Below are 72,089 nucleotides of genomic sequence, written 5' to 3' on the forward strand. Positions count from 1 at the left end.
AGCAAAAATGATGGGTTGGACTAGTGGTGAAGCATCACTGATAGCTCATGGGTTCCAGAGGCATCCTTGTAATGCTGGGGGTGGGAGTGGGGGGTGGGAGGGAGGAAAGTGGGTCTAGCACTTTGGGTGGACTCACAGGTGTGCTGGAGCCAGCTCCTACTAGCTCTCAAGAGCCAATTGTTCAATTTCCAGTATATACATTTAAATCTCAGAAATTGGCAAACTCTATAAAGTGGGGGCTTGATTTATTATTTTGTTTCAAGACTTAAGTGATGGAGAAAATGTTCATCGTGCAGATGACATTTGTGTTTACATTTTATTTTTCTGAAGAGTTGGCTGGTAAACATTTACTGCCATACATACCCCTGTGGTGTGGAAAGAGTATGGATTACATAGAACGGGGTAAGCTGGGATGGGTCGTGACTGGCATTGTTGGAGGGGCTATCTACATTGATGAAATCACAGATTCATTTGAGTTGAATTGAATAAGAGGCATGCTGGTATAGTTGGCGAGCACCCTGAACTAATAATTGAAAAGTTGAGTTCTAGCCCTGGGTAAGTCAAACTCTCAACCTCAGTTCTTTTCTCTACCCAGGATAAGGACTGTTTGTTAGTTTTTGTATGGCCAGTACCCACAATAGTGCCTGGCTTATAGAGTGGGCACTGGAGAAAATGTTTGCAGGACTGCCTGCATTCAATCAGATGATGTATGGAACACAGGGGTCACATCTAGACCATTGGCATCATCCAAGACACCAGAGTAGAGTGTAGGGAGTCTATGCCTCATCTGTTATGACAGCTATTTTCCCCATGGCAGTATCCTTGACTGCCACACAAAAGCACAAACCTAATGGGAGAAATTTTAATTCCGAGTGAGCCAGGGAAGTTTTTAAGTTATTGAAGTATGTACCGTCTATGACCTATCTTTCTTTAGAGTTGGCCTTACACTTTTCAGTACCAGTTCAGTTGGTTCTAGAAGCCTCTCACAGGAAGGATGCTAGCCCAGCCAATCACATTTTTGTTAGCTCTCGGTTTGTTTTTCTGTTAATTCATCACTATGTAGGAGACTCAATAGCAGGATCCCCATCTCTCCAATATCCTTTCTTTAGCATTTTATAGGGAAGTGCCTTGTGGCATCTCCAAAAAAAGTCCCCCCTGAGCTCAGTTTGAGAGGCAGCAGTTGGTATCACTCGGAATAGACATGGGACCACTAAACCATATCAACTTAGAAAACCACATATTAACATTATTTATGTTCTATTGCATTTTTATTTGGTTAAGTATTTCCCAATTACCATTTTTTTTTTTTGGTGGGGCAGTGAGGCTTAAGTGACTTGCCCAGGGTCACACAGCTAGTGTCAAGTGTCTGAGGCTGGATTTGAACTCAGGACCTCCTGAATCTAGCGCCAGAGCTCTAACCACTGTGCCACCTAGCTGCCCCCCCATTACTTTTTTTTTTTTAAAGGACATGCCACCTTTTTATTTATTTGGTGAGGCAATTGGGGTTAAATGACTTGCCCAGGGTCACACAGCTAGTAAGTGTTAAGTGTCTGAGACCAGATTTGAACTCAGGTCCTCCTGAATGACTCCAGGGTTGGTGCTCTATCCACTGCGCCACCTAGCTGCCCCCCAATTACCTTTTGATCTGGTTCCAGGTACACTGGGTAGGAAGTGTTGTGGGCTGCCTACAGCCACCTCTCTGTAGTGGATAGAGCCAGCTTCAGCCAGGAAAACTTGGGTTCAAGTTTTACTTATGACACAAACAGGGCTGTGTGAGACTGTTAAAGCTGCTTGACCTCTCTGTGCCCTAGGCAACTAAGACTTTAGGTTTCAAAACACTGTTGGTAGAAGACATCTAGAATATTCTTTAAAGGTCCCTTTCATCGACCCTTGATTTATTTTGTACACAACTGTTTATAACCTTGTCTTCTTCCCATATTAGAACGTAAGCACCTTGAGGGCAGGTATCCTCAGTGCTTAGATTTATATGTGTTGATTTCCTTGCTTGGGAGTGTCCTAATATCCCATGAAGCCATAGTTTGAGTATTTAAAAAAAAAAAAAAGAATTTGCTATTTCCTGGGGAGACCAGGGTTCAGGTTATGTGGAAGGGCTGGATTCTGCTGTTTCCTTTTGTAGATCAGGAAATGGGAGATTCCCTCTTTGGTCAAAGGGGAGCTTTCTGATCTCACCACAGTTAGAACAGGGGCTTCCAGTTTGATTCTGCCACTGTCTAGGTGAGTGACTTTGGGGAGGTCATTTCATGTCCCAGGATCTCAAAATTATGTCATAGGGAGGGGGCTGGTAGAACAGATGATCTCTAAGTAAGCTGCCTTCTATTTAACAATCTGCCCTTTGACCTTGGGCACATCATTCAATCTCTTGGCACTTCAGGTGCTTCCATCAGTAAAATGGAGGGAGAGAATACTGCTAAAGGGCTTTGTCAGTGTCTGCCTTGTTGTTGGGGGTGGGAAGAGCCCGGGCCTGTGGCAGCAGGAAGGCAGTGCCAACTGACATTTCTCACCCTGACCTTTCAAGGCTTTGCTCAGGATGAGGGAAGGCTGGGATGGGGACCCAAAACATGTGCCAGGGCTTACTCCCCAGGAGCATTAAACTTCTGAATAAAACAGTAAAATAACTTCTAATTACTGTCATGCCAAAAAGAAAACCCACCCACAAATGTACCAGTCTTCAGAAGAGATGTTGAGGTGGCAAGATACATCTACACTGTTTCCCTTTAGTATCAGCTCCATCTTTGGAGATGAGCAGCCTAACACATGGAACTGTTGTTGATCACTGGCTATTACAGGCACCCCACTCACACACTGTCTACAGATGACACAACTGATCCATGAATGCCTTCTGAAAGAGAATGTTTTATTGTGGAATACAGTATAGCACAGTGCACAAAAGCCTAGCACAGTTCAATGGGTACCCCGCACATCATATCTGAGTAATGTATAAAAAAATCCTTGCTCATAAAGACCTACTAGAACACTGACGCCCCTTCAATTCTCCCAGTGTTGTTATCTCAGGGGGTCTGGAAAGTTCCCAACAGCTCTCACGAAGGCAGCACGGTTCATTCAGAGATACAGTCCCTCTGGGGTGCCTTCCTGTTTCTTATAAAGTACATTTTCTTTAGATTTTTTGAAGTCTTCATTTGTTACTTTCATTCTACGTTCTCTTAGGGCCATGAGGCCGGCTTCTGTACAGATTGCCTGCAAAAGAGGAACAGATTTTTCAAACGTAAGAATTTGGGTCTTAGAGATATATAACTCTATGCTAGCAATGTGGAGGGGGAGATATTTTCAAATGAGGTGTGTGACAGCCAAACTGAGGTATGAACTGCTAGAACACTATGAAAGAAATTAATAAATAGAGATCATTTTTTAGCTGAAAGTTAAATTTTGGTTATTTGAGGGGAGGGGAAGCAGTTAAAAGTACTATTTAGAGAATCCCTACTTGAAAGACAGTGACCTGTTTGGTGGAGAGGCCTACTGGTCACATCAAGCCATAGTAGTTTGACAGAAGAGCTGTTTCTTGGGAAATAACATGACAGAGGGGCAGCATATTATTGTGGATTACTCAATGGACTTGGGAGCCAGAAGACTGTGGGCTAAGTTACTACCTTTCTCAGCCTGTTTCCTCATCTGCAAAGTAGGAATAATAATACTTGCAACAACTTACCTTGCAGGATTGTTGTGAAGGAATGACTTTGTAAACTGAGGAGAGTTGTACATTATTATCTCCCACCAATTATTATTATAAAATTATTTCACTTAACAGTCAATGATGACCTAGTTCTACAAGAGATCTCCAGATTCTAAGACTGAAGTCTGGCTACCTAAGTGGGATGGTCTCAAGTCTATGAACCACCCTGCAGGGCCTCCAGGTTAAAGTCTGATGAAATGTTAGAAAGAAAGAATGAAAGTTGGGTAAGAACTTCTACGGGTACAAGCAGGCTTTGTTATATACTTTGATTTCCAGTGAAACTTTTCCACTATGAGTATCAGTGATGTAAAACCAAAAGGCAGACAGAGTTTTCCCAAATCATGATTTATTAAGACTGGTTAAAACATAACAAATAAAGCACTAAATTCTTGGGTCAGAGCAGGATTCCTAAGTGTCTGACAACTCTGGCCAAATATAAGAACAATGGCCACTCTTTCTCTTTAGGAAGGAAAGGAGATTGTTTACTTTTTTTTTGGTGGGGCAATGAGGGTTAAGTGACTTGCCCAGGGTCACACAGCTAGTAAGTGTTAAGTGTCTGCGGCTGGATTTGAACTCAGGTCCTCCTGAATCCAGGGCTGGTGCTCTATCCACTGCACCACCTAGCTGCCCCCAGTGAGCATGTTTGAAAAAGTCTGTTACCAGGATCAGAACAAGAAAATGGCTCACTCTGGGGATCAGTGACTATAGATAGATAGATACATGTAGAGAGATGTAGATATATCTATATGTATATATCTCTATATAGAGATATATACATATATACACACACATACATATATATGTATATGTATATGTGTGTGTGTATAACAGTGGTTGAGAATGATCGTTATTAGGTACTGAAAGATCTTCACTATAAAAGAGCATTTATAATTTCAATGTGGTAGTAAATCAAAAATAACTACAACTTAAAAATTAAAATACCATTTATGTCAATGTCTAATTTAGCACCTAGGTTATGTACATTCACTAGACATTTTAAATTAATTGTGGTTTTCCATCAGTGGCATAAACATATTTCTTACCTTGATATCTGCTCCAGACAAGTCATCTTTCGCCATGATCAAATCATCTAAAGTTACATCATCTGCCAAAGTCATTCTGCTTGTATGAATCTGAAAGATGCGCTTTTTGGTCTTTTCATCTGGCAGAGGAAACTCAATCTTCCGGTCAATACGTCCTATGTATATACAATGTTTTTAATGTCATTTACACACTTGTAGCCTTTCAGTAAATCTGGCCTGGCAGTGCAAGGAATGAGGAATCTTTCAATAAAACCAATGGTTCCCAGGTAAAGGCAATTTCTTCTATGCCCCTTCTGCCCACAAGAGATTTTTCTGGAAAGCATCAAGAGTCAGTAGCCATGGAGAGGTTACTACTCTGCTTAACAGCACTATTAAGACAATTATTACTCAAAGAAGTGACTGTCAGACTGTGACCTTTGTCCAATCTTTCTCTGACTCAGAAAGGAGTTACTTTTCCAAAATACAATCTCCTAGCAAACACAAACACAAAACCCTTGTGTACTGAGGTTAACATTTAAAAAAAGGTTTTTAAAAAAAGGATATGGCCAGTTTCTGACCCAGGTGAAGGGAAATCTTCACCTGAATGGAAGTAAGTTAAGTTAATGATCTCTTAATGGCATTTGATTTTAGTGGGACCAGTTGAACTTCAAAAATGTATAAAGGCTACAAAATAAATGTTAATTACAGTTGCTTAGAAACCAAAATGAGCTTATAAAATAGAGGTACCATACAAAATCGTCCTTTAGAGAAGGTAAAGCTTGCTTGAGATTTAATGGAAACATTTATCCTAGGACAGGGATGGAGTTATAGACAAAAATTTTACAGGCAAGGTGTGGCAGTAGGCTCTAGCTCAAAGGGAAGGCATTTGTTTTATACAAAATTTTAGTTTCAGTATTGGTGTATCTTTCTTTAAAGTTGCTTTTAATACCTACTTGTTAAAGCTTCCTGAAAAGCAAAACTTTGAAAAATACCATATAACATAATAAAGAACAAGATTAACCTGGTCTGATTAGTGCTGGATCCAAAGTTTCTATTCGGTTTGTGGCCATAATCACTTTCACATCTCCTCTAGAGTCAAACCCATCCAGCTGGTTCAACAATTCCAACATTGTTCGCTGAATTTCTCTTTCTCCACCTGAATTTGAATCATACCTTGGAAGACAAGGAACAAAAAAGAAGGGAAAGAACAAAGACCCAATTAAACCTTGGTCCTCTACTGTACTAACTTCAAAGATATTAAAGTTTTTATTAAGACTGAAAATAAAGTTTTCTCAAATATGATCACACTGTAGAATTAGCATTGAGCCTAAATACAATACATATGAAGGGGAAAAACAAAGCATCATGTGATATAGAAAGAAAAAAAACAATCAAATTATTAGCCAGATTTTCATTTTTCCTAGATAACTATAACTGATGGCCAGAGAAATCCAATTATAATCAAAATGATGGTAAACATTTATTCTTTTTTTTTTTTTTTTAAGTGAGGCAATTGGGGTCAAGTGACTTGCCCAGGGTCACACAACTAGCAAGTGTCAAGTGTCTGAGGCCGGATCCGAACTCAGGTACTCCTGACTCCAGGGCCGGTGCTCTATCCACTGCGCCACCTAGCTGCCCCAACATTTATTCTTACAAAACATTTAATCATCTTTGAAATACTCAAAATTCAATAAAGAGGAGAGAATACCTTTTGGTACCGATGGCATCAATTTCATCAATGAAGACAATCGATGGAGCATGTTCCTCGGCTACTCGGAACAATTCTCGAACGAGTTTGGGCCCATCTCCCAAGTACTTCTGTATAAGCTCAGAACCAACAACTCTGAGGAAGGTCGCTGAAGTCTGGTTTGCTACAGCTTTGGCTAACAAGGTTTTACCTATTTTAGATTAAAAGCAAACAAAACCCAATTCCATTTCGGTTAGAACTCTGAAGTAACTACTTTAAAACTTAACACACTGACTCTGGTGGTAAAACTAAATTATTCTCTAGATGTTGTACAAAGAACATCAGTTTGGAATCAGGAGATGTAGGTTTCAAGGTTCAAATCCTGGCTTTGTGTGACCACAGAGAAATAAATCCCTTCACTTTTTTTTTTTTTTTGGTGAGGCAATTGGGGTTAAGTGATTTGCCCAGGGTCACACAGCTAGTGTCAAGTGTCTGAGGCTGGATTTGAACTCAGGTCCTCCTGAATCCAGGGCCAATGCTCTATCCACTGTGCCACCTAGAGGCCCCGTCCCTTCACTTTTTAAGTCTTAGTTCCCTCTTTTGTAAAATGGGAATAATGATCCTTGCACTACTTAGCAGACAGGGCTATGCTGAGCAAAGTGTTCTGTGAACTATTAAGGACTCCAGAAACACGAGAGGCTCTTAAGGCACGGCTCATGTGCTTGCTACAGAGGCATCCCCTGGAGGACAGAGGAGGAAGCCTGGGGCAGAGCCAGATCCAAGTCTCCTGACACACGGGACCATATGTTACCTTGGTCCATGCTTCAGTTCTCTCCAGTCACATTCCAGTCCTTTAGGAGACAGCACATAATCATATTAACTCTACCTCCTCCCATTTATTTATCATTTTAAGGCTTCTAAAACATTTCCAGCACAGTGGCGGGCACAGAGTGGGCACTTGATAAATGCTAGTTGACCAGTTTTCCTCACCACCATCTTGTGAAGTACACATAGTTTAGGTATTTTTATTCCTGTTTTACAAATGAGACTCTGCACGACCTTCCCATGATCATACAGTTAGTGGAGGATTTGGGGCTCCAATCCAGTTGGTTTGCCTCCAAGGTCTGGTTATTCATTACTATTCAGTTATCTGCTGCCCTTCAATTATGTTTGTTAAACTCTTATTGAATTGTATGCATGTGATTTCCCCTATTTGAACAGTAATGTGATCTCCTCAAATGCAAATGTTCATCTTTGAATCCAAAGGTCCCAAAGACGGTCCTGATCATCAATGCTCAGATCCTTCTGTGAGGATTTCTAAAAGACCTTTTGAGATCTTCTTGCATACTGCTGGTGACTCTAATGGAGATCTTGACCTGAAGTTATAAGAACTGACTCAGTCTCTAATGTTCCATGTAACTTGTGACTTCTAGTCAATCACTTATTAACATTTTATTAATGGGGAGAAAGTTACTGTCTTCTCCTTTCCCACCCCACAAGGATATTATGAAAACTCAATACTATAAAAAGTGGGGAGGGGGAGAGAGGAACGGTGGTATCTACTTAGGGACAGAGACATTTTTTTAAAAAATGAATCAATATTATTCTGCTCCAGGTATCAACAAACATTACAACTTGAGCCAGAGGTCAGGAAGGAAAGAAAATAGCAGAAGCTATCATGGCGTTCCATTTTCTTAGTAACAAAATTAGGAAAAAAATGAAAGAAATTTGCTGAGCTCCACACTCCCCCTCCCCTTCTAGTTGCTTGATTATCCTGGATTTAGAAAACAAAACACATGTGGAGGCGACAAACATTATTGGTCATTGCAGCACCTGAAAATATTTTGTCCATGGCATTTAAAAACAATATAAGAGAGTTGCTCCATGCCTTTTAGGAAAAAATCCTCACTATGGCCTCTTGTGAGCATCTGTTCCTTGTGTGTTGCCTGTACAACCTGTTGCTAGTACATCTAGTGCAGTACTTCGCTGCACTCCTTTCCCCTCCTAATTATTCTACTCCACCAACCCCACCAAAAAGGGCTGGAAACCCCCAACTAAATCCATTCAAAAGATTTAAACAGTTGAAGATGTTTAATGAGACAAATTAGAATTGATTTAGGAATTTAGAGGGTGAGGTTACTTAAGATTTGGGTGGTCAGGGGATTTACAGAGGTGAGATTAATGAGATGACCTCTGCTATCTAGAATCATATTCTAACCCTTCTGAGAACTAAACCCTCTAGACGCTGATTATTTCCTCATCGGTACTTTGTGCCTACAATTCTTGTAGCTGTCACAACAGGAATGGGGGCTCTGTTAATATAAACCCGGGAGTCAGGTCTCTTCCCAGGTACGGAAAATGAGTAGTTGGGAGCAGCATCCAATATAGCTTTTTTTATAAAAGTAATGCTTTTTATTAAAAGTATGAAAGGCCAGTAAGCTCTCGTTTCTACTTTTTAAATAAGTCAATCAAGGTAGAATACAGAGCAAGATCTGAAAGACGCACAAATTCTTTTGATCTAGGAGGCAGCCTAGCAATTCACAGCAATTTCATTCCTATGCTACGTCAAGGATTTGTGATTTTGTCCCTGAAGGAAGCCAGCCACTGATGTAGAACACAACTCCTCTACCATTTAGGAGCTGCTGTTACTAAAACATTAATCCATGTGGCCAACTGGTGATGAATTTATCTTGGCTTTCCAGAAAGAAAGAAAGAAAAAAACAACAAAAAGGCAACAGAGCACTACAGCACTGGTCCCCAAACTGAGTTCAGTACTCGAATTAGGGTCATGAAGTGGATCTACAAAGAGTTTCACAGCATCTTCTAGAAAGGATTAAAGAAGTAAGTAAGTACATGTGGTTAGGCTATTTCCTGAGCCATGTACAGAGTGGGCAGAAGCAGCTCTATGAGTGTGGGCCAGGAAAAATCCAGGAGCCCCACGAAGATCCACTATTGCCTGAACTGAGCAGTACCACTCAGTGCCATGGATATTTTCTTTCTAGGTGATTATGACAACGTCCTAGGGGACACATACATTTTAGATAGGAATGAAGTACACGTCTATAGTTTCTGGGTGGGACTATGTTGCAAGTACTGGGTGATTGTGCATGAAATTGGTAGCCTGGGATTTGCCAAGCCTTCTATTAAAGTATCTATTAATCATTGCCTGACCCAACTTTGGCTCTCCTTTCTACTTTCAGGAAACCCATTTCTAATGTCTAACCTATTATGCTTCTAGGATTAAAGAGTTCTGAGCCCTCATAGCCTGGCCAGAGCTCCTCGGAAAGTCATTTGTGGCTTGATGGTTAAATATCCTGTACCCAACATTAATTACAAAATGCTGACAGCAGTATTTTTCCATTGCTCACTTATAACTAGTTATTCGTGTGCTGAAAGAAAGCTGCCTTACTGCTATTCTGGGGGATATGTTCACTGTTTTTTTCTCTACAAAGACTATTCTTTGATCTTTTAATCATCTAGGTAGGAAACAGAAAAGATGAAAAGAAACAAATGACAATCAAAGTATAAGAGAATGTCAGAGATGAAAGTTCAAGTCCTCATTCTATAGATGTAGAAATAAAAGTGTAGAGAAACTTGATTTATCCAAGGTCATACTAATTTGTAGCAGTAATAATAATACCTAATAACATTAGCAGATTATATAAAACTAAATAGCTTTTGCACAAATAATAGCATTAGCATTTATAAAAGGTTTAAGGCTTGCCAAATACTTTGTATGTTAGCACCTTTGATCTTCCCAACAACCCTGGGAGGTAGGTGTTATTTTCATTCCCATTTTATAAATGAGGAAACCAAGGCTGACAGAAGTTAGCTTTTACCAGGGTTACACAGCCAAGGGCTTCTGACTCCAAGTCAACATTCGATGTACTGCACCATTTAGGTGCCTGTGAATGGCCAACTGTAGCTACCCAGAAAGTATTTAGGAGAAGATGGAAGCAATTGTGAACAAGGAAGACTTTGTGATACTGGTGGATATGGTTTCGCAGTGAGGAGTGGCAAAGATTTTCTCAGAAATCAGGCAGGAGACAAGTACAATGGTTTGGAGATGGGACAAAACCGGGCCTGCTCATAGAGGGCACAAAATGAGGTGAGACAATCATAGAACTGTGGAGTTGGAAAGGACCCTAAAAGTAATCGATAACACCCACTGATAGGTGGGAGGTCAGCTCAACTCCTTACAAGCAGCCCACCTGACCAGCTTCTTCTTATGAGAAATTTCATGTGTTTCAAGGAAAAATGTCTTCTTGTAATTTAAAGCCACCAGTCCCAGTTCTGTTCTTTGGACATATACAGGATAGGCTTATTTCTTCCACAAGAGGACCTTTTACAGTATTTGGAGAAAGCAACTATGTCTCTTCTTCCCCAAGACAGATGTACTTAGTACACTCAAATATCAAACACATAAAGTACCTGTGCCAGGCGGGCCATAGAGAATGACTCCTTTAGGTGGTTTAATACCCATCTCCTCATAATACTCAGGATGAGTGAGGGGAAGCTCCACAGATTCCTAGAGAAAACAATTGTCCAGTAAAACAATGGTTTTTATTGTTATCAGGATTGAAGTCAGGGTTAAGCCTTGTTTAAGTCCTTAAACAGAAACCCATCAATTAAGCTCAGGTACACTTTCCTGTCTCTCTGTAGGCATGTGTGTGTGTGTGCGCGCGCGCGCGTGTGTATGTTAGTGTGTATAATCATTTGTAGTTTGAATAGGATTATCTCTAGTCTATTACAATTATTAAAGTTCTTAAGTAGCTTCCAATCGCATAATCTTTATTCTTCTAAGCAGGGGCTAGTCTGGATCACACTGGCTCAGAAAGGGTCTACTTACAAATAAATAACCATCTTCCACAACAGAACGGAACCCAATTAAGTTTCTGTTATTCATCCACTCATATTTTACTCATCTCAGGGTGAAGGTGATTCTAGATTTCTGAATTCTATAAGCTGTGTAGGTTGTCCCAGGACTAGCTTGGCTAAGCACAGTCTTATTACCAAGTCTGGTCATCAGGTGATGAATTTTTTGGTGAGGCAACAGCAACTGATGAAAATAATCTATTAAGTTATAAAGTGGTTGCGATCTGTACAGGTGAGGTCTTCCTCCTTCCTGGGCAATTGTTCCTTACTGATTTTTGATAATGGGGTAGTCCTTTCTCCTTGATGAGACCAAAACCTATATATGAGCCCCTGATGCCATCCCTGTTCTTCTAGAGACTACAACCCCAATCATCCCTCTCTCTCTCTCTCCCCTTCAATACCCCTCTATCTACTGCTTCTTTCCTCAATGCTTTCAACCATGCCCAAGTTTTCTTCAACCTTAAAATGCCTTTACTGGGGCAGCTAGGTGGCACAGCTGACAAAGCACCAGCCCTGGGCAAGTCACTTAACCCTTATTGCCCCCCACCCAATGCCTTTACTAGCTATCATATATCATACTATATACCTCTTCCCTTTCTCAGCCAAACTCCTGCAAAAAACTTCACCAAAAACTTATTTATACTCACTGCCTTTACTTTTCCTTACACTAACTCCTCATCCCTTTGCTACCTGGCTTCTGATCTTGTCACCAGACAATGGCCACATTAATTTCTAAATCTAATGGACCTTTTCCATTCCTCATCCTTTTATCTAAATGTTGCATTGGGGCAGCTAGGTGGGACAGTGGATAGAGCACCGGCCCTGGAGTCAGGAGGACCTGAGTTCAAATTTGGCCTCAGACACTTAACACTTACTAGCTGTGTGACCCTGGGCAAGTCACTTAACCCCAATTGCCTCACTTAAAAAAAAAAAAAAGTTGCATCTACAATTGTTGACCGCTATATCTTCCTGGATCCTCTCTCCTCTCTGGATCATTAAACGACTCTCCTAGATCTTCTCCTGCCTAACTGTTCTTTCTTTATCAGTCTCCTTCACTTGTGTAACCATAACATGTAGCTGTGGGTGTTTCCTAAGGCTCTGTCCTAGGCTCCCTACTTTTCTCTTTCTATACCCTCTAGGTGAACTTATCACCTCCTATGGGTTTAATGATCATCTCTACACTAATGATGCTCCCATTAATCCATCTAGCTCCACGCAGTCTCTCCTGTAAGCTTCAAGGCAACAACACCAACTGCTTATAGGACATTTCAAATGAGATGTGCCCGAGACACCTCAAATCAGTATGTACAAATCAACCCATTAACTTTCCTCATAAACTCACTCTTCTTCCAACATCTCCTATTTCTGTCAAAGGCACCACAATCCTTCCTATCCCTCAGGTTTGTAACCACAGGGCTATCCTCAATTCCTCACTTTCCTTCATCCCCCTTACATAATCAGTTGTCATGTCTAGCTGTTTCTTCCTCCACATCTCTTACATCTGACCCCTTCTCTCTACTCATAAAGCTACCACCTTTGTTCTGGCCCCCATCACTTCTCACCTGGGCTCCTGTTATGGCCTCCTAAGACCCGCCTCAGGTCTCATCTCCCTTTATCTCCTCATCTTTCACACTGTTGCCAAAGGGCAGATATGACCACATCATTCTCCTACTCAGTCATCTCCTGTGGTTTCCTATTGTCTGGAGACTGAAATATCAGCTCCTCTGTTCAGCTTCACAACTCTGCCAACCTATCTTTCTAGGTTCACTGCCCATTATCTGCCCTCCTGCACTCTGAGACCTACATAGCCAGGCTGGCCTTCCTTCTGGCCCTCTCATGGAACACACTGTGTCCTTCTCTCTGTGCCTCTGCCCTGTCTGTCCTTGCCCATGGCCTCACCTCCGCCTCCTTCCATCTGAAGCTCAAGCATCATCTACATCGAAATCCTCTCGAATGCAGTGCCCTTCCTTTCAAACTACCCTGTATCTAACTACTTTGTGTCTATTCTGTGCGCACACACATGTATATATGCACACACGTGTATATATGGACATGTGTGCATGCAGGTGACGTCCCCAAACTCTTAGTGCTGTTTTCAGCTTTCATGTGCCTGTGTTATCTGCCCTTTCTCAATGTAAGGTGTTTGCAGGTAGGGACTGTTTCATGTATTGCATTTGTATCCCCAGAACCCGGCTTCCCTTGCTGACTGATGAACACTGAAGTCATGGTTTTTTAAAAAAACATTCTTTGTTTACGGGCATTATTACTAGTAATAATAATCATAGTAATACTTATATTGCACTTTAATATTTACAAAACCATTTATACATGCGTGTGTATACACGGATACACACACACACACACACACACACACACACACACACACACACACACACACACACACTCTCTCTCTCTCTCTCTCTCTCTCTCTCTCCATTTGATCCTCACAACCATCTTGTGAGGTCAATATGACAGGAAATTAAACTGAGGCTATGTGACTTGCTGATGCCACACAGGAGGTAAGAGTCCCTAAATCATGAGTAGAACAAACTAGTCACATGAAACCCAGGGTGCGACTTCTCGTCTCAGATGCCATGTGTGACTTTGGGCAAGTCACTCAGCCTCTCTAAATTAGGTCTCAGTATCTTAACCTGTAAAATGGAGCTAACCATACCTGAGCTTTTACCTCACCAGGTTGCTGTGAGATCAAATAAGACAAAGTACGTACAAAGCGTTTTTTGGAACCAATAGGGTGCTAAATAAATGTCAGCTTTTATTGCACCATAAAGAAACTTTATAAGGACTGACCAGGGCCCACACAGCTGTTTCCGAATGACTCACTCATATGGTATCTGGGTGGATGGATGTAGAAAGCTTTGGTGCCCTCCAGTGATGATGCAGGGGATCTGTATTCCGATTACTAGGGCCAGGTTCTAATTCAGCCTATTCTAAACACTGTGGTACACAGTTTTCCCAGACCATAAGGTATAAATACAATCCATTAACTAGCTAAGGATTCTATTAAAAAAAAAAAAGAAAAAGAAAACCCCAAAAACTCTCATCTGAAAATATTTTAGGTATGAGCCATAAGACTATACTTATTAAAAAATAAGCTGTGGTGGCTTCAATTCTACTACAATTTACTTTGTCTACTTTTCCAATAACAGTATTAACTAAACTTGTTAAAACTAAAACAATAAACCAATCCCCAAACGGGCAAGTGCTAAGGCAGTCATTAATCTCTTTAATAAAGGAAGAAATCATGACTATCAGTACATTAGGCGCACTAAATAGTAGAATGAGAAGAAACTAGAGTTCTGATAAAACCATACCTGTCCCCATTATTACCTTAATTTCTTGGATCTGGTTATCCAATCCACCAATATCAGCATATGTCTCCTGTGGGGCCTTCTCTACTTTCATCACCGTAACAAGGGGATCAGTGTCATCCATCAGAACTCCTATCACAGCATGAACCTGGGAAATAATGGCAGCATTATTAGCGACTGGTCATTTATAAAGTGTTACCATTTATTAAGTGTTTTCTTCACAAACCTATCAGGTAGACAGTACAATTTTATATATAAGTTAAATGAAACTCAAATCACACAATTAATAAATGGCAAACTGGACTTGAACTTCTGCAAGCAGACAGCATTTATGCATCTAGGGTAAGAAGGAACGCCGTTGGATGGGAAAAAAAGATCTTTGTATCAAATTTCTGAAAAAGGTTTGGTATTCCATATATATATATATATATATATATATATATAACTAATAGCTATTCCCCAATAGATAAGTGGTCAAAGGATAAAAACAATGCTCCAAAGAATAATTGCAAAGTATTCATAATTACATGGAAAAATGCTCAAAAATATTTATAAGCAGCAAAATGCAAATCAAAATAATTATGAGGTTTTATCTCATACCCTGCAAATTGGCAAAGATGACCAAGAAATGGCAATAGTCAATGTTGGAGAACATGTGGGATAACAGGCATGCTAATGCATTGTTGGTGGGGAGTGGGACTTGCATTTCCAACTGTGCAGGTCTGACTTTCATCTCCTGCTAAGTCAAATTGTTCAATAATCTTTGGTCTCTTCTGAAAAAAGGAATGGTGCCTTTGATTCAGTGATGAACATACACATATCTGGTTATAGCCGACACAACTCAGTGATTCTGAAGTCCTCTAGTTCACTATCCAAACCCTATTCCTCATACCCAATCACTCAAGTTCCTTATTTCCCATCAACCCAAAGTCCCTGGCTTCCTTACGATTCAACCAAAATCTCAACTTCTATTTTGGAAGACTTTCTCAACCCTTCTTAATTCTAGTGCCTCCCCTATAGCTAGTCTGTACACATTTGTTTGTTGTTTCCCTCATTAGATTATGAGTTCCTTGAGGGCAAGAACTGTCTTTTGGCTTTTCTACATCCTGACAGATAGTAGGTGATTAATATTTAAATGCTTATTGACTGACTGATGGAGCTATGAATTGATCAACAACTGTTCTGGAAAGCAATTTGGAATCATGCAAACAAGGTGACTAAGATGCATATAACCTTTGACCCAGAGATTCTATTGCTGAACTTATCAAAAAAGGAAGTCATTGATAATACAGTCCCCACATACACTAAAATATTTACTTCAGCACTTTTTGTGATGGCAAAGAATTGGAAACAAAATAGACACTCATGGATTGGGGAGTGGCTAAACAAATTGTGGTACATGAATGTAATGTAATATTACTATACTGTTAAGAAATGATGGGGCAGCTAGGTGGCGCAGTGGATAGAGCACCGGCCCTGGAGTCAGGAGTACCTGAGTTCAAATCCAGCCTCAGACACTTAACACTTACTAGCTGTGTGACCCTGGGCAAGTCACTTAACCCCAAATGCCTCACTAAAAAAAAAAAAGAAAAAAAGAAATGAATGCGATGAGCACAGAAAGATCTCCATGAACTGATGCAGAGTGAAATAAGCAGAGCCAAGAAAACATACACAATAATTTCAATATAAATGGAAAAGAACCATACACAAAAAATAAAAAATAATCACAGCAAGATTATAAAGATGAAATATGACCCCCCCCCCAAAAAAGAGAAATGAAAGGACACCTCAACCCACCCCTTTTTGGAGGTGAGTAGGCCACAGCTGTTATACATTACACAGGTGTTTTGAACTTTTTCAGTGTATTGATTGATAGATTGTGCTGATTTTTCCTTCTCATTTTCTTTTCTTTCTTTTTGGTCTTTAAAAAATACTACTGGGGGAAGCTAGGTGGCACAGTAGATAAAGCACCGGCCCTGGATTCAGGAGGACCTGAATTCAAATCCAGTGTCAGACACTTGACACTTACTAGCTGAGTGACCCTGCGCAAGTCACTTAATCCTCATTGCCCCACCAAAAAAATACTACTTGTTCTGTGGGATGCTTCTATGGGAGAGGAGAGATACTTGGGGAAACTATGAGGATGTAAAAATAGAAAGGCACTAATAGAAACTTCTTTTCTTTTTTAAAGAACCAACATTAGTGATCTTCTCCCAAAGGACAAACTGGCCAGTGCCAAGGCAAGGTAAAAACTGCCAGGGCTCCTCCATGCATTAGAGAGTTATCAACTTACCTTATGGTTGAGGAGAACAGAACATCCTGGTTCTAGCAGATCCTTGTCTACAAACGACAGAATGCTGACATAATGCTCTGACCCGACCGAGGTAGACACAATGGCATGATTATCATCAATGATCTCCTCCAAGGTCCCAACAGACATTGGGGTCCCTCTCAGATCATCCACCTTTGATCGTTCTTCCTATTAGAAGAACAGATCAAAAAGGAAAAACATTAAACTCAAAGAACCAGAAGTTGATATTCTGGGATTTATTCATACAAACTTGCTTACTTTAAAAAATGTTTGAGACATTTTCACCACAATAAGTAAAATTCATAAAGTATTATTTTAGAAATCAAAACATTAAAACATGAAACATTCTAACCGTGGAGGAAGTAAAATTTATCAAGTTTTTATAGATTTTATTTATTCTGTGGTTAAGCTATGTCCTGGAGAAATGATTCCTAAAAATTCAATCCAAAGTTCCATGTGTGAAAGAAGGAAAGAAAGGAAGGAAGGAAGGAAGAAAGGAAGAAAGGAAAGAAGGAAGGAAGGAAGGATGAAAGAAAGAAAGAAAGAAAGAAAGAAAGAAAGAAAGAAAGAAAGAAAGAAAGAAAGAAAGAAAGAAAGAAAGAAAGAAAATTGAAGCAATTTACCTCTTGCTTTTCTTCCAGTGGTTTCATTTGTTCTTGATTTCTGATGAACTCTTCTTCCATGAGAAGATAATCTTTAATTCTCTCCAATTTCAACAATTTTAGCCTGCACTGAGTATGAGGTGTTACTGTAATTAAAAGCATAGAAGTGTCACCATACCAGGACTGTAAAATGCTAAATAAGTAATACTTCATTAACAAGTAAATCGGTACACTCAATCAGAAAAAACCCCAAACCAACCTATCTAAAAAAATAATCTCTCCAAATACTGAAATGTCGATCAGTTTACTAACAGTAATTAGACAAATGGAGAGGAAGAGATTTTGTCAGACATCAGTGGGTGTGAAATAGGGAGAGTAATCCCAAGATTCAACATGTAGAATGTAATTATATATGAGGACTGATACATTTTTACCTGTCCCTACTGAGACAAAAGAAAAGCATCTGTTCTCCTGAATATGTGGGGTCTGGTGTAAGGGAGAGTGCTGGTCTTACAGTCAAATGGTCACAGATTTAGAGATGGGAGGGGCCATGAGGTAGCCCCTCATTTTACAGATGAGAAGGACAGAGACCCAGAGAGTTTTGTGATTTTTTCAGGGCCACATAGCTACTATATGCCTGAGAGAGGATTTGTACTTAGATCCTCCTGACTCCAGGTTCAGTGCTCAATCCACCAGACCATGCTGCCTCTCATAAGATCTGGATTCTAATTCCAGTCAATACAATCCAAAAAAATATTAAATCCCTAATATTCCCAAAGCACTCTGCTTTTTTATTTCTGTCAAGGCACCACCCCTCTTCTAGCCACACAGGTTAATTTAGGAGTCATCCTCAATTTCATTTTCTCTATCCCACCCAATATTCAATGCACTGCCAATTTTACTGGCATAGTATTTCTCCTTCAGGAGATTAGGAACTCTTGGTCAGACTAGTGCAATAGCCTCTTAACCGACTTCCCTGCCTCAAATCTCTCCCCATTCCAATCCATTCTTCGTGTAGCTACCAAAATAATATTCTAAAGTTCAGGCGTGACCATGGCACTTTCCTGCTGAAAAAGCTCTACTACTAACTCTATTGTCTCTAGAATAAAATACAAACTCTTTTGGCATTCACTGGGCTATACATTTCTACACCAGAGCACTTTGCTCATGTACTTTATGGCTTCCTGACCACAAAAGATAAGGAGGTATTTAGAAGCAATAGTTTTGATCCCACAACATTTTCACTAGTACCACCCTGACATTCCTTTAGAAAATACATTAGGATTATTTTTTCTTCAAGCATCAAAAGGCCTTTTGCCAAGAGAGGTCATGGAAAATACTTCTTAAGAGTCTCATCTTTGTTACCTATCGTTTCATCCCTCCTATCTAAGCTACTGTCATTCCTGTTGGTCAAGATTGGCGAAAATCTATCATATCTCACTCTCCTTTTTATTTCAAGTACTATCACCCTACTACTGCTCAGGCCCTTAAACATCTACCCTACTTAGACGTTATGTTTTGATAATGCAGATTTCCCCCCCCAAATTTGAGAGTTGACTTCAAAAATATTCTATCAACCATGTGATGATTACCAAGCGGCAATTTGCTGGCAGCATCTGGTCCCTTTGTTTTCTTCTTCTTTTTTCCCACCCTAGTTGGAACTGGAGGCTCGTATTTCTTTTTCTTGTCCTTTGGTTCATAAATAATATATAAAAAAGAAATTAGAATCCACAGGAATAAAATGAAATAAGAATTTATTCATACTACAATGATCTTTCCCCATCTACTCTATTTCCTTTCATCATCAATGCATTTCCATTCACATAAAAGTAGTTCCTCTGTGACTAAGTTAGCACAACAGTGTAACTTTAAAGTGTGTATAAACAGTCAGGGAGAGCAAAAAAATAATCTAAATCAGGTACAGAGAAGCAAAAAGTCCAGAATTATACTCCATTTCTTACCAGTAGTTTAGCTTTGGGTACCTGCAATGAGATTTCATGGTTCAGGAATACTTTAAAATAGAGGAGAGGTTCTTAACCTTTTTTTTATGTCATCAATTTCTCTGGCAGTTTGGTGAAGCCTATGGATCCCTTCTCAGACTAATGTATTAAAATGCATAAAACACCTAAGATTACACATGAAATCAAATATACTGACATGCAGATTCTAAACAGGAAAAACTATGATCTCGTGATCTAGAGGCTACATTGATTTTGAAGCACTGATGAGTCTAAATACTTTGAGATACTAGTAATTTCATTAGTGATAAAATCACAGGAACTTCTAATTTACTGCAGTTTGTAGTCTAGATTCCTAATGGAAGTAAATGCTACATTTCAGTTAGTAGTTAGTGAAAATATAGATGTAATTTTTTCTGATCCAAATTCATGAGCCACTGGTTAAGAGTCTCTAGTCTAGAGCCCAGCTTCTTAAACTGTGGTTTGAGACCTCACGTAGGGTTGTGTACCTGAATGTTGGGGGTCGAGAAAAATTTGGCAAGAGCAAAAGGCTAAGTATACCTATTTTATATATCTATATACCCAGGCTTGTGTAAAAATTTAAGTGGAAAAGGGGTTGTGAGTAGAAAAAGTTTAAGATCAATAGAAATTTACTTAAGTTTCATTGTTACTTTTTGCTTTTATATTTGTCATTTATCCTTTTCACCTTCTTTCCCCCCTCCTCACTCTCACTAGCCAATAAAACATTTAAGTCAAACCAAAAGATATAGAATTGGTCAATATCAATTTCTAAAATGTTTCTAAAGTACGGCTAGTTAAGAAATAGTTTAACCTATGGCTTTGGGCTGAGGGGTTTTTTTACATTTTAAAATTTTTACCTCCAACTCAGTACAAGTCTATATGGGCATGGTACTTTATACTCTACAATTTAGTTATCCTTTTCACATTGAGACTTTCCCCAATGAAGTTTTGCTATATCCCAGATCGACATAAATTAAATGATAATTTTGGGGGAGTTTTGTAGAAGCTGTAGACAATATAGAAAAAGCTTAGAAACTCAGAAGTGCATAAAATATATGTATTATGTTATGTAATATCAACATATTTATCTTTTTTGGTGGGGCAATGAGGGTTAAGTAACTTGGCCAGGGTCACACAGCTAGTAAGTATCAAGTGTCTGAGGCCAGATTTGAACTTAGGTTCTCCTCAATCCAGGGCCAGTGCTTTATCCACTGTGCCATCTTTTAATACAGCAATAATTTAAACTTCTTCTCTGGTACCCAAGGGAGGACCAAAAAATTTTACTTGGATTTTCCCGATGGCGAGGGTGCTGCCCCCCCCCCCCCCCAAACCCTGGGATGTGGAGGAGATAACTGTATTCACATTGTATCTGCTCTGGTATTTACCTTGTCATCCTTCTTGCCACCCCCAGGACCATGTCCACCACTCTGACTTTGACCCTGAAAAAAAAAATCATAAATAAAATAGAGTTGCTCTAAAATTAAACACATCAAAGAACATACCAAGATGCAGCAGATTAATGCAAAGCTTATGGTGGCCAGCAGAGGACAGAGTCCAAAATAACTAATTTCTGGAGTAAATGATATAACTTAACATTCTATAAGAGAAAATTAACAGATGGAGGATATCAACAAATTCCTATAAAACGGGTTCCATTTTAAAACAAGAAGTTGGGTTTCTTTACTTACTGAGGAAGTACTAATTAACCAGGATGCCTTACCTTTCTTCCAGCAACCTCTACAGAACTTAATTTATTATCTAGTCCCAGGTGTAACCACAGTTTGAGAAAACAATGCTTAACAAAATGGAAGGAATTCATATTGGTGAAACCATACTGGACAAGCGTACCGCACTGATGACTACATTCAGCTCTGCCAATGAGAGTCAATATATTAGAGAAAAAGGAGTTTTCAATGTGAAGTCAGAGGACATAGATTAGAATCCTGGCTCTGCCATTTACTGGTTGAGTGATGGTGCGCAGGTCTCTTTGTGTGTCAGTTTTCTGTAAAATAAGGGAGCTGAATAAGGCAGTTTCTGAGGTCCCTTAACAATTCTAAATTCCATGATCCTCTAACTTATTAGATGTATGACCTTAGGCAAATCAAAGTTTTATTACCACACCAGTAGATAATTCACACCTCACAGATCTGCGACTTGATAAAAATCAAATGAAATGTTTGTGAAGTGCTATATGAACTTAATTATTATTTAAATCACCAGTGGAAGCTTCTTAGATTCCCTGAAAGTACCTGCACTTCTTACAGAGTCTCTAAGTGCCACCACGGCAGCTTTCCTGGATCATTTCTAGAACCATAATAAAACCACCAAGTCAAAGATGTATCTGAGGAAAAATACCTTTTACGACATCCACAAGTGGTAATCCAGCTTCTACTTGAATGCCTCTGGTTATGGGCAATTCACATATTATGATGCAGTCCTGTAAGACCATGTCATAAGATCATACATTTGGAGCTGGAAAGCATCTTAGAGATCATTTAATCCAATTTCCTAGTTTTAGAGGTAAGAAAGCTAAGGCTCAGAGAAGTTCAGAGATTTGCCCAAGATCAAACAGGTAATAAGTAGTAGGCTTGGGATTTAGCATTCTCTTCTTTCCACAGCTTGAAGAGTGGCAGTATAGACAGTGGAAGGGATGCTGGATTTGAAGCCTGGGGACTCCTGAGTGACCTTGGGTGTCACTTATCTTCTGAGTCTCAGTCTCTGTAAAATGTCATCTGTAAAACGAAGGTCCCTTCCGGCTCTAAATCTGTGATCTTATGATATTAAGAAATGACTCAGGGAAGACAAGATAGCTGTGTTTTGGCATTTGAAGGGCTTAACATGGAACAGGGTTTCTATTTGCTCTGAACCAGGAGCAATGAGTACAAGCTATACACTTGGGCTTAATGTTAGAAAAAAGCTGTCCAAAGTTCAATCTGTCCAAAAGTGGAATAAGTTGCTCCTCCAACACCCTACAGGAGAACTTCATGTAGAGGCTGAGTATGTCATGAAAGGGATTCCTATCAGGTATTTGGTGAACTGGACACCTACTGCAATCCCTTCAAACTCTAAACTTTGGTGATTTTGCACTACAAATATATCCCCATTCTTCTGATAACAAAAATAATTAGAGGTCACTGGAAGATCAGCTGGTGAAGTTAATAGCTTTTTGGCAAAAGGGCCTCCATATTTATCTTTACTATTTTTACTGTTTGGAGATGGGCCACTAATCAAAATCCATTCCCATTTTGTTCCTTTCCCCCCACAGAGGAAGGGACATAGTTGCTGTTTTAAATATATGAAATGCTGTCATCATTAAAATTTCTTTGTGGCTCCAAAGTCAGGAGCAGGCCCTATAGAATATAACTAATGTAGGATTTCCTAAAACTGGTGTCTTGGCAGAGACTGGAGAAGTTGGAGGAGAGAAAGTACACCCACTTCTCAGCAACAATGGAAAAGGTGTCATTTAGACACTAGATGCTATTTAAGGTTCCTTCCGACTTAAGGGAGTTTATAATCCAACCAACTGCTAATAGAAGTGGGAAAGCATCTGCAACAGGATCACAAAGAGGAGGCTAATTAAAGTAGCTTCTTTCTTGCTACAGGAACATAGCAAGAGACTCAAGAACAAGAAGAGAGCTAGAAGGGACCACAGGACACATCAAGACCCTGATTTAGAGTTCGAAGAGACCTTAAAGTCCCTCTAGTCCCACATTCTCATTTTACAGATAAGGAAACTGAGGCCCAGGTAAGTTAAGAGACTTGCCCGAAGCCACAACCCAGGCTCTCTAACTCTAGAGCCAAGTGTCTTTTTTTTTTTTTTAATTGTACCACACACCTCACGTGTGGGCCTCACGTTTCCATTAAGTTTTCAGGATGAGGAAATATTGCTTAGGATCCCGGAAAAATTACAATGTCTGAGCTAGGAGAGAAGATCAGGCCAGTAATCATTTATTAAGCACCTACTATGGGCCAGGTACGGTGCTAAGCGTTGGGGAAAAAAAAGAAAAAAAATTAAAACAAAAATATCCACTCCCTGTCCTCAAAGAGCTCACGGTCGAAAGGAGAAGGCAACACGCAAAGGTCTATCCCGCAAACGAGATCTAGACAGGGTAAATGGAGGGAGTCTCCGAAGGAAGGCATTAGCACGGGTGGGGACCGGGAAAGGGCTGGGAAGGGATTTAGACCAGTGAGACTCCCCACTTCACAGACTGGAAAACCGAAGTCCCGACAGGAGTCGCACGGCACGAGGTCCCAGCCTTCTCTCGGGCCCACAAAGCGCTCCAGGGCTCTCCGGCCGTGGCCCCGGCGGGGTCGGAGCGGCCCGGAAAGGGGCGGGGGAGGTGGGGGGGGGGGGCGACCATGACTCCACAAAACAAGTCCCGGCCCTCTGAGCTCCCGCCGCTTCTTTCCGGCCCGCTCCCAGATCCCCGGCCTCGGGGGCCGAGCTCCTTAGTTAGTTTTTAGTCGCGGCCGCCGAGGCCCGAGAATCCGGTTAGAGGCGGCCAACCGAAGGCAGCCGAGTCACTCACCATCGCGCTCCCAGCTCCTCTACTGTCTCCTTCGACGCCGGAAGTGCGTCTCGCTACGGCGGCCGCACCGGGACAAACTTTCTTGCAGTGACAGCTACGGAGGCCGAGAAGGATCCAACCTCGCAGCCTGAAGAAGTGCGGGAAACTGACGAACCTTGGAGAGGGCGTGGAACAGGCGAGGGCCTGGTGCTTGTGTCGTAGGGGCGGGGCCTGGGGAAGGAGATTGAGACCTGGCTAGCAACTTGCTGGGCTCGGGAATCTGCTGGCGCCGGACACTGGCACCAGGGACTAATGGCACAGAGCACGCGCTTAGTGCACATTTGTTTGCTTCCTCTCTCCGTTTTTTTCTCCTTCCCTCTTTCCTTCCTTCCCTCCTTCCCGTCTTTCCTACTTCCCACCATCCCTCTTTCCATCCCCTCTACCTTCCCTCCCTCCTTCTTTTCTCTCTCCTTTCTTCCCTTCATCTTTTCTTCCCTCCTTCCTTCTCTTCTTCATTTTCCTCCCTCCTTCCTTCTGAGTGGGATGGGAAGGACACCCACTGACCCCTGTAATAGAGACTCGAGGAGAAAGGAGGCTAAAGCATTGATTTTATTTCTTTCGAAAGAAAGGTGCACCACACTTACTGGGACAACCAGGAGGTGTGACACACTGGGATTAGAAATCAAGTAGTTTTTATACTTTTTACAGACATCTAATTTGAGCAAAATGCGGTAATTGGGTTCAGCAATAAATCATTCTCCTGGAATGTTCAGCGATAAATTATTTTGCAACATTTTCTGTTTCTGCAACAAATTTATCATGTCTACGTAATGTCTCGGTGCAGACTCTTTGAAACAATTTTTAAGTTGATATGCCTATATTTAGAAAGGGGGATAGTAGCTTCCCATTGTTGCCTCTCTCTAGAGAAAAAATAGAGAGAAATAGGGGGCTCTAAAGGGCTTTAAGACTTTGAGATCAGATCACTAGGCTGAAGGGGGGGCACTTTCCATCTCAGTGGAGGGTCATATCCCTATGTCCCTCTCACTTCCTTCCCTTCTTTCCTTCCTTCCTGAAGCAAAGAAGGATTAAGGGGAAAGTGTCACTAGCTGTGTAATCTTGGGCAAGTCACTTAACGCCTCTGGGCCTCAGTTTTCTTTTCTGTGAAATAGGCTCTGAGGTCCTTTCAAGTTTTTCAGCTGTGATCCTTTAATCCTATGGGTAAAAAAGGAAGTAAAGGTCGAGAGAGGAGTAAAAACTTTAACATTTTTCTGAGTGTGTTCCCCACCACAGCCCTTTGAGGTAGATGCTACAAGATCCTCATTTTGTAGATGGAAAAACTGAGGCCCAGAGATGGGGAAATGCCTTGATAAATGTCATAGGATGGATTTTAATCTAAGTCTTCAAATCTAGCACACTACTGGAGCTAGTGATCCTCACATATTAAAAAAGCTGTTAGGTGGAGATGTGTTTTGTGTGACTCCACAAGGCAGAATTCAAATGAGTAGTCAAAATCTGCAGGCAGATTTCAACTTAATTTAAGGACATATTTTCCTTTCAGTTATAGCTCAACAAAAATGAAATAGACCAACTCTGGTGAATTGTTCCCCCCCTCCGCCCACCTGAATTGGCATAAACTGTGTAAGTATTTGGTATGATTGCCATGGGTTAGTAAAAAGGGCCCCAGACTCGGAGTCAGAGATTATTGTTGTTCAGTCATGTTTAATTCTCCATGACCCCATTTGGAATTTTCTTGGCAAGATATTGGAGTGGTTTGCCATTTCCTTCTCCAGTGTCCTCACTTTACAGATGAGGAATAGAGGCAAACAGGGTGAAGTAACTTGCCCATTGTCACATAGCTAGTAAGTTTCTGAGGACAGATTTTTAAATCAGGAAGATGAGTCTTCCTGACTCCATACCTGGCACTCTATCCACTGTACTACCTAGCTGTCCTTTTTGCTTAATAAATATTTGGGCAGTTAGGTGGCTCAGTGGATAAAGTACCAGAACTGGAGTCAGGAAGATTCAAATTTCTGAGTTAAAAATGGCCTCAGACACTTACTAGATTCGTGATCCTGGATAAGGCTCTTCACCTTGTTTGCCTCCTGTTTGCCTGTTTGTCATTTAGAGTCAGACATGATTGAACAACAACAAAATAAATGTTTATCGAATTGAATTGGTGTCCCTCCCCCTCTTCAATGTGTGTGTATATGTGCGTGTTCTCCAATTAGACTATAAACTCCTTGAGGGCAGGAACCTCCTTTCTTTGTCTTCTTTGTAATTTTCCTGGTGCCTGACACACTGTAAGGACTTATTAAATGTTTATTCAATTTAATCGAGTCAGCAGTGTGATGTAGCATTCTAAAAAGCAAATGTGATCTTGAGCACCAATAAAAGGTGCAGAACTTGCAGGTGTGGGTGATAGTCCCAAGTGTACTCAGGCCTCATCTTGAGTGTTCCATTCAATGTCAGGCACCATGGTTTGAGAAGCACATTGGTAAGCTACAGAGTGTTCCCAGAAGGGCAACCAGGGATGGTTAAGGACCTTGAGTCTGTTATATGACCCTGTTATATAGGTTGGAGAAGAGAAGGCTGGAGGTGGGGTTGGGAGGACAGGATGGCTGCCTTCAAGCATTTGAAAGGCCGTTATATTGAGGACTTGTTTTGTTTGGTCTCAGAAGAAAGAACCAGGAGCACTGATGTTCCAAAGAAGCCGATTTAGGCTTGATGTCAGGAAAAAACTTCCTACAAAAAGAGAATTATCTAAAAGCAGAATGGCAACTGCAGAGGATGGTTACTTCAAACATAGCCTCTGTGATCACTTGTTGGGTCTGTTATAGCAGGCATTTATTTTGTGAATGAATTGCATTAACTGCCTGTCAAGGTTCCTTCCAACTCTCAAATTCTGTGATTTTGAGTTGGAATGACAGTAAGAGATAATTCAACCCTCTTATTGTATAAGGCCCACTAGGCAGCGCCATAGTGCACAGAGTGCTGGGCCTGGAGTCAGGAAGACTCATCTCCCTGAGTTCAAATCTGGTCTCAGGCACTTACTAGCTGTGTGACCCTGGACAAGTCACTTAGTCCTGTTTGCTTAGTTTCCTTATCTGTAAGATGAACTAGAGAAGAAAATGACAAACTACTTCAGTATCTTTGCCAAGAAAACCCCAAATGGGTTCATGAAAAGTCAGACATGACTGACATGACTAAACCACAACTTATTTTACAGATGAAGAAACTCAGGCCCAGAGAGATTGGGTAGCTTGGTAACAGCTAAGAAGTGGCAGGGCTGAGATTTGAACCCAGGTCTTATGAATCCAAGGGGCATTTTCTAGGTCACACGACTAATAAACATCAGGACCAGGATTAGGAGTTAAGTGTCCTGACCCCAGTTCTGGGTTCTGTGCCAAACACTGAGGATACCCAGAAGAGATGGGCATAATCCATGTGCGGGATGGGCTTATTTTGTTTTTTATGTGTTTATCAATGATGAACAAAGATTTTATCTATCGGATCTGCAGATGACACAAGGCTAAGATGGATTGCTAGTACAATGGATGACAGAGGGACTCAAGGGCAAACTGTAGCTCATGGGTCGAAGTCCCCAGGTTGCCCATTTTTGTACAGCCCTGTGAGCTAAAAATGTTTTTTTCTTTTTCTTTTAAATTTTCTTTTTTTTAATTAAAATTTTTTTTTTGGCAGGGCAATGGAGGTTAAGTGACTTGCCCAGGGTCACACAGCTAGTAAGTGTCAAGTATCTGAGGCCGGATTTGAACTCAGGTCCTCCTGAATCCTGGGCTGATGCTTTATCCACTGTGCCACCTAGCTGCCCCCTTTCTTTTAAATTTTAAAATACAATTTTACTATATTTTAAAACGTCAGAACCATTCTCAGCTCACAAGTTGCACAAGAGGTAGGGACCGCTGGTCCATAGTTTGCCAACTCCCAACCTACAACATCGTGCCAAATCTAATAAGATTGATTGATTAAAAGAAATATAAAGTCTTACACTTGGGTTTTTAAAAATCAGCTCTGTGACTAAGATGGTGGATGTGTGTGGCCATGGAACTGTGTTGGAAACAACTTTTCATTTTGTCGATCAGTTGTTTTTTAGTCCTATATGACTCTTCTTGGGGTTTTCTTGGCAAAGATACTGGAGTTGTTTGCCAGTTCCTTCTCTAGCTCATGCCTTCTACTAAGCCATACATTAAAGGAATTCGCAAGAATATGTTAAACGATGCCACTCTTCTTACTATTTTTTTCCATTTTTGAAAATATAGTTATTTTTCATGCAATGTTATGTTGACATACATGGATTTATTATGATTATTTGCAAATGAATAAATGTTTTTAAAACTATCACTTTTAATTTCTAATGACTATTTTTAAATGATCACTTAATTTCTAATATAATGAATATTATGTATATTACACAAAATATAGTCTAATATTAATATAATACATAATACAATAATGTAAACATCTAATATAGTAATAAATACTGATAAATGTAATCCACATAAACAAAAGCTCTTCAGGGTCCTCAATAATTTTTTGGGGGGGGCAGGGCAATGAGGGTTAAGTGACTTGCCCAGGGTCATACAGCTAGTTAAGTGTCAAGTGTCTGAGGCTGGATTTGAACTCAGGTCCTCCTGAATCCAAGGCCAGTGCTTTATCCACTGTGCCACCTAGTTGCCCCCTAGGGTCCTCAATAATTTTTAAGAAGGAAAAGGGATCCTGTGGCTTAGAAATTTGAGAATTCTGGGATTAGAGGAATGCCGTAGACTTTGCATATTTAGACTTCATTGAAGTATTTGATGAGGTATCATCTTATGCCATTGATGTGACAAGATGGAGAGCTGTGGAGTAAATGATAATGCAATTAGATAGATCCAGAACTAATTAGTAGCTGTCAGCTTGGCAGGAGGTCTCCAGCTTGACTGGCCCTTTGCTGTTTAGCATTTCTATCAGTGACTCAGTTAAAGACATAGATGGCATGCTTATCAGATTTGCAGATAACTCAAAGGTAGGAGGAATCTCTAACACATTAGATAATAGAATCAAGATCTAAAAAAGATTTTGACAAAGAAACTGGGGGCTGAATCTAAAAAAGCGAAATTCAACAGGGATAAATGTAACAAGTACAAGATGGCAAGATCAGGATCAGATAGTTTATCTGAAAAAGATATAGGGATTATAGTGGATTCCAGGATCACTATGAGTCAGCTGTTATGTGACTACTCAAAAGGCTAATGTGTTTTGAGCTGCATTAAGAACAATATGGTACTTAGGACATCAAAGTCTTTCTGTAGTCTGCCCTGGTTACATACATCAGGAATACTGTATTTGGTTCTGGGTACCACATTTTTTTCTTTTGAATAATATTTTCTTTTTCCCCATTTACATTTTTTTTTTTTTAGTGAGGCAATTGGGGTTAAGTGACTTGCCCAGGGTCACACAGCTAGTAAGTGTTAAGTGTCTGAGGCCGGATTTGAACTCAGGTACTCCTGACTCCAGGGCCGCTGCTCTATCCACTGCGCCAACTAGCTGCCCCCCCATTTACATTTAATAACAATTTTGAACATTTTTTATTTGAGTTTTAAATTATCTCCCTCCCTGTACCTCACCCCCAAGACAGTAAAGGCATTTGATATGTTATCCATGTGCAATCATGCAAAACATTTCCATGTTAATCATGTTGTGAAAGAAAGCACAGACCAAATTAAAAAAAAAAAACAACAAAAAAGTAAAGTGAAAAATAGTATGCTTTAATTTGCATTCAGGCTCCAATAGTTCTTTCTCTGGAGGTGAATAACATTTTTCATCATAAGTCCTTTGGAATTGTCTTGGATTATTATATTACTCAGAATAGCTAAGTCATTCACAATTGATCATTGTACAGTATTGCCATTACTGTGTACAATGTTCTCCTGCTTCTGCCCACTTTACTTTGCATCAGTTCATGTAAGTCTTTCCAGATGTTTCTTAAATCATTCTGCTCATCATTTCTTTTCTTTTCTTTTCTTTTTTTTGGTGGGGCAATGGGGGTTAAGTGACTTGCCCAAGGTCACACAGCTAGTAAGTGTCAAGTGTCTGAGGCCGGATTTGAACTCAGGTACTCCTGAATCCTGGGCCAGCGCTTTATCCACTGCGCCACCTAGCCACCCCCAAATTTAACTTCTGATACTCTTTTTTTTTGTAGGGCAATGGGGGTTAAGTGGCTTGCCCAGGGTCACACAGCTAGTAAGTGTCAAGTGTCTGAGGCCAGATTTGAACTCAGGTCCTCCTGAATCCAAGGCCAGTGCTTTATCCACTGTACCACCTAGCTGCCCCCTGCTCATCATTTCTTATAGCACAATAGCATTCCATCTCAATCATATATCAAAACTTATTCACCTATTTCCCAACTGATGGACATAGGGCACCATATTTTAAGAAGGATATTGATTAACTGAGGAATGTCTAGAGGACAGGATGATGAAGGTCCTTGAGGCCATGTCATATGAAGATTGAAGGGTAAAGGTGGATGTTTAGCTTGGAGGAAAAAATAAGAATCAGGGGAACATGATACATAAGTCAAGTATTTGAAGAGAGGTCATGTGGAAGAGGAATTAAACTTGTTCTGTTTAGTCCCAGAGATTAGATCCAGAAACAACTAGAGATGATGGAAAGAGGCAAATTCAGGTTTAATGGCAGAAGACATTTCCTAATAAGTAGAGCTGTCCAAAAGTAGAATAAACCAGTGCGTTCTCCCTTCAGAGGTCATAAAGCAGAGGCTGAATCACCATCTGTCACATATATTTTTGTTTTTGGGGTTTTTTGCAGGCAATGGGGGTTAAGTGACTTCCCCAGGGTCACACAGCTAGTAAGTGTTAAGTGTCTGAGGTCAGATTTGAACTGAGGTACTCCTGAATCCAGAGCCGGTGCTTTAACCACTGTGCCATCTAGCTGCCCTGTCACATATTTTAAGGGCAATCTCTTTATGAGTATGAGTTAGATTAGATTGTATGCTCCTTGAGGGCAGGGACTGTCTTTTGCCTCTTTTTGTATCCCTACCACTTTGCATAGTGCCTGGCACATAGTAGGTTGTAATGATTGGAATGATGCCACCTGCTGGAGAGGTACTGTAGGAAAGCTCCACCATGAGGAGAAGGCGTCTGAGGACAAGCCATGTGGTCAGGTCCTTGGCGTCAGGAAGTGACGTTTCCTTGTGGGTACTGTCTATCAAAACTACCAGCCAATCAACTTGAAGAGCCTCCCATTTCTGGGAGGAGGACACAAAGTAAGAAGTGGACACTGGTGGAGGGGTTCTTCTTTCTTTTATTCCTGACCTCGCTATGGTGGGTCGGATGATGGGGTCTCTTAGAAATAGATTTTTACCTTTCTCTCTGATCCTAATGCTCTTTAATCAATACTTAAACACTTAAATACTCTTGCTAAAGCTTATAATTTATTGGCAACCACTCATTAGATTTTAGATAATATAGCTAGATTTTTAGCCCTGTACAAGGTGTTTAATAAATATTTCTTGATTGATTAATGAGTTGCATGAGATCTCCCCTAAGGTTTCTTCTAACTCTAAAATTTAGTGATTTTGTGATGCATAGGTCCTAGTTTGACCACATTTGGGATATTGTGTTCAGTTCTGGATGCCAACCTGTAGGAAGGATATTGATAAGCTGGAGAGCATCCAAAAGAGGGTAGTTAGCATGGTGAAGGGCCTCACGATCATTCCATAGAAAGATCTATGAAGGAATTGGGTATTGTCAGCTTGAACAAGAGAAGACACGGATGTGAGTGAATAAAAAAAATTATGAACCAAAACCCCACTCATTGTATTCCAGGCTTGGCAGTATGTGCCTCAGAATCTAAATAAGAAACACAAGATAGTTCCTCTTATCAAAGATCTTATATTCTAATACACACAGACACACAGACACAGACATAGACACACACACACACACACACACACACACACACACACACACACACACACACACACACACACACACACCCTAAAGGTACAGTAGCAGGAAGGATGGAAAGGCAAGTGGTCCATAGGGCATACCAGTAGGTTAGATAGCAATGCCTTGGTAGGGACTGGAAATTGTCATTGCAGGGCAGATAGCAAGGCCCAGAGGTTCATAAGGCAGTACAGATGGTAATGCCCAGCTGCACAGGGCAGATTGGTAAGGCTTGGTGATCTTCCATCTTACCAGAAATATTGTAGATGGCAACTCCTTGCTCATCCAAATTATGTGAGTGTGTATGCCCACCTGGAGTGGAGGGAGGTGGGTGATGGGGAGAAGTCTGTATAAGGCCCTCCCATTAGGAAAGGACCTGAAGGGGCGGCTAGGTGGCACAGTGGATAAAGCACCGGCCCTGGATTCAGGAGGACCTGAGTTCAAATCTGGCCTCAGACACTTGACATTTACTAGCTATGTGACCTTGGGCAAGTCACTTAACCCTCATTGCCCTGCCAAAAAAAAAAAAAAAAAAAAAGGAAAGGACCTGGGACTCTGGGTCCCCTACTGCAAGAATAGGAGATCACCAGCTAGGAAGGGGGAAAGGGAGAAGGAAGCCTTGGCAGGAAATTTAGGGGAATTACTCTCTGTAGTATCTTGCTGTGACCTCCCCTGACTATACATAATAGTTGTCCTTAAGGATTTTAAAGCAGTAATTTAGAAGAAGGGCTTGATTTTTATCTACACTGCCTAAAAGGGCAGAGATAGTGGCAAGGTGTGTAAGCTACAGAGATGCAAATTAACTTTGATGCAAGGAAGAACTTCATAACAATTAGAAGTATCCCAAAGTGGAATGAACTACCTTAGGAACTCATGGATTCCCCCTCCTTAGATGTCTTAAAGCAGAGACTGTATGACCACTTGTTGGGGGTGTTCTATAGGGGATTCTTGTTCAGGTATTTGGATGGAGCCTGGTGATAGTCCCCTTGAGCTCAGATTTGCTTGTTGTTTAGTTGGGGAAATAGTATATGAACAGAAAAAAAATCTATGAGAGAATACATACTCAGGCCAAAGGTGGGACACAGACAGTGCTATAGGAGTTACAGGTGGAGTTAGCGAGGGTCATATGGGCTGAGATGATCAGACAAGGCTTCATAGAGTTCGGAGGACTTGGAAGGATGGGCTAGGACTGAAAATGGCAGAGAGGAAGGGACAAAAATGTTCCAGGAAGAGGGCCACAAGCATGGGAGTAGGAATATGCTTGCTTTTTTTGGGGGTGGGGTGGGGGAGGCAATTGGGGTTAGGTGACTTGCCCAGGGTCACATAGCTAGTAAGTGCCAAGTGTCTGAGGTTGGATTTGAACTCAGGTCCTCCTGACTCCAGGGCCAGTGGCTCTATCCACTGAGCCACCTAGTTGCCTCAGTAGGAATATGCTTGGCAGATCTAGGTGTTTAGCTGAGAATACTTAAAGGGGAACAGCGAGAAAAAAAAGCTGGAAAGGTAGGTTCAGACTGAATTGTGGAGACCAGGTTAAGGAGTTTGGATTGTAGACTGTGTAGGAAAGAGCATTAGGATTTTTGGTTTTTTTTTATATTTTGGTATTGGTTGTGGTGTTGGTGTTTGGGTTTGGAGATGATGTGTATTAGGTAGTGTTTTCAGAAGATTTCGCTGATGGTAGTTTGTAAGGTAGCTAGAAGCTAAAGGAGAAAATAAGCATTTAAAAACACCCACTATGTGCCAGGTACTGTGCTAAGTGCTTTACAAATATTAATATGAGGAGTTTAAGATGCCATTCAATGCTTGTCATAACATAGATTCTACCATTACTGTATGACCTAAAAATTATGTAAAGGTAAGTTGAGTTATGGAACTGTGAAGTGGAGTTATATGATTCCTGGGGAAATGGCTAGAACCAACTAGCCTTGATTATGGTAATTTATGTTTATTGTTTAATGAATAAAAAGATATGACTACAAAGAAATGAGGCAGATTTTCCTGTGAGGCTTATAAACAGTTCCTTCAGGTAATTCTAAGACAAGAAACCCAAAATGTGTTGAGAGCCTTTGTATAACCCTCCTGGATGAATTGTTTGAAGACCAGTATTTAATTTGGTAATTTCAGTGAAGAAGAAGAAGAAGGAGGAGGAGGAGAAAGGAGAAGAAGGAGAAAGAGAAGAAAAGGAGGAAGGAGAAGAAAAGGACAAAAATAGTAATGGAATGAAAGGCAGGAAATTACAAAAAAAAAGAATGCTTCCATATTGCAAATTATTTTATAAAACAGGAATTATTAAAACTATCAGGTACTGTTTAAAAAAATAGAAAAATAGAGGACCCAAAGAGACTAGATGATAATGATCTAGACCCAAGATCACAAGACACTAGAGGAGGAATTCACTATTCAAAAAAAATTATTGGGAAAATTGGATGATGGTTTGATGAAAAGTGAAAGTAACCTATATCATACGCCATATACCAAAATAAATGCCAAATGGATCAGCAGTCTAAATATTTTTTAAAATAAAAAATTCAAGGATAATGGCATATTATATCATTTATAGCTAGGGAGATATGAAACATTCTTAGCCATCTGTGATTAAGACAGATTTTTTAAAAACTAGGTCTTCAATTTCATGGAGCATTCTTATTAATGCAGATTGGCACTTTCTCTGTGACTCATAGTCTTAAAGGGTGAGTCGGTCTAAACATTTGTTAAGCACCTATTATGCGTCAGGCAATGCACTGATTGCTAGGGATACAAACCATACATCAACAGCAGAATATGAGTGATAACAGAGTAAGTCTGTTTTAGGGAAAACTTGGGGTCACTAAAAACATGGAATTTCCCAAAGGTAGTCTAGCCTGCTCTCCCATTCATTTCCATTTAAGTTTTCTGCTTAAGATTTGTGTTTTCCTGGACTAGGTTCTTTGGTTTTTTATGCAAATGCACATCATAGTTTGGAAAGTTTTTATCCACTTGGTTTTATAGAAGCAATTTGCACAACAAAAAGTTCAACATCCAAAATTAGAAGGAACAGACGGAGAAAAAAATCTTTGCAATAAACATCTCTCATAAAATCTGACATCTGGAATCTACAAGGAATTGAGATGAATTTCTAAGAATAAAGGTCATTTTCTAGTGTCTAAATAATCAAAGGATAGGAAGACAGTTCTCAGGGGAAGAAATACAAAATGATCAATAACCATAAAAAATATTCAAACTGACAATTGAATGCTAGATTTTGTGCCATATACACATTTTAATGATCTCTTTTCTTCTGTTTAATTTTGTAGTTTTAAAGAATTGATATACTTAGGAATATTAGATTAAGGCATACTTCGGTGACTATAAGCAATATTATGGCAACTGCTGGAATGGGGGTAGTAAAGTATTTCAAGGATCATTCAAGCTTATAAGAAACAGGATCAGTTTCACCAAAGTACAAAGGAAAGCACAGTTGTAAATGAAAAGCAAGACTAACAGTGGATAAATGATAGCCTAATTAATGCCCAGAAAAGAAGCAAGGACCTTCAGAGGGACTTGTCAACTGATTCCTTTACAATGTGGCACAGATGGGCAGCTAGGTGGCGCAGTGGATAAATTACAGGCTCTGGATTCAGGAGGACCTGAGTTCAAATTTGGCCTCAGACACTTGACACTAGCTGTGTGACTCTGGGCAAGTCTCTTAACCCTCATTGCCCCGCAAAAACAAACAAACAAAAAACAACATGGCATAGACTTTTTGAAGTTGAAAGAATAGCAAGGAGATCAGTAAAAAAACCAAACAAACAAACAAAAACCAACAAACCACCAGCTGCCAACTCTTGCTATGAAAAAGCATTTATAATAGGCAAGGCAATACAAAGACAGGAATACTGTAATTTGGGGGGAAAAGTAATTTTTACTAATGAAACTTGCTTTTTCAATTCAAGGTTGTATGAAAACCTTTGTCAGAAGAAATCCAGGTGATCTTACAGAACTTGATTATCATCAGACTATACCACTCACAATGTTTTGGGGGTATTTTAACTTTCATTAGGCCTGCACATCTTGTCCTCTTTGAGGAACTGATAAACTCTGACAAATATACTGATACACTGAGAACCAGAATGGTTTTAGAATAACAGAAATTCCCAAGTGGACATGAAATGCTGTAACGTGGTTTGTACCATGCCACATGTCCAAAAAAGTTAAGAACTTTATCCAGTAGATGGAGATAAACGCACTTCAGGGGCCTGGAATTCACTTGATTTAAATTTCATTGAAAACCAATGGCCTATAATCAGGGTTAGATTTCGAAAATGGACTTTTTATAAAAGGTATGCTTAATATCCCATGTGAGAAAAGTGTAGTTTCATGCTAAATTAAATAATATGTATTAAAATCTTGTGAATGCAAAGTAAAATTATATAAAGCAAGTGATTTTAGCAAAAGGAGACCATATCAGATATTAAACACTCCCTAAAATGTTAAAAGTTGTAAGGTTTATTATTGTATGTCAATAATTTTAATTATTGTATTTTCTCCCATCAATTTGCATACCACTCTGAGTGCCTGCATTGATGCTTTTGTTATTATCTTTATTAGGGATTCTTTGGAGGTTAAAAGCGTGTAAAAAAAAAAAATCCAAGCTCATAGCAACCGTTAGCCTTGGTAACAAAAGCATAAACACAAGCATGATTAATTAGTTGCCAGATCTTACCATTTTGATGTGCTACAGATGATACAGAAAGGAGTAGCCATCAAATAAACAAAAGATATGTCACAGACCTCTACTGAAATCGTTTCAGATGCTTTATCATGATATAAAGGTGATCCTATGTCTTAAAGGGTATAGAGTTAAGAGCACAAACTCAGGTAGACACTTATAAACCGGAAAAGCTTCAATCAGCAGATCTGATTGCAGACTTCCTACCTGTTTGCTGAGTTCCAGCATAATTAGGTTCTGAAAAGCTTACCGCTAGATGATGAATTTTATTGTATTTTATTTCTTTGGCCACAGTAATTTAGGACAACCACTTCGCTAAGATGTAGAGAAGGTTTTCACTGAAGCTTGGGCACTGAGTCACTTAGCCACTTTCTACTTCAGTTTTCCCATTTGTAAAATGGGGATAATAATAATAATACCTACCTCACAGGGTTGTTATGAGGACCAAACTGGGTAATAATGTATGGAGGGCAGTTAGGTAGCGCAGTAGATAAAGCACCCGCTCTGGATTCAGGAGGACCTGAGTTCAAATTCAGCCTCAGACACTTGACACTTACTAGCTGTGACCCTGGGCAAGTCACTTAACCATCATTACCCCCCCCCCAAACAAGTATGGCAAGTGTTTTGTAAACTTTAAAGTGTTATAGATATGTTAGCTATTAGCTATCTGTGTCAGTGGAAGGACTAGCCACCCTGATAAAATCACAGATCTTTTTAAAGTAGCAAAGTGGTTAAGGACAAGGGTGAACAGATGGACATTGGCCATGATATCTATGTCTATGCCTATGTCTATGTCTCCATCTCCACCTTCACCTCCATATCTGTATCCATCTCCATATCTATATCTATATACCTATCTATACATCTATCTATATGTAGTATAATCATGATAATTTCTCTGTAAGATTTGGAAGAGTAGAGAATATAGCTTGTCTTTTACAGACATGAAAATGAAGAGTTAAAAGAGGCTTTATAATATACCTAAGATTAGTATCACTGAATAGCTATTGTCCCTCCCCCCCCCAATTTATTTGCAGAGAACTCTGTAGGTCCCTGTGAGTATAGGGAAAGCACAATGCCACATGATTACCCGGCTCAGGCTCACATCCTAGTTCTTCTATGAAATCTTCCTATTTCATATCACATTGATTTCTCTCTTTTCTGTACTTTTATACTAACCCTAACTCACATTTGTATCAGTATTTAAAGTTTACAAAGCTATTTCTTAGAACAACCCTGTTAGGAAATTGTTATTGCCATTGTACAGAGGGAAAATTGAGAGCCTGAAGATGAAATGACCTCCTTAGGATAACAAAACATTTCAAGTATCAGAGCTAGAATTTAAACCTTGGTCTGTTAACTTCTGAAAGTATAGTCAGTTTCACTTTCTTTCAATTTCCATCTCCCTCTCCACCACCCCATGTACTTCTTTTTGCCTTTGGCCAGGATGCTGTCATATTTTTGAAAGAGGCCCACTTAATTAAACCAATGGTTTAATCACATGCAACAATAGAGGGGAATCATTCTCCCTAATTAAAGGCCTACTCAACGTCTCTATGCTAAAATCCATTTGTCTGGCTTTTAAGCCATATCTTTTTTATCCCCTAAATTTCCTCTATTTATCATTTTTCTGGCTTTGAGATGCCTAGCTACAGAATCAAAGAACCATAGAATAGAACCACAGTCAGAGCAAAAGGGACCTTAGAATGTAGAATGCCAGGCTACAGAATCTTAGAATTGGAATGAGCTTTAAAGATTATCTAGTTCAATTCTTTATTTTTCTAGGGAGGGAAGTAATGTGTACTACGAATTCTGTCATTTAAGTTGCCAAAGGGATATCTGTATAGCATATGCCTGACCCTCCAGCCGTTCTTTATTGTCTACAGCATTTCTTAAATTTTTTAGTTTCAGAACCCCTTTATACTCTTTGTTTTTTTGGTTGGGCAATGAGGGTTAAGTGACTTGCCCAGGGTCACACAGCTAGTAAGTGTCAAGAGTCTGAGTCTGGATTTGAACTCAGGTCCTCCTGAATCCAGGGCTGGTGCTTTATCCATTATGCCACCTAGCTGCCCCTACCCCTTTATACTAGATGGCGCAGTGGATAGAGCACCAGCCCTGGAGTCAGGAGGACCTGAGTTCAAATCTGGACTCAGACGCTTGACACTTACTAGCTGTGTGACCCTGGGCAAGTCACTTAACCCTCATTGCCCAACCAAAAAAACAAAAAAGAAAAAAAAGAAAAAAAAAGAATTATTGTGGATCCCAAATAGCTGTGTGATCCTGGGCAAGTCACCTAACCCTATTTGTCTCAGTTTCCTTATCTGTAAAAATGAGCTCGGGAAGGAAATAGCAAACCATTTCAATTTCTTTGCCAAGAAAACCCCAAATGGAATCATGAAGAGTTGGACATAACTGAAACTATTGAACAACAACAACAACACAATGTGGTTTAGTCTAGCCTACTTTTTCTGGCTTCTGTGACTTTTTGTTTCAGCCAAATTACCCCACTTGCTGTTCTATCTATATGATTTTCCAATGCCTGTCAATGTGCCTTTACAGCTATGCTTGGATCATTCTCCCTCTTACTGTAGCCTTGTAGAATCACTGGCTCCCTTCAGAGCTCACCACAAGCTCTGCTTTCTAGATGAAACGTTTCCTGATCCCCCAGCTGCTAGTGCCTCCCCTCTCAAAATTATTTTGTATTTTAATTTTAACTATTTTGCATTTACTTCTATGTTTTTCCTTATAGAACCCAAGTTCTTTGAGGGTAAGTACTTTTAAATTACTTTTACCTTTGTTTTAATTTTACATGCCTAGCATGCTTAATAAATGCTTGTTGATTGATTCATCACATTTCCCATAGTTCTGGTTTACAATATTTCCTCTATGCTTAATATCTGGTTATTTCCTCCCAGAGAATGCAATTTGCAATTTTCTAAGTTGACCATCATTTTATTTCCTTGACATGTAGCATAAAAGACATCACTGAGAACAGCACTAAGGGAGGAGGTGGGTGTGTTATGTAGTGAGAATGAGACAAGAGAAGGATTGTTTGAGTGTTGCTTTGGTGATTTGGTGCAGCAGAAGGAGAGGATGGCCTGTGGCTGCTTGGGTAAATACTCTTTGGGAGGATTTATGGGGAAGCAGGGAGAAGAATTCCCTAGATTGGACGTACATAAAGATTTCTATTTCCCAGGTAGGAATACCCAAAGAATTTCCTCTTTCACTGACTGTCATATTTCTAAGTTCTGCCCACATTGAGTTTTATATCGTCTCCCCACTTAGAACTTAAATGAATTTCACTTCAGGGATTTGAGGCGTCTTTATTTAATGTGATCCTGAATCACAGTTTTTAGTGAAATCAAAACAAGACAAAACATGAAAGGTACAATCAGATATAGAGGATAGCTGGCCTCTGTCTTTTATTGAATGTGACCCTGAGCAAATGACTTACCCTCCATGTGCTTCAAACAATTGCCTTGGATTTATCTATGAATTGGGAGGATAGGTTGTAATCTGAACTTTGGGAGGCATTTTCTTTTTTTCAAATGAATTCCCAAATAGCCTTAGAAGAGCCTTAATCTGTTTCCTTATTGGTATTTTCCTCCAAAGCTAACATGTGACAGGGTGAAGAAACACGCATACATGCACACACACACACACACACACACACACACACACACACACTCAAAGTCATCCATGGCTTGCCTTGTATACAGGAAGTGATGAGCACTGAATTTTAAAGTCAGAAGAGATTTTAGGGACTACTGACTCTAAATGGGATATTAACAGTTAAACTCATTAACTGTCATCTCATTCCCTTTTTTTTTTTTTTTTTTTAGTGAGGCAGTTGGGGTTAAGTGACTTGCCCAGGGTCACACAGCTAGTAAGTGTTAAGTGTCTGAGGTCGGATTTGAACTGAGGTACTCCTGAATCCAGGGCTGGTGCTCTATCCACTGCACCACCTAGCTGCCCCATCTCATTCCCTTTTAATATCCAATTTAGATTCATATTTATATAGGAGGATATCAAGGCTCAGATTGGTCAAGTGATTTGTCCAAGTTAACACAGACACATAGGGGTAGATATAAATAAGTCAGTCAATAAACATTTATTAAGTGCCTATTATGTGCTAGGCACCATACTAAACACTGGGGATATAAAAGATTCCTTTGTTAGCTTCCCATCCATACTGACGCCTAGTCAACCAAGAACACTTGGTAGATCTCAAAATCTGAAAAAAAATCACACCTCACCATCTTGTAGATACTTGGAATTCCAGCATTTAGGGGACTGAGTCTCTGATCCTTGTTTCTTTCTTTCTTTCTTTCTTTCTTTCTTTTTTTTTTAGTGAGGCAATTGGGGTTAAGTGACTTGCCCAGGGTCACACAGCTAGTAAGTGTAAGTGTCTGAGGCCAGATTTGAATTTAGGTACTTCTGACTTCAGGGCTGGTGCTCCATCCACTGCGCCATCTAGCTGTCCCTTGATCCTTGTTAAAATACAAAAACTCCCCTGAGACATGGATCAGGTTTCAAGCTATCCATCATTTAAATGCTTGTGTACCTGAGGGATCTGAGAACAAGTTTCTGATAGGGAAAAGGAAGGAGAGAACAGGAGAACACTGGCACAGAAGGTGAGAACAGGGATTTGGGAAGGCTCCCCTCCCTTTCCCTCTTCACATTAATGTTTAGGGAGGGCCATTTCTAATATTCCCTTTTCCCTTAGCAAATTGAGTCAACTTCTGCTAGTTCACCTTAGAGTGTAGTGTGCTCAAAACACCAGCAGAGGGCAATGCACAACTGAATTAGAGATTATAGATGATGCCAACGAGCCATCAGCACCTATCCTGCCTTTGCTAATTCTAGTTTTGACATTCAATTACTGTTATTTAATTTCATTCTCCTCTTGCCTCCCCTTCCTTACTTATAGTTGCCATTGAAAAAAATTAAAGTGAGTTGAATCACAGAATGTTAAAACTGGAAAAAATTTTAGAGATCTAATGCAATTCCCTCATTTTAGAGGTAAGGAAATTGGGGCACCAGAGGGGTTAAGTGATTTGTCGAAGGTTACACAGCTGTAAGTGTAGGACAGAGGCAAGATGTAAACTTAGATCTTCTGGGGGATTTAAATTCATTGAAATTTATCTTCTTCAGGGGCAGCTAGGTGGCGCAGTGGATAGAGCACCGGCCCCGGAGTCAGGAGTACCTGAGTTCAAATCCAGCCTCAGAAACTTAACACTTACTAGCTGTGTGACCCTGGGCAAGTCACTTAACCCCAATTGCCTCACTAAAAAAAAAATTATCTTCTTCTATACCATTAGATCATAAGATCCTTGCTTAGCGTAGTGCCTGCCACATAGTAGGTGCTTAATAAATCTTTATTGATTGGCTAGTACCAGATCTCAACCCAATCACATAATTTAATTTCTCCACCCCTGCTCCAAAGCCATGGAAAGATGGAAGCCTGCCTGAATCTAGTTCTCTAGAAAGAAATGCTTGATACCTATTATCATTTCTTTTATTTAGCTCTTCTTGACTTCCTAGTATGTTCTTCATTATATTGTTCAAGATGTTTTTCTCTTTCCTTAAAGTCACTAATCAAACCCTCTTTCTTCCTCCTCCTGACCCAGCCTTGCCAGGGCACCAGAACCTCAGCAGATGGCCCCATACTCACCTCCCTAAAATGAGATTTAAGCCATCAACTAGAGCTCCTGCATTTAGCATTTAGCCACATTCTAACATGGCTGCCTCTCAGTCCATCCTTTCCTTTCTTTTCAGAGAAAAAAGGTGTCTCTCTTAAATTTTTTATGCTAATCCCTCCATCAGGCTCCTTTATTCCATCCCTTCCCAACCAAGGGAACTTGCGGAAAGAACACACTGACTTTGGAGTCAGAGGACCTGGGTGCAATGATATTTGTTACCTGTGTAATCTTAGGTAATTTGATTAACCTCTCTGAGCTTCAGTTTCCTTATGTGTTGTTTAAAAAAGTTCAAGAGACATAGTTTCTGGTTAATTAGTCATTTTATTAATAATGCTAGCATGTCATTAATAAAAGAGGTCAGTGGCACTCTTGAATGCCAAAGATCCCACATCTCATAATGTTTATTTCTCATTCATTATTAACCAATTAGAGTTGATTGCCACCCTCAAGAACACCCAGTTTTCCAAGGGCATATAAGTTGTGAGCCCTCTGGCTCTAAATTTAAGACCTCCTATCTTCAATACCTTTGATCTGTCTCCTTTGATTTCTTCCTTTCGCTCTTCAAACACTCAGCGATCTTTCATACTTTGAGAAAACCATCACTTGACCCTTCTAACCATCTGGCTGCTACTCTATTGTTTCACTCCTTCACTTCATAGCCAAGCTTTTGAAATGAGTAACTGACACCTTCTGCCCTATTTCTTTTCCATGAATCACATTCTTGACTCTGTGAATTGGGTTCCATTCTCACCAGGCCATTGAAACTGCTCTCAAAGATCGCCAGTGGCAGCTTTTCTTATTTTCAATCTCATTGACCTTGCTTTGACACTGTTGACTAATTCCTCTCCTAAAATTCCTCTCCTTTGGTTTCTATAACAACTATTTAAAAAATGTCATTCTATGATTTCTCTTTCTTCTCCTACGCCTTCATATGGACTTTTTAAAAGTCTGCTCTTCTCTCCCTTTACTCTCTCCCTTGGATGGCTTTTGAGTCAGAAGACCAAGGTTCAATCCTAGCTCTGCCATATATTACCTGTGTGATCTTGGCAAGTCACTTATCTCTTTGGATGCCAGTTTCCCCATCTGTAAAATGAAGGGGATGGTTTAGAAAACTTCCTTTAACCTTTTAAATTTATCATTTATCAGGGGCAGCTAGGTGGTGCAGTGGATAGAGCACCAGCCCTGGATTCAGGAGTACTTGAGTTCAAATCTGGCCTCAGACACTTGACACTTACTAGCTGTGCGACCTTGGGCAAGTCACTTAACCCCAATTTCCTCACCAGAAAAAAAATAATTCTTGATCCTATCTATGGTCTTATGATCTCATGTTCCTGGCTTTCAGTATGATTTCTCTGAAAATTCCCAAATCTCATCTCCAGACCTGACTTTCTCCTGAGCATTATTAGTCCTTTTGCTCCTATACGTGTAATACTTGTACCACAATCATTTTAAGACTCTATAGGTCTTAAAATAAGCTCATGATATTTCTCACCAAACCAACTCCCACTCTTAATTTCCCTATCTCTGTTAAATGTACTACCAAGGTTCCAGAGCTTTGAACAATCATCTTTGATGTCTCTCTCTTTCTTTCTTTCCTCTCTCTCCTTCATCCTCCATGTTGCCAATTGATTTTATCTTTGAAATTTTTTATCCCTGCCTTCTCCATTCCAACTGTAACCATGCCACCCCAGAGCCTTAACACCTTGTTGGCTGCTCTGTTCTAGGGGATCCTACATGCCCCCCCAGACTAATCTTCCTTAAATGTCATTTTCATCATGGCACTCCTTTGCTCAAAATCTTCCCATGATTCACTGCTTGGTTTTCCAGGCCCTCAAGCAATCTGGCATCTTAAGCTGACTTCTCTTGCATCAAAATGTTTGGGATGGCAAGAAACACACGGTACCTGCAGAACAAGGCCCCTTTTCAGCTATGTTCAGCTTTGTGGTAGTTGTTTGGGTATTTGTCTATTCATGTCTCAATAAAGACAAAGGAGCTGAGACCAGGTACTAGGAAACAGGGAATCATGGGAAGATTTTAACAAAGGGGCACCATGATGAAAATGGCATTTAAAGATTAGTCTGGTGTGGGCATGTAGGATTCTGTGGAATCAGAGAGACCAACAAGGTCTAAATCCCCACTGACATATCCCTTTTAAGCTAAATCAATCCAGACAACATATGAATTCAAAAACAAAAGTTATTTAATGAAATAGAATACTAAGGTAAGGAAGAAAAAAGGGAAGATCTCCCCTGTAACAGAGAACTGGCCAATGAGCTCCATCTTCAAGTGCCAAGTGCTTGGCTGATACAGTTGTCACATAGACTTTGGAGCACATGTAGACATTCTGTGACTGCTTATGGTCCATTAACCGTATGGTAAATAAGAGCCTCTTTGATTTGCTTTGATAAAGCCCAAACTAGGGTGTATTCAAAAGGTACTGGTCAGTCAGATTTGAACTCAGGAAGATGAGTCTCCCTGACTCCAGGTCCAATATTCTATCCATTGTGTTACCTAGCTGTCCTCCTCTCCTTGTCCCTTACCTTTTAAAATTTTTATTGCCTGGCTGCATTTTCACTATAAGGAGAGACGAGACAAGTCCTCCAAACCTGAAGCTAATATGTACCTTACAAATATGGTTGTCTGTTTTTTGCCTCTTTATTTCTATCCTTTCTGTTCTACCTACTTATTTCCCTGGCATCCTTCAAGTCCCAACTAAAACCCATCTTTTACAGATGTCCTTTTCTAACTCCTCTTTAATCCTAGTACCTTCCCTCTATGAAATATTTCCAATTTATCCTATATATAGCTTGCTTTGTATATATTTGTTTGTGTGTTGTCTCTTCCATTAAACTGTATGCCTCTTGAGGGCAGGGACTGTCTTTTTCCTCTTTTTGCATCCCCAGCATTTAGCACAGTTCCTGGTATATAGTAGTCACTTAATAAATGTTAATTGATTGATTGCTTTTAGCTGAAGGAGATTGGAGATGGTTATGACTTGTGAACTGCAGAAAGTCAGGAGAATAAATTATCATGAGGTCCAGGAGCAAAAGTCCTTGCTAGGTTTGTGGGTTAGTCAGACAAGCACAGAGGTCAAAGAATGACCATCAGTACTCAGCCTACCAGTAACAGAGAAGCAGACTTATCTATCTATCTATCAGCTATGCTGTATTTGTAAATGAACTCGGTGGGGCAAATTCTATGCAGAAACTATGCTAAGTCTGAACCCATTTTCCCTAGGGACCAAGGTGATATAGGGGAGATTGTACCTTTCAGGTGTTGGGGAGGGGGTTGTTTGTATTTCTGCTCTTGTTATAACTTCAAAGTAAATATCCTTTTGTGAAAGCTGTTTGATATTATTTGGTTAAGTGGAATTGAGGAATAAATTAATGAAGTTGACAGTGGAAAAGAACACACCAAAATGGTGGTCAATCAAGCAATAGCATTAGAGAAGAAGCCCTTCGCCCCTTTCCCTTTGAATCCTAAGGGAAAGCCAAAGTTGACCTTGCTCTGAAAGAGTGAGAACAGAATAGTTGCTGTGCCTATATGCCAAATAGCATAATCTCCCCTAGATTTCTATATTGTCAGTAAAAGAGTGAACTTTTCCCAAACAACTCACACTCTTGGGGCTAAAATCCCAAGAATACCTCTCACAGATAGGGCAGCTAAGTGGCATAGTGGATAGTGCACTGGCCTTGGAGTCAGGAAGACCTGAGTTCAAATCCAACTTCAGACACTGTACATGGACTAGCTGTGTGACCCTGGGCAAGTCACTTAACCCCAATTGCCTCACCAAAAAACAAAAAAAACAAACAAAAAGGAATACCTCTCACGGGTCCATGGGCTCAATTTCCTAGCAACCCGCTGGACTTCACTGCTGTTGGTTAGGCCAGACTGCTGCTCAGTTTTACCTCCAAAATGGACTTTTGCTGCTTCCTCAGCAGGAATACTATTGTCACCAGTTGCCGCTGAGCTGCTTCTCCCCCTTTTGTTGCTTCTCTGTCAAGCTGCAACAGCAGAGCTTATTTCCATTCTTCTTTTCTGCTAAACTGCTACTTCATGAGTTGCTTGGGGTTTTTACTTAAAAGCACAGCTATTGCTCTTTTGAAAAATTGCTTGTGCCTGATGTTATTTCAGTTCTCTTGTTAGCTGGCCTACAGCCATACCAACCCAGCCAGCGTAGCAAAGAGTCCTTAGGGTCAGGAGTTCTTACCCTGAGGTACACGAACTTAAATAAAAAAAAACACACACACACAATACTATATTTTAATATGATTGGTTCCCTTTGTAATTATATATGTACATATATTTATGTATGTGTATACATACATGCGTGTATATGTATATATGTATATATCTCTAGACATATACATATACATATACATGTACATGTGTAAAATGAATTTGAAAACCTAATTCTGAAAATGAGTCCGTAAGAATCACAGGCTGCCAAAGGGGTCCTTGCCAAAAATGGTTAAGAACCCTCGCTTTAGTTGAAGAAAGGCTTTCTCTTTAATTGTCCCTACCAGTAGGAATTCTTTCAGGTTCAGTAGATATTTAGATTGCTGTGATTAGATGACTTTCATCTCCCATCCTGCATCTGGCATTTAGCACTGGGACCATACCCACTACCATGGGGGCTTTCATTAATAATTATGAAGGGGGAGGATGAACCTGGTGACCTTTGCCCTTTATTCCTGTAGTACCTAGATTGATGTCCTCCTTAGATGTGATTTGGCAGGTCCTCCTGCATCTCCCTGCATATAAACCCAGATGAGTCTATGTCTTCTAATTCTTTTATATTTCTCAGAACACCCAGTACTGTTCTGAGCAGTGGAGTAAAAAAATCTATATTTATGATAAGAACTCACATTTCATGTGGCACTTTACAAATATAATATCTAATTTGGTCCTCAAAATAGCTCTGCAAGGTTGGAAGTGAAAAGTATTATTATCCCCATTTTATAGATGAGGAAACTAAGGGTTGGAGTGATGTCTTTGTTCAAGTCAGTAAGGGGAAAAACTTAAGCCTCCTGATTCTAAGTGGCCTTTCTACTCTCTTCCACCCGGCCTCCATTAAGAGAGAACATCAGATAGATCTGGGATCGTAGCAAAATAGGCCTGGGAATTTGGAATGATCATGAGTCAGTGTTCACTTCCCGCTCTCACAGAGAGCAAGTTTACCTCTCATGACCCATCCCTGCCTTCTCTTCCCTCGCTGAACCTTGTCAGAGCTGGACCTAATTGCTTTTTGAGCCAGCCAAGCTGTCTGAATGTACCTGGAACAGTGGCCCAGAGAAACTACTTTGCTGTATCTTACAGAAGTTCTCCAGGCTTCTGCTTGTCTGGGTGTTGGGTATTTTCTATTGTCATCTTGGAAACATCCAGAGCTAAGGTACTTTCCTTCAGGCTAGATGCTTGCTATAAGGGCAACCATTCAGAACCCAGTGCTTTAAGTGGAAGGGCTTAGACATTATCTAATCTAACGACTTCATTTTACAGTCAGATAGTAAAATTCAGAGCGGGGAAATGACTGGTCTAAATTCACACAGGCCTTAAATATTAAATCCAGTGCTCATTCCTTGGTACACCAAGGGACACATAATATTTAATAAAGGCTTGAGGGATTGTTGGGTCAGAGCAGGAAGGGACCTCAAAGAATCAATCAATCAATCAATCAATCACTATTCATTAAGTGCATACTATGTGTCAGGGGCTGTGTTAAGTGCTGGAATTAGAGTGTCAATCAATCAATCAATCAATCAATCAGCATTTATGAAAGGCCTGCTGTACCTATGTCTCTGAGCTTGGTGCCAGGGAAATCATTAAATGTTATAGTTGCAAGGGGCCTTTGTGATCAGCTAGATCCATCCCTCCCCTTTACATGAGGATAGTGAGACCCAGAGACATCAATGGAATTGCTCAGTCATGCCATGGCTGAATAAAGATTAGAACCAATGTCTCCTACTTCCCAGCTTGGTGTTCTTTGCTCAACAGACACCATGCCTCTCCATGTACATAAACCTAAATTGACCAAGGAGATGAAAGAAGGAAGTGGTCATTGCCAAAGGAGTCCAGGAAAGTGGAAGTTCTACTGATTCGAAGTTTGACCTTATTTCTCTGTGTTTAATTCCCTGCAAGTTTTTCTAGAACTGATTTCCTATCTAAATTAAGGTACACCTGTATGTTTTCATTTAACACATTCATATGACTGAGCAGCAAATATAGATTATGGATAGATTTACTCTGTACAAATTTTGTGGAGAGTTGTAGCAGAGATTGTTATCAGGGGAGGTGACCCATGACAGAAGAAAACCTAGGGGCAAGTCCTCTTCTGACAGATAGTTCATATCAAATGAGATAATATTTGTAAACAACTTAGCACTGTGCCTGGAACATAGTAGGTAATTAATAAATGCTTATTCCCCTACTTTGTAACCATGAGTCATTTAATCTCTTAGTTCCCCTGACACCTGCTATGGGCCAGGTCCAGTACTAGGTTCTAGAGAAAGAGACAAAAATGGAAGGAGTTTAAAGTACTGGAAGGAAACAACATGTATGGAGTAAATGAAACACAAAATCTATATGACGTAAATGCAAAGTGGCACAAGAGTGGGGGGAGATCACTACCAAGTGTGGGAAAACAGAGTTAAAAACCATTGGAAATGACTAAAAGAGAGAGAAAAGAGTTACAAAATGACTGAATAAAAAGGAAAGAGAATGATTAGAAGTCCAAGGACAGAGAACATAAGTATGTGTGTGTGTGTGTGTGTGTGTGTGTGTGTGTGTGTGTGTGTGTGTGTATATATATATATATATATATATATATACACACCTACACAATGCATATAATGGTTTCCAGATTAATTTGACCATGCCATTTCCCTGCTCAAAACCCCTCAATGTCTTCCTACTGCCTATAGAATAAAAAACAAACTCCATAATCTTCCAGTCAAGGTCCTATACATTCTGGCTCCAACTTATTTTTCCTATGTTTCACATTCCTGCCCTTCCTATCTTGTATGTTACAGACAAACTGGACCAGTATTTATTGTATTGATCTTGTTCTGCTCTTCCCCATCTCTGTGTATTCACACAGGCCATCCACCATGGCAATGTAATTGGGGCTTGATCAGGGTATGTACACAGTTGTCCTTCCTGTCTCTAGAAGCATGTGCTAGCTCAGCACTTGGGTGCTCTGAGGATGAAGAACTCCACTTGACCAAAGGTCAAGCACTCTTGCACGTTGAGATGATGAAGCATCCCGTCACTGGCCACCAAGCTGGAAGAGCTGATGACTCAGTCATCCTTTAAAAGGGGAGTGATTCTTTTTCTTTAACTCTTGTGTGGTAGCAAATAGCTTTATCTTTCACTAGACTTTGTGTTCAGGGTGTAGGGGGTGAGGGATGCTCTTTTACCTCACCTCTCTCATAGTTACAGCCCTCATATGGCATTGAGATCAGGAGTACTCAACTAGGCAAGCTTAAGCTAGACTGCCCTTTCCTCTTTTTATTTCCTTTCCTGAGTAGTATGATGTTTAAAGTCTAAATGTGTGGTTGCCTTAAATTAGAAGCTTTATGGTGATTGGTTATTTTACACAGTAGGAAAAGACCAAATGTCATTCTGGAGATGGGTGTGCCTAGGCTTATAAGTGATCATGTGAAGTCTAGAGATCCTGGGTCCATCAGGAGGAACTGACTGGTGGCAAGAGGAGTTTCTTCATCAGAGAAAATGACCACCAGGAGGAGAATGGGCCTAAGCCATGTATTGGATTGGCAAAAGACATGGAATGGGAATCATATGGACAATGTAGAGCTGAGGTGAAATGTGGAATTCCTACTTAGTAGCACCATACACTGCTTTATGGTCCACAGATTGTGACTCAAATTCCAGGTAGATTATAATAGTTATGTTACAGATTATTTAAGTCTTGTTAATACATGCTATGAGTGTTTTACATCATTGAGTGTTTCTTTGTGTATAGGAAATCAATGTCTTTCCTATACTTAATTCACATTGTATATAAAATATCTTTCTTCTCTCCCTTTGGGGAGATCCTAGACATGAACCCCAACCTAATCTATATGTAATTATGTGGTCTTGGAATAGGTCCTTAATGAACTAAACGACCATCCTTTCCTTTATAGTCCAGGCTCTCCCAGGACTGAACCTGGATTAGATTGTATGTGTGGGTCCAAAGCAAAGAGGCCCCTTAGTAGCATGGTCACAGAGCTCTACTCCTTTTGGGCCCAGTGGTGGTTCTTGGTGTTAGAACAAGATTCTATTCTTTCTTCACTTCTCCTGTTGAAACCCTTCTCTTCTTTAAAAGACCTCAAATACTACTTTCTCCACAAAGCCTTCTCCTAATCCTTCTGGTAGAAAGTAGTCTTCCCTCTCTTAAGTTTTCCTGGAGCTTTCCATATGAATAAATGAATGAATATTAAATAAATTTATTTCATGCTTACTATGTGACAAGCAATATGCTAAGTGGGTAGAAGTGCAAAAGTAAAGCTAGTCCCTGCTCTCACAGAGTTTATATTCGAATAGGGATTTTTTTCTTTCTACCTTGTATTATCCTTGTCTGTGCTTATATTATAATACCTTGTACTATCCTTATCTATCTCCTGTGTGTTAGAGCAATAACTTTTTGAGGAAAAGAGCTCTATAGTTGTTTATCTTTGTGTCTCCAGCACCTAACAATATGCCTTACTCTTAATAGGCACTTAATAAATGTTTGTCTAATTGAATTGATGAATGATAATCCAATTGCTTTTTCATTTGAATACAAAAATATATTTCTCACTCTGTCTATAAGCCATAATAATTTTCTCTAGCTAGGGTATTACAATCTAAGTACATTTAGTCATTAGGCTGAGGACCTAGATAAATAGAGGGAGGTTCACCACCAGTTCATCACATTAGCCAATTGGTGATGAATGCTTTAGCCATGAGAACCCATAAAGAAAAAAATACTAAATAATCCTCATCCCTATGTATTCCCTTTCTTTCCCCCCCCCCACATTTTAGTCATGTTATGAAAGAAGACACAGACAAAAAGAAAAAAACCATGAAAAAAATAAAGTAAAAATAGTATGCTTCAATCAGTGTTCAGATTTCATCAGTTCTTTTTCTGGAGGTACATTGTGTTTTTCATCATAAGTCCTTTGGAATTATCTTGGATCACTGTATTACTGAGAATAGATAGCTAAATCATTCACAGTTGATCATCACACAATGTTGCTGTTACTATGTATAATGTTCTGGTTCTTCTCATTTAATTTCATTTTCTTTATTTCGTTTTTCTTTTTCTTTTCTTTTTTTTTGTGGGGCAATGATGGTTAAGTGACTTGCCCAGGGTCACACAGCTAGTAAGTGTCAAGTGTCTGAGGTTAGATTTGAACGCAGGTCCTCCTGAATCCAGGGCTGTTGCTTTATATGCTGCACCACCTGGCTGCCCCCTGCTCATTTCATTTTCTATGCATCCCCTTTTCACTTTTACAATGACAAAGTAAAGGTGGTGAGTTAGGGGATAGATAATGCTAAGAATATCACTTAATAGTTAGATTGTTTATAAACTGTAACTTGGCTGTTGCTTCTCCAAATGCAACATCCTTGTCTAATGATCTATGAATAATGAGTGGTACGTCTAGTGGATATACTACTGTTAAGAATGAAATCTTGATATTCTTGCTATAAACAAGAAGAAGAAAGAAGGAAGTTGCTATTAAATGGAAAGCTAGCTCACAGGTTCTTTTGGAGAAAACAAATAATGAAATTGACTCAATTGGTTTATATGCTCAAAGGCAACAAGAAATATCAATTTATGGGATAACTGATCATCTCATATTGAAGCACTACTGACAAGTATCTTTAAAAAGACCATCCTGAAAAAATTGCACATACCATCCTCTGTTGCATAGGATGAAGAGATTGCTCAATCAATCAATCAATCAATTGATCTATCAACATTTATCAACTACTTACTATGTACCAGGCACTGTGCTAAATGCTAGGGATACAAAAAGAGACTAAAGGCAGTCCCTGCTCTCAAGGAATTTATAATCTGATGGGAGAGTGTCAACAAAGAATTCCTCATAAGTCTTCATAGTAAATCAATGTGTATTTTGATTCTTGGTGACTTTGATGCAAAGGCAGGAATAGCTGAGGATAATAAGACATATATTGGAAGAAATTGGATAAGGAAAAAAGGAATGAGAGGGGCCAAAGACTATACAGAAACCTCATGTGTATGAATTGTTATTACTTGTTTTTGGTCAGAGAAGAATTAGTAGGTGCTGGGCACGGTGACTACATAACAATACCACAAAAGTGAAATTATTTGACAGGAAATGACTCATTATTGATGTGGGAGTCATTCCTGAATCAGCTGTGTACAGTCAGACCACTAACTTGTTAGAGTAAAGATAAAAATTAGTTCAAAGCTAGAAGAAAGGATAAAAGTGGGGAAAAGATATGATATGCAATGAAAACAACTTCAACCTATCTACACAAATTCCTGATAAAAAACTGGGACAGATGGAAGGAATAACATCATATAGATATTTAAATGGTATTAATCAATTGCCACAATAAGTAGACCAAAGGATAAACATATCTTATTGAACAGAGAGTAGCAAAGAAGAGCAAAATAAATTTAAAGAAAGCATGGTGACAGACCCAACTAAGTGTACCAAATGGACCATAGACTCAATTGACCTACATGAAATAGGGATTTATAGATAAGTTGGGAGTGTCTCACTCCATGTCTTAGGGGGATTGGAGTTCCATCTTTGTAAGGAGGAGGAGGAGGATGGCCACATCTGGAAATCACTCCTTGCTCTCAACATATTGCTCAAAAGAAGGATATTAAGTTTGGAATTATATCTCTCCATTACATATTAGATATTTAAAGCCTAGGTGTATATTGCATTTAGGGTTCAGGATTAAAACCACTTTCTTGGTCACTGTGGGGGAGGAGTAATTCTGCCTTAGACCTGGAGGGTAACAATTTAATTGCAGCTGTTTTAGCTTCTCATCCTCACCTGTGCTTATTACACAATTACAAATAGTGGGCAAATATTTATTGTAGCAAGCAAGACAGCAATCAAGAAAGTCATTAAAAATTAGCGTAGGCAATAGAATGCACAAGAGTAGGAGGATGAAATCTTAGTTCAATTAGGAAGAGAACTACCTCACACCCGAATTCCACCCTTAGCAGTCTTGGAGTGGGATGAAGGGAGGCAATGAGAATCAAGGGACATGTTGAGCTACAGGGTTTTCCCATATGCCTGTCATGTTTTTCTGAGGTTTTCCCCTCTTAGATTGTTTCTTTTCTGATGGCAAACTAGGCCATCTTTTGTCTCGGTTCTTACCTAGTCCTTGATCACTGAATGGGCTTTGCCTCAGACAAAGTGAGACATGGGAAAGATCTTAATTTAAAAAGGCCAAGGTCACACACTGTATCCTGGGCCACTGCCGGTCATCTTGCCACTGGATTCCAATGGCTCTGATTGAGAGAGTGAGACAGATAAATTTACACAGCTCTGCTTCACTTAAATAAAATTTACTTGCAAGTCAAGATATCCTTCTGGTGGTGTCATTGTGGTCCTCTTTGAGAAGGAAGGATGAACAAGAACAAGAACAGGAACAAAGCCAACAAAAACAACATTCACCATTCAAAGTCTGTGCCTTGCCTCTTTTTGGCTCTGCCTCACCTTCCTCTGCTCCATTTCTCTCTTTCTGTCTGTCTGTCTCCAGTCTTTCTGCCAACTGGGAGTCACATTACTCTGCACTTTCTCAGAATTATAGTGCTCTCCTACTTGAGGGTGAAACTACATAAATAAAGTCATTGTGAAGGCAATGAAAGGACCACAAGCAGCAAAACGAAAAAAGAATCTGCAAAGATTGTTGCCAACTGTTTTCTCCATCAAGAACATTAGAGCCACTAATGGAGGTAGAAATTGTACTGAAGATAATAAAGATGGGGATTAGAGCAAGTATAAATAGAAGAAAACCATCCTGGTTTGGAACAAATACCAAGTGGAATGGGATAAAGTCAATTAGAAAAGAGTAAAAGGATTGCCCTGTGACCCTATGTGTCAAGCTGAGGTTAGATGACATAAATTTGTAGTATGCCATTCAGCAACATGAGTAGGAGTAAAGGAGACGGACAGTGTGGATAATAAAGGATGGGGTTTGGCCAGGCAGCAAGAGCAGTAGGGACAGGGGAGATGAACACAAGAGACAACGGAAAGTTAAACTGTTCAACTATAGGGTTAAGATTTAGAAAGCAACCGATTCTAGACACAAATTCATGAGAGTGTGGGAACTGAGAGTGCCAGGTGAGCATGAATAGTCTAAATTATTTCTGGAGACTAAGTCAGGTGAAAAGGAGCAGAGAAAGAAAATACTGGAAGATGGTAGAGCCAGATTGTGGTCTCGGTGTCTGGAAATTGAAAGCATTGGATTAGATTTCTAAAGTCCTTCCAGCTCTAACATTCTTTGATTCTAATATTGTATTCATTTGTTTTCACTCTTGTAAGAAAATTGCCCCCAAAGCAAACAAATAATATGCATTTTTAGAGTTTGTTATTTGGAAAGCAGCTTCTTTAAGTAGGTTTGGGTTGTTGGGGGTAATGGATGTTTTCTTCTGCCTTTTAGCTATGTAAAACAGCTAATTTTCAAAGTAATTCTCATATTCCAAATTCCTGATTCCTTCCTCTTAGTCTAGCCAAAATTCTGAGGCCCAAACTGAGGCTTGGTTCTCCAGAGATTCTCCTTAAAAATTTTTCTAAAAATAATAAATTGATTAATATATACTATTTGGCCCCATTCCTTCAGGACCCATTTAAACTACATGGAACTGCAGGATACCCAGACAAATTCATTTGTAACCTTCTTTAAGTGAGATGCTCATTTGACAATTCACATGATTCCTGAGAGAAGACTTAGGGAAGGAAAGGGTACAGTAGAAAGAATATTGGCTTTGGAGTCAAAGAACCTGGGTTCAAATCTTGCCTCTAATGTCTACTACCTGTGTGACCTTGGGCAAGTTCTTTATTTTTCTGAGGCTCATCTGTAAAATTAGGATGTTGGACTAGATAGGAGGGATTTTCTAACAACTTTATCTGTCTAACACTGGAACAAGTTACTTCATGAAGTAAAGAATACTCTGTCAATGGAAGTATTCAATTGGAAACTGATAGTCACTTGCTAAGGATATTGTAGAGGGAATTCATGTTTCAGGTAAGAATGGACTAGAAGATCTGCATTATCTTTATCTGGACTTGAGACTGACTCTACAATATGTCCTGGCTGACTCCTACAGTTTGCCCAGTCTGGTTTGGAGACCTAGAAGCTTATTATGTTATCCTGACTCACCCCTATTCCATGATTCCTTCTGTGGTCATTTGTCATGTGTTAAATTTATGATGTTGGACTGGAAAGATGAAACTGTGATTTCTCCTGATATTTCCCAATCCCAACTCAGTCTGTCTCTCTTAAATTTTTATTGGAGTAGTTATGGAGGGAGCTAGACTATACTGCTTCTTCCTACTCCACCATCTTAGCTTGGCTTGTAACATCCTTTATGATTCTACAGGGCTATGATTTTACAAATTGGGATTGGAAATAATGATGTTCTCCCTTTCAGTCCTGGAGCAGTACCTATAAGTGTATTCTGGGCAGAGTCTCTTGTTCACTAATTACATTTCTGAATTCTCAATCATATAAAATAATTGAGCCTGAAATGAGTTTTTTGGCATTCCATACATATTTCATGTTTGTAGATTGACTTGTTAGAGTGTTTAATTTAGCTTTTTTTCCATTGTGGTCAGAAGCTACAATGAACCACAAAGAGACACGAGGCATCAGAAGTATGAAGAACAGGAGTAAAAGTTACCAAGAAATTGTGTAACAAGAAGGGAATATGGATTTGTCATGTGTTGAGGGTGAAGGATAACAGGCAGACAGCTAGAGTGCTTCACTGATAGCCTTTCAATGTCAGGAAAAAGTGAGGGAGGCACATTTGGTAGACCCCCCACCCCATGTTGAACTTAAGGGGAAAACATGGATGAGAGTGACAGTCCATAGGCAGGCATGAATAGCTTGCAATTTGCATTGATGGAGAGAACTTCCAAATCAATGAGATCACAGATCGTTTGAGTCTTTGAGTCAGACTAAGATAATATAACAGAGTCAAAACATTTTGATGGCAGTTGGAGCTTTTCTCCCTTGAAATGCTGGTTTCATAACAGTTTTGACATCACCAAAGAGACCCTCATCCCTTTAGATGTCTGGACACATAACTTCTTCTTTTGGGAAAAGCATATTTATGAAAAGCTTGCACCTCCCTCTATCCCCACTCCTAGCCATACAATAAGATCGAGACAGGATAATTCTTTTGAAATGTACAAGGAGAGGCGAACTACTGTAATCAAGTGAAACATTTGTAAGGAAGCTCAAAGCCTATGAAATTTAGGAACATAAGCCAAGGGTATGGAGGGCAATGATCTTATCTCCTTTGTTTAGCTTTTGTTCCAGTTCAACTTTATTTTCATGCCAAAATATGGAGAGACATAAAGGAATAGAGGCAGACCTGTAATTCTACTAGTATAGGGACTCCCAGATGAGGAAACTCTCCCTACTGATAAAATTCTGCATTTTTTCTTAGAGAGTCGTTTTAGGTATTGAGAGGTTGTGACTTGCCTAGATTCACATAGCTCACATGTGTTAGAGGCCGGATTTAAACCAAGAACTTCCTGGTACAAGGCTAGCTCTTTTCCTACTATGCCATACTAATGCTCTTTGGAATTACTAATCTAGGTCTAGGACAATTGATCACGCCTTTCTTTCACATAGGGCCTCTTTAAAGCTACTAGAGGTTCAGGGTGATTTGGGGGTCTGTATCCTCTCAAGCTCTCACCAATGTTCAAAGTAAAGAACAAAGTAAATAAGACATTCCTCCAATAAACTCAGGTGATCCTATAACTGTTACCAGGCAGTGCTAGGCATAGGGCAGTAGAACTTCCTTCTACCAGCTTCCAGACTTTGACTGGAGACCTCGGTATCACATGCTGGTTATTTAAACACCCAGCTGCTAGAATGGAGAGACTAAAAAGCCTCTCTATGATAATGAAAGACCGACAGCTCTTTTAATTCTAATTAGGAGTTATAAGCCACCAGTAAGCTATAAGCCACTCAGTAAGACTACTGAGTAAAAAGTAGAAGAGTACCTCCAGGCTAAGATTAAAATTTAAAAAACACCTCATTGATCTCTGGATAAATCATAGTCCTTTGTCCTAGACAACTATCTGACCCAAGGTAGAAATTTTTTTTTTTTTAGTGAGGCAATTGGGGTTAAGTGACTTGCCCAGGGTCACACAGCTAGTAAGTGTTAAGTGTCTGAGGCTGGATTTGAACTCAGGTACTCCTGACTCCAGGGCTGCTGCTCTATCCACTGCACCACCTAGCTGTCCCCCCCTTTTTTTTTTTCCAAGGTAGAAAATTTTAAGATCCTCTTCAGCCTGACAAATGTATTTGCACCAGAACAAAACCTGTGCAAAGGAGGCAAGGCTACTGTTCATCCTTCTGTCTTTACTATGTATAAATGTCCAGAAAAAAACCTTCCAGTTTTAGGATCACCCTACATTTTAAAAAATCTATCACATGAAGAGAGATTAGAGATAAAATACAGCCTACCCTTGGTGATGCTTTTTTGTCTTCCTGTATCCACATCCCAGTGAAATACATGTATGAAACTAGTTTCTGTATCATCACTGACTACATACCTTTGATCCACGTCACCTGGCTCCAAACCTTGGCAAGGATGGGAATTGGACCTGCCAAGAAAGGAGTCTTACTGCTTTCTATTTTAGGGAACAGGTTCAAAGTTGGGAATGTGAAAGGTGGGGCAGTCTGTTGACAGTACCAAAGGGCCAGGGGCAAAAACTTAGTACAATGATTTAGAAATGGCCAGACACTAGGGAAGAGAAAGTGCTTTATCCATCAGATGTATTAGTGAGTTCCAACAAATAAGAGAAAAATAATAGCTAAGAGATACTTAGGCTAAATCAAGGTGTGGGTATAAAGAAAATGGGTTAAAGAGAGAATATACAGGATATAGGATCAAAGAGAAAAAATTTCATCCAATCAGGGCTTGAGCTAAACCAAGATCCAGATTTGAACAAAACAGATCTCAAGTAGATGATGTATAGAGTATAGGATAGAAGGCAAGAATTTCTGATTGTCATTAGTCCCATCCTGGTAATTTACATCACTTAAGTTTCACTTGACCCTTTTAGACTAGAGAGCCTATTCTACTTGGTGAACCCCAGTTTTACTCTCACGGGCATCACTAAATAATCTTTGGCTTTGTTAGTTGGACTTGCAGCCTTTCAAGCTTTATGACCTATAATGGTCCTTATAGGAAATCAGAGAGTTGTCAGAGAGGAACAGAATAAGACAGGAAATAGAGAGATCATTGAGTAGACTGTCAGTCTGCTGAGATACATCTAAGCTTCTAGCCCTGCTGCAATGGCATGGTGCATAGCTAAATTTAAGGTCTAGGAAGAGATGGGGTAGTTCTCCCATTCTACATGTCCATAAGTTGGAGCCAGGGAGATAGCAATGCTGTAACTGAATTCTAGAGGTCAAAGACAAGGCTGGATAACTTTCCACCATATTGGCAGAGAGGTGAAGTTTGGCTTTGCTGTCACATACTCCCCTCTCCTCTCTGCTATTTCCTGATTGATGGACAATATACTTGTGCTACTTGACTACCTTTGATCACAGAGGAGATTCATAATCATGTTTGGTATTTCATGTTTTATTCCTTCGAGGAACATTTGCATATTAATATGTGGGGAAGGCAGTCCTAGAATCTTTAGGCACAAGTCTTATATATAATACTCTCTATCTCTTTTTTATGGCTTTGCATTGGCTATCCCTCTTGCCTATTCACCTGCTTGACCTCTGCCTTAGGGAATCCATGATTGCCTTCATCAAGTCAAGTCCAGTGAAGTCAAGTCAAATCAAGTCAAGTCAAGCTCCACATGGAGAATTTTTATCAGCCGAGCTGTGAAAGTAACCAAAAAGACCAGTCATCTCCTTAGAGATGGAGATGCTATCTGAGCATGTCTCACATGCATCAGACCCCTTCACCCCTACCTTCCCACTACATGTAAATATGAGGAATACTGAGAAGGAAGAGAACACTAATAAGTAATATACAAGACTGACATCATCTTCCTGCTCAAAACTGTAGGTGACTTTCCATCATGTATCAAAATAAAATAAAATATCTCACTCTGGCATTCTAAGCCCTCCTTAATTCAATTTACCTTTCAAGACTTCCCTGACCCTATTCATGGCCAGCCATTCTAACTTCTGCCCAAACTGGACTGCTGGACTACTCCTCACTTCTTTTCCTCGTGCCTTCATAGTTCCTTTGCTCAAGTTGTCTCTGATGCCTGGAATGGATTCCCTGCTCCTGTGCCTTCTTGTTGCAATTCTTCCTTTCCTTCAAATACTAGTTCGAAGCTCCTTATTCCACGAAGTCTTGATCCCTCCTTTCCACTTGTAAGTGAACTCTCCCTCTTTGAATGTCATATAACATATATTATTATATGCTATAGGTTGTATATTAATGTATTACATGTTTCCTCTTAACATATTATGACTTCTATTAAACTTATTTCTGAATTTGTCTCTTCTCCTCCCTTCTTGATTGTATGGTCTTTGAGGGGAAGGATTGTATCTTTGTTTCTATAGTGGGCTAGCACACCCAAACTTTCTAACCTTATCTCATATTACCCCTTTACATGTATTTTAAGATTTAGCCAAGGGGAAGCTAGGTGGTGCAGTGGATAGAGCACTGGCCCTGGATTCAGGAGGACAAGAGTTCAAATCCAGCCTCAGACACTTGACACTTACTAGCTGTGTGACCCTGGGCAAGTCACTTAACCCCAACTGCCTCACCAAGAAAAAAAAAAAGATTTAGCCAAAACAGTCTACTCCCAGGTCCCCAAAGACACCTTTCTCTTGTATACTTTTGTTCCTTTGCTTATATTATACCTTGTGACTAGAATGTACTCCCTCCTGACTTATATTCTTTAGTGAATTGTTATTCTTATCACCACTGGTTATTCCTTCAATTGGTACAGGTTATAACCTCTTTTACCTATTAGTATGTTGGCCCCTTGTGAATAGGGATTTAAAAAAATTTTGCACTTGTATCTCCAGTACCTAAAACAGGGCCTGGCATATAGTAGGTGCTTAATAAATGTTTTTTGATTGAATAACTGTTGCCCACGTCTTTCTATCAATACATCAGAATGAATCTATCCAACATACTGAAGCTTCCTTTCAGATCTCTTTATGCGGTATGGATACTAACAAAGCAAGTGGGCAATTTATCGGCTATGTCTCATACTTGTTACTTGAATAACCCACCTTCTTTTCCAATCATCTGATAGCAGTTATGCTTTCCTGTGCAACTCTTCTTCGCTGGTGAGATGTTGATGCTTCCTCATACCTGCAATCCATCTCCTTATTGCCCTTTGAGCAATCCTCAACATAAATTCTTCAGAGGTTCTGACATTCTTTGTCACAACCCCATACCTCCTCTCTCTCTGTCTCTCTGTCTCTGTCTCTCTGCCTCTCTCTCCATATGCATATATATGTGTATATATATGTCCATCTATCATCTCTATGCCTTTGGACAGACTTTCCCCTATGACTGGACTTCGCCTCTGTCTTACCTCTGCCACTTGGAAACGCAAGTTTCCTTCAAAGCTCATTTCAAGTGTGACTTTCTATATGAAGCTTTTTCTGATCTTCCCAACTAGTAATGCTTCCTTCTCTATATTGTATTTAATTACCTTGTATTTATTTCCTATTTATTTATTTATATGAGTACATTTTATCTCCCCCAATAGAATGTAAGACCCTTGAGGGCAGAAATTGTTTCATTTTTTTTTGGAACACCCTGTATCAAGTACAGTGCCTGTACATAGAGGGGCAAATAAGTGTTTGTTGACTGCTTGATTGGTACATTTTAAGAAGAACAATACTGTCCTCTGACTGTGGGACACACTGCAGCAAATTCTTGGGGATGACCTGAAGGTGGCTAGAGCCAACTCCTATTCACAAAGAAGTGAAGGCAGACTTGGTACATGGCCCTTCAGAAAGGTTGTCAAGTTAATGGTCAAGATAATACATCAGGCACTAGATGCTCTCAAAAACCAAAAAAAACCAAAAACCCAAACCTGGAAAAGGGGCAGCTAGGTGGTGCAGTAGATAAAGCACTGGCTCTGGATTCAGAAGGACCTGAGTTCATATCCAGCCTCAGACACTTGATACTTAGTAGCTGTGTGACCCTGGGCAAGTCACTTAATTCTCATTGCCCCACAAAAAAACAAACAAACCTGGAAAGACTTATGTGAACTGATGCAAAGTGAAATGAGCAGAACCAGGAGAACATTATACAAAGTAACAACAACATTATGTGATAGTCAACTAATTGTCAATGACTTAGCTATTCTCGGTAATCTAATGTTCCAAGACAACTCTGAAGGACTTAGGATGAAAAACACTATCCATCCCCAGAGAAAGAACTGTTAGGGTCTGAACAGAGATCAAAGCATACTTTTAAAACTTTAAAAAATTTTTCTCAGGTTTTAAATTTTGACCTCTGTTTTCTTTCACAACATGACTAATATAGAAATATGTTTTACATGACTATACATGTATCATCTATATCAAATTGCTTGCCTTCTCAATAGGGGGTGAAGAGGGAGGAAGGGAGGGAATTTGGAATTCAATTTTAAAAGCAAATATTGAAAATTTCAGATATAATTGGGGGTAAATAAAATGCCATTTGAAAAAAGCCAAAAAGAAAAAGATAATATATCAGGACAGATTTCAGCAAAGGTATTTGACCCATAGTCCATTCCTTCTGCTACCTACCATTTTCCCCCATTCCGTAGAGTAATTTCTATCTCTTCTCTTTAAACTCATCCATTCCCACAAGCCTCATTCAAGAAACAAACCGACAGTCCTTTTGACAGAATGTAATTTTTCATCAGATTGAGATGGGCAGGTGAGGGAACATTTTGTTGAGAAATGGCATCTTTCTTCTTCAGCCTGCTTGTTCTTCCTTTTATTTCTCTTTAAAAAAATCTGAATTTGACAAATGTCAAATAAAATGAGCATTTCCATATACAAAGTATGAGAGAAAGAGCATTGTACATGAAATTGTTATGTCCACATAACTTTAAAAGCCGTCCTTCTTGTCTTGACCTTCCTTCTGTTCTTTTCTGTATATTAAAAATGCTTCAAAGACCCTTTTTTCTTTTTTTCTTTTCTAAATGGGGGGGTTACCCTTTCTCCATCCCCTGTCCTCCAACCAATTTCATGGGGAAAACAAAAAGAAAAGTAAAACGTTTATAAGAAATCAAGCAAAACAAATTCCCACATTATAAAGGGAAAGGAACAAATATTAAGTATTTATATATATAAATATACAAATAACATAATATAAATATGTGTATAATTATTATGTGCCTATTCTGTGTGGGGCACTATACTAAATGCCTTATAAAATGATCTCATTTGATCCTTACAAAGCCCTGTGCAGTAGGTCCTTATGATCCCCATTTTTACAGATGAGGAGACTGAGGCAAACGGGGATTGAGTGGTTTGCACAAGGTCACCCAGCTAATAAGTGCCCAAGGCCAAATTTGAATTCAGCTCTCCCTGAATCCAGGCCCAGTGATCTGTCCAATGCTTTATTTTGGAGAGTTTTGAGAGGTTATAAGATTATAAAGGGGGCAGCTAGGTAGCCCAGTAGATAGAATGTTGGGCCTGGAGTTAGGAAGACCTAGGTTCAAATCTGGCCTCAGACATTTATTGGCTATGTGACTCTGGGCAAGTCACAACTTCTATTTGTTCAATTTGCTAGAGAAGGAAATGGCATAGCACTCCAGTACCTTCACCAAGAAAACTCCAAATGGGTTCATAGAGTCAGATACAGCTGAACAACAACAAGAAGAATCAGATAAAATGTCTTGACCCCCATCTTTTTAGTCATGTGACTTAAAAGGCTCCAGTGATTTATCAAAGGCAAGACTTGAACCTGGGTCTTTCTGATTCTCAGTCCACTTCATTATGCACTATGCAAAACTGCCTCAAGGTATACATCTTTAGTATCACTATTTTGGGGGTGATGCTGAGTGTCTGAGTAACTCAGATTTTAAGCTGGCAGCATTTTGCATAAGACTCTCTTAAGTTTTGTAAAGAATGATGAAACAGAGGGCCCCTAGGTGGCACAGTGGATAAAGTACTGGCCTTGGATTCAGGAGGACCTGAGTTCAAATCCAGCCTCAGACACTTGACACTTACTAGCTGTGTGACCCTGGGCAAGTCACTTAACCCTCATTGCCCCTAAAAAAAAAAGACTGATGAAACGATGCTGCATACCTCTGTGAGGGGTTATAGGAGCTTTGGAATAGAGAGATATTATTCATTCCTTTTTCAAAAGAAGTCACATATTGCTCAATGTTCTTTTTGGTACTGACTCCAGAGAGGGAGGGTAAGGTTCTTGTAGTCTTGAAGACTCTTGGCTTCCCAACAATTCCCTAATTTCTAGCTTGCTTCCCTACAGACTTTGGGAAATTTCCTCTTTGGTGAGATCAGGGACTGTCTTTCTTGGTTGATCTCTCTTCAATCTCAAGAGCTCCTTCTCAGTGATACAATGATCTAAGAAAATTACGAAGAACTCATGATGGAAAATGTTCTCTACATCCAGAAAAAAGAACTGTGGGTTCTGAATGCAAATTGAACCATGCTGTTTCCACTTTTATTTTTGTTGTTTGTTTTTTGAGGTTTTTCTCTTTTGTTCTGATTCTTCTTTCACAACATGACTAATGCAGAAATATGTTTAATGTGATTGTACATGTATAAGTGTTAAGGGCTAAGATTCTAGCTATTCTGTCTAAAATATCTAATGAGCGGTTGCCAATAAATTATAAGTTTTAGCAAGAGTTAAACTTTTAAGTATTTATTAAGGAGAATAAGAATTTGGTAAAGAGAGAGAGAAAGGCCTACATTCATCTATCTGTTAAAGGGAGAGAGAATTTCTAGCTCCCTTCTCCACCAGAGTCCTCAGGAAAAAGCCCCAGTCAGAGCGCAAGGCTCTTCCTTCTTCCTCCCACTAGCAAACGTCACTTCCTGACGCCAAAGAAAAGATGCATGGTCTTGCCCTCAAAGACCTTCACTACATGGTGGAGCTTTTCTACAGTAAGTCTCCAGCAGGTGGCGTCATTCCAATCGTTACATAACCTATTTCAGATTGCTTTCTGTTTTGGGGAGGGGGGAGGGAAGGGAGAAGTGAGAAAAATTTGAAACTAAAAATCTTATGAAAACAAATGTTGAAAACTATATTTACATGTAACCGGAAAATAACAAAACACTTTTATGATTTAAAAAAATCTCAGGAGCTCATTGACTGTTGTGTAAATTTTTCTGGCACATTTTAATCCGTACAGCTTCTCTGAGTTCTACTTGTTATCTGCTTGGATGAATAGGTTAATTGCTACTCATTATTTGTGATGGTCTTTTATTTAACCAAGCCTATAGGTATAAAATTGGGTTGATCTTCTTCTTTAAGGAGGATAGCGACCAGGGAAGTTAGTGGTTTTATTGCCTTTTTTTTTTGGCAGGGCAACAAGGGTTAAGTGACTTGCCCAGGGTCACACAGTTAGTAAGTGTCAAGTGTCTGAGGCTGGATTTGAACTCAGGTCCTCCTGAATCCAGGGCTGGTGCTTTAGCCACTGTGCCACCTAGGGGCCCTGGCTTTATTGCTTTTGAACCTAAAAATCGTACCCAGAGACCAGTAATAGTTAGGGATAAGGTAGATAGATATAATTCTACTCCAAGATTCTCTTTTATAAGATTACAGAGTTGCCAGCCTTATTGACCCCTTTTCTGCTGTCTTCTAGGTAGGAATCAAAGTCTCCCTTGGAACAGAATGGAATAGATCCCAGAGATATCCATTCGTGTTTCCCTGTGAACTACATTCAGAAAATCTATGCAGCCAATATATCTTTTAAAAAATTATATGTATATATATATATATACACAATATACATATACATACATAATATATACAAAACAAATACTACATACATATGTGTGGATAGATAGATGGATGGATGAATGGAAACTTATTCCATGCAGACTTCTATTTATCAGTTCCTTCTCTGAATGCAGATAGTGTCTCTCTTCATATGTCCTTTATTTTTAATTTGGGTATTTATAATAGTCAATATGGCTTAGTGATTCAGTCATTCTTTTTTCTTTTTCTTTTTTTTGCCTTTTTTTTTGTGGGGCAATGAGGGTTAAGTGACTTGTCCAGGATCACACAGTTAGTAAGTGTCAAGTGTCTGAGGTCGGATTTGAACTCAGGTTCTCTTGAATCCAGGGCTGGTGTTTTATCCATTGCACCACCTAGCTGCTCCCATTCAAAGTAATTTATTTCATTTTTTTTTGCAGGGCAATGAGGGTTAAGTGACTTGTCCAGGGTCACACAGCTAGTGTCAAGTGTCTGAGGCTGGATTTGAACTCAGGTCCTCCTGAATCCAAGGCCAGTGCTTTATCCACTGTGCCACCTAGCTGCCCCCAAAGTCATTCTTAAAATAATCTTGCTTTTACTGTATATCTTAACATAAATAAGCACAGACCTTACAGAATGCAAGTCAGAGAAAACCACTGTTTCTGAAGAATTTATGTTGTGAGTCCTCCCTCATACACACACTTCAAAGGGCAATGGTAAGGCAAGTAGAATGCAACATTTGAAAAAAATCTAAGCTTTCTTGAAAATGTTTTTTTAAATAATTACAGTAGTTTCTGGAAAGACTCTTCCCCCTTTGACTTCCTTTCCCTTAAACCTGCCCATCTCCCCACTCTGTGGGTAGGGATGGAGTTAGAGATTTCTACTACCTTCATTTTCCTCTCCCCCATTTTCCAGTGGAGTGTTATTGACAGGTTCTAAATAGGGAATGAGGGTATGACATGATCAAAGAGATATGTTAGTGAGTTTAATATAATAGCAGCAGACAGGGTGGGTTGGAGTCACTCCCTTCCTCTCTTCCCCCCATTTCCTGTCTAACACCACTGGATTAGATTTCATCCATTGAGCACCTCCATTAGTATCAAATGAAAAGTAACATAATTATTTTATGGCTACATTACCTTGAAGTCCATACTACAACTTTTAGATTTCCTGCACCTGTTATGTCCTTCAGTAATATGTGCTAAGGAGCTCTTCCTCTTCATTTATAATTGCTGTGGTCCACAACAGTGCTTTAATGTGTTTGGTAAAGATACCAAAGATGAAACAAAAATGACAAAGTGTCTTTGCAGCAGAAGAAAGATTTTGTTGACTTCCACAACCTTTCCCCAATTAGAAGATTTAGAAGATTTGCTTTGATTTCTTGGTTCCATTCCACCCCAAACTAAAAAAATCAAACAAAAAAACCCTCCAAAACAAAACCCCCAATAGGCCTGTGTTACATTCATTGACTATAATGTACTTTCTGCCTCTCATTGCCCATAGCACTGAAATCACATCCGAATCTGATGTCCCCATCAGCAAAGGAACTGCAGGATGTAAGAGGAAGAAAGACTGTTCTAGATCCTCTTAACCCAGTATTTTTTCATCTGTGTTCCTGGGAATTTTGTCATTCATGTTTGCTAGATATGAAGAGGTTTTCTGTGAGAGGTTTTGTGTTAGTGATATTTTCCCCTCTAAAATGTTAAATTTGAAGTTAAGTTTGAAGCCTCTGTCACGTGGGCCACAGACAAGAATAGGCAAAGCAAATGGAGATTAAGTTACCAGGGATGGGGTTGTTGTTCCCTCACCCCACTCCCAATGATCCCTTTGAGACAAAGTAAACAGAGCCAGATAAAAGGAATGCTATCTGCATTTATGAACTCTTCTTCTCTCTTCCAATTTTCAGGGGGTCAAGAGACAAAGAATGGATGGCAGGAGGATGGGCCCTGGTATAGCAGTTGCCAACTCAATACTAGTAGGTGTCCAAGGCAGGGAAGACATCATGCTAAGATCCAAAGCTCTTCCAAGGAGAGAACATGTCTACGATCCCTTGTTTCTAGTCTTGGGGTGAGGTGGGGTGGGTGGGGGTAGATCTCTTCTTGAATTTAGTTGTTCCTGAAAGAAAGAGACCCTTTCTTCTGTCCATTCCTTTATTGGAGTATTTGGACTTTTCCAGTCTTCAGGGAAAATCTAGAAGGGAACTGATTATATTGAGCTGGTTTGCAATAACTATACTTTTGACTTCAGAGAGGGAAATTTTGCCTTTTCTTTCTATTTTAATTCCATGTTGATAAAACTACAGTGATCACATACTAAAGATCTAAGTCTATGGGTACAAAGGGAGAAGAACTGAGAGAACGAATTATCAAAAAGGGATAGGGGTCAGGATAAAACAAAATTATAGTCAATTTAATATTTTATTAATATTTCATTCTCATATCAAGACTCAGAACAATAAGGGAAGCCTGAAGGGCAGAAGTGGTCACTTGCAGCATGTATGTGTGACAGCCCAGGTGTTTTCAGGTTTGAGGATTCTCTAATGGTCCCTCAGTTACAAAGTTGATTTCTTGGGTACATGTGGGGCAGACAGGGAGGAACAGTTCAAGTAAAGTGCCATCTGGTGATTGACTTGGGTCATATATTTAGAGCTAGAAAAGGTCTTAGAAGCTATCTAGTCTTACCCTGTCATTTAACAGATTAAGAAACTCAGAAAGGTTGAAGGCAGGGGTGTGCTGGACCCACTTCTCATTGGTTTCAAGAGCCAATTGTTAAATTTTCAATATGAGCTTTTATACCTCAGAATCATTATTTTGAGGCTGGATTTGAATTCAGGTCCTCCTGACTCCAGAGGCAGTACTCTATCCACTGAGACACCTAGCTGCCCCAAGCCACCTGGACTTCTTGCTTAGTGGTGTCTCAACTTTTCATGACCCCATTTGGAGTTTTCTCAGCAAAGATGCTAGAGTGGTTTGCCATTTTCTTCTCCAGCTCATTTGACAGATGAGGAAATGGAGGCAAATAGGATTAAGTGACTTGCCCAGGGTCACTCAGCTATTAAGTGTTTGAGGCCAGATTTGAACTCAGGAAGTTGAGTCTTCCTGACTCCAGGCCCAGCACTCTATCCACTTCATCACCTGCTGCCCTGTCTAGACTTAAGAAAGTGTTAATGCAGATTAAATTAAAATGTGTATATACCCCCTCAAAGAGCAGTGTTGATAAACATTTTCCAGCACACCCCTCTGTAAGGCATTTGCCCAGGGTCACAAAGATAGTAAGTGGAAGAAATGGAATTTCAGAAGAACTTTAATTCAGACTTTTGGACTCCCTATCCAGAGCTCTTTCAATTGATCTCTGTTGCATTGTGTCTTGCACTTTAAATTAATTTCTATCCTTCACTGAATTTTCACCCATACGAGCCACACTAGAATACGCCAAAATACCTGCCACATAAAATACAAATGTGTGTTGTGTTGAATTCAATGAATTGCCAGGAGGCCAATGTCACTGAATCCTATAGTACGTGAAAGGGAGTGATTATAAGAATGTTGCAAGGATAGAAAGGAGCCAGGCTGCAATGATCTTTAAAAACCAAACAGAGGGGCAGCTAGGTGGTGCAGTGGATAGAGCACCGGCCCTGGAGTCAGGAGTACCTGAGTTCAAATCCAGCCTCAGACACTTAACACTTACTAGCTGTGTGATCCTGGGCAAGTCACTTAACCCCAATTGCCTCACTAAAAAAACAAAACAAGAACCCAAACAGAGGATTTTATATTGGATTATTGAGGTATCAGAGAGCTGTTGGAGTTGAATAGTTAAATAGGTTGACATGGTAAGACTTTGTCTGCTGAGTAGAAGAAGGGCTGGAATAGGGAGAGACGAGGCAGGTGGACCAATTAGCAGGCTCATGAAATAGTCCAGGTGTGGGTTGATGAGGAGCTCCACCAGGGCAGTGGCAGTGTCAGTGTCAGAGGAGAGGAGGGGGAATAATATATGGGAAATGGTACAAAGGTAGAATTAATAGGACTCAGCAACCTATTGATATTGGGGGCTGGGGGTGAGAAAGAATTAGGAATCAAAGGAGACACCTAGGTTGTGGGCCTGGGTGACTGGGAGGATGGTGATGCTTTTGACAACAATAGCAGAAGAGGGGAAGATTTGGTGGGGGAAAGATAATGAGTTCAATTTGGGATTTCTTGCATCCAAGATGTTGTGTCAAGATGATGGAATCTGCTAAATCTCAAACCTAAACTCATTTATCAGTGATTTTAGTCAGCTTCTCCCCAAAACTAGGGGGATATATTAGAACCCACATTTAGAATTTTAAATTACACAATGTGTATGGACATCTTGTTAGAGATGTCTACTAGGCAATTGGAGATGTGAAGGTCATTGGAGATATGAAGAGTATTGGAGGTCAGAAGAAAGTCTGATAACTTTTTCTCTGTCCCATGCCTTAGTTCTAGCTTCAGGGCAAAAGACAGAAGAAAGAGGATGCTCTAAAATACTGGATGGGACAGATTTGGGTACCATGTTCTAGTAGTATATAGTGGACAGAGCATTGGATTTGGCCTACTATATACCCCAAAACTGCTCTAGGGGGCCTTGCCTTGGGCTCCAAGGCTCTGCCAACTTTCATTCCTTGATTTCTGAGTCTCCACTTTATGCTTCTGGCTTCTTGGTCCTTCCTGATCCTTGAGCTTAGGTGTCCTGGAGCCATCTCATATTGACTTGTGAGAGCTGGCTTAAATTTTCAGTGTTGAATTTTCACTGTGAACATTTAAACCTCAGAAATCTCAAATTCTACACATCAGAACTCGATGGATTGTTTTGTCGATTGCCTATTCTTAAGAAAGTGATGGAGAAAATGTTAACAATGAACATTAAACTTAAAAGCGTGGCACCTGGGGCAGCTAAGGTGGCACAGTAGATAAAGCACTGGCCCTGGATTCAGGAAGACCTGAGTTCAAATCCGACCTCAGACACTTGACACTTACTAGCTGTGTGACCCTGGACAAGTCACTTAACCCCCATTGCCCCATCCCCCCCCCCCCAAAAGTGTGGCACCTGTACATTTTTTCCCATGGAGGGCTGGTTGTTTAATATTTACCAGCACACTCCTGGATCTATTGTTCATGAGTCTGATTCTCTTCCTAGAACACAGTCACCATCTTCAGGTACCCTATTCTCCTGCTCCGTTACCCTCTTTTCCTTTCTGTCCCTTCTCCTCAGATACTGTAGACCATAGGAATATCTTTTCCAGGGTTCATTAGCAAGGATAACAGTATTGTTAGAACTAGGGATCCAAAAGGTCATCTAGGCCTAGTCTATCTCCTCCACTTTACAGGTTAGGAAACTGAGGTCCAGAAAATTTAGGTCACTTGCATAAGATCACACAGATAGTAAACAGCAGAGCTAAATTTTCATCCTAGGTCTTCTCTCCCCCAAAGCAGTGATTTTCCCACCGTATGTAATACACTGCTTCTGCAAAAAGAAAAAAAACTCCTAAATACACTAGAGGTGTCATAAGTGCTTCTACAGAAATCTACCTTGACTACTGACTTGATCATGCCTTAAATCCAAACCACTCTGTCTCTCACTGATTGGTCCCAACTCAAGCCTCTCTTGCTCATTGTTTCGGTTTTGATGGCTGAGAGTGAGTATAAATAGCAATTGTTTCTGTTCTGCCCAGAAATTCTGAGGGTCTTACCCTCCCAGACTGATTATTTAATGAAGGCAGACTAGGCCATTTTTTTGTCTTAATTCCTACCTAGCCTTTAATTACAGAATGGGCGTTGCCTAAGACAAACCGAGACCTGGGAAAGAGAGCCACTGCATCTGGGGCCATCTCCAGTCATCCTGATCTACATCTTGCCACTGCACCCAGATAACTCTGGAGGAGAGAGTGAGGCTGATGGCTTTGCTCAGCTCTGCCTTTCTTAAATTCAATTTACACACAAGTCAAGACATCACCCTTTGTGACATCATCGGTCCTCTTGGAGAAGAAGGATGAACAACAACAAATTTTATCTCAGTAAAGGTTCCTTTAAGTGCCCTAAACTATCCTACATTATGACCCTATGACCAAATGAAGTCTGGCCCTCCTGACTCCCCTCTATTGGCTTTGGTGACCGCAGCCTCTTCTCTTCAAACGTCCATAGATGAGAATGGAATCTTTCCTATAGCAGACAGTAAAGCCACATTTTGGGATTCCCCTGAACTCTCTGGACTGAGCTCAGTTGGTTCTTTTTTCCAACTGTAGGCTCAACTTTGGCCAATCAAGATGGTAGGCTTGTGAGCTCCATTCCTGGTACTCAGTGCCTGGCCCATAGTGCTTCACTTTCTCTCCAAGAGACATAAGGAAGAACCAGTAAGCAAATTAGAACAGCTCCTATAACCTCACAATTAGAATTCAACCCAACGTACAGGCACAGTAAATGCTTAGCAATTGGATCCCCCCCCCCAAAAAAATTGCCTGCTGGAAACTTTTTTTTGTGCAAGGCAATGAGGGTTAAGTGACTTGCCCAGGGTCACACAGCTAGTAAGTGTCAATTGTCTGAGGCCGGATTTGAACTCAGGTCCTCCTGAATCCAGG

The 72,089-nt window shown here is 39.9% G+C and overlaps 1 protein-coding gene across 1 annotated transcript; it reads right to left on the reverse strand.

Annotated features, from left to right (window-relative positions):
• Window positions 1–2,854: 2,854 nt before the first annotated feature.
• On the reverse strand, window positions 2,855–24,146 carry PSMC1 (proteasome 26S subunit, ATPase 1). Its single transcript, XM_043987450.1, has 11 exons — window positions 24,044–24,146; window positions 20,900–20,953; window positions 19,128–19,224; window positions 17,557–17,681; window positions 16,916–17,101; window positions 14,642–14,770; window positions 10,850–10,946; window positions 6,440–6,629; window positions 5,753–5,904; window positions 4,753–4,907; window positions 2,855–3,216 (listed from the first exon to the last, which is right to left on the reverse strand). Exons 1-11 carry the CDS (start codon window positions 24,044–24,046, stop codon window positions 3,082–3,084), a joined length of 1,323 nt encoding a protein of 440 aa, XP_043843385.1. The 5' UTR covers window positions 24,047–24,146; the 3' UTR covers window positions 2,855–3,081.
• Between the last annotated feature and the right edge of the window lie 47,943 nt (window positions 24,147–72,089).

Source organism: Dromiciops gliroides, chromosome 2 (assembly GCF_019393635.1).
Source record: "Dromiciops gliroides isolate mDroGli1 chromosome 2, mDroGli1.pri, whole genome shotgun sequence".
Taxonomy (NCBI): Eukaryota; Metazoa; Chordata; class Mammalia; order Microbiotheria; family Microbiotheriidae; genus Dromiciops; species Dromiciops gliroides.

Coding starts and splice junctions, on each gene's coding strand:
- PSMC1 (XM_043987450.1), bottom strand. Junction 10,947..14,641: donor ACCAGATCCAAGAAATTAAG/GTAATAATGGGG, acceptor TGTTTTCTCTAG/GAATCTGTGGAGCTTCCCCT. Junction 4,908..5,752: donor TCCAGCACTAATCAGACCAG/GTTAATCTTGTT, acceptor GTATATACATAG/GACGTATTGACCGGAAGATT.